The following is a 72089-nucleotide window of genomic DNA, read 5'->3' on the forward strand; positions in this document are numbered from 1 at the left end:
ACATTTATCAGAGACATTACTGGTAGCCAAACTGAGTTTGTTAAATGGGGGGATCAGGATCTTCACCAGTCCTTTGTGTTTACTTAGGGCTACATGTGAGCAATAGTGGTGGAGGCACGCTGATATTAATGCAGAAACATATCAAGTGAAAAGTAGCATTTCTGCTTCTCCTTCCTATTGGTCTGTGGTCTGGTTATGGAACCAGGCTGGCAGTTTTTATATATAACAAATCATTTCTGTACTCATAAAGATGATCTTTCTTTTTGATATTAGCAAATTAGTGTTGTGATTTCCATCTCAATAATTTTATGAAATAATGTAGTTCTTGTAATTTAACTTCAGCAGTCCAAAGGTGAGTGGATCATTCTATACTAACAGGCCTGAAGCCTTCCTTAGCCAGAAGAAGTGGGAGAGACACCCATGTGGGACAAAATCCTTCTCTCATTTAGGCTGTGCCAAATTCTCTTTTCTCTCTGCGTGTATGTGGGAAGACTAGAAAACTCGGTCAGATAAGATACAACAAAGCTAAGCATGGTGGATCTTATGTCAAACTTTCAGCATAATTTCAGCATTTCCAGCCCAGTCACATCACTGGTGATGGAGGGTTTTGCAGGAGGGTAGGAATGCAAACAAATCTTTGATTGTTCCAAAGAGGCACTTAGCAATCCCATTTTCAAGAGCTCTAGTGATTTTTACAGTATTAGACCAAGGGTTTTAAACACATTAAATGCTGACAGGTAGGGGAGGGAGGGTGGACTGGAAATGAGACACAAGTGGGAAGGGAAGAGAAAAACAATGCTGCAGTGGTGAAGTGACACTTACTCATTGGCCTGAAGAAGCTTAAGAAAGATTCAAATACACCTTTCATTGTCATGTTAGGTTTGCTGGGTGCCTCTCCACTCTGTTCTGAACCAGTCTGAATCGGTGCTGCAAGAACTGAAGGTTCATAATGATTAGCTCATTACCATCAAAACTATCCATAATTAATTAAAGCAATGACATTTTCATACTGATTATCACTCATTAGGAAGGCATTTACAATCATCAGGAACTGTGTCTACTGATGGCTAGCAAGGTTAAGCACAGATGTCTTTCTGTTGTATTCACTTATATTGCTTTAAATTGCTTCATGAACCACAATGAGTAAAGAACTAAAGCTGTAAAATTTAAATTAAAGAATCCATTCAGGTGGAAATTGTCAAGGATAAAAAGCCCTGCTGCTCACCTATGAGGTGCAGGTGACACGAAAATGCTTTGCTGTATCTATAGTTATATTTCTCTTATGCACATGAGCAGAACTTTCAGCTTTTTAGATAAAGATCAGACTCCAGTTAAAACACAGAAAAACGGTGAAAGGCACCTTTATCAGACACATGCACACAAACATGCATCTATCCCAGCATCTTATTTCAGACAGTGACCTACTGCAGTTGCACAGAAAAGAGCAAGACATCCCTAAATATAGAGGAACTGCACTGTTTACAAAAAAGCTACTGATTTCTTACTCTGGGACTTCCCAATCACCTTTCATTTACACTATTCTAAAAAAATATAGCATCAGTAAACCTTCCTGCCTCCCTACATCTCTTTTTCATTAAACCAAAAGTGCAAATCACAGTAGGACTCCACTGGCAATCAACCACTCCCCAAGGAGGGGGAAAAAAGAGACCCAGTATTCCCACCTGCTTGCCCTTTTTCCCTCCGTGAAAGAAATTTACACCATCACCACTTTAATAGCTTTCAGTGATGGAGTCTGCTGAAAGCCATTTCGTGGTGTTAGAGTTCCTTGTGAACAGAAGTGAGGTCACAGCCTAACCAAAAACTAAGGTATTGAACAGCTTCAATCTTTTGGATAATTCTTCAGCTAACAGCATCAGGAGCATAAATTCCCTGCTTGTCCTGGGGCACAACTTGCCTCTTCTGTGCCATACAAAACTCCCTCGGGAAAAAGAAGAACAGAGTAGAGAGAACTGAAGGTAATGTCAAAATAGAGAATCTGAAACTATCGTGTGACAGAAATGTGACCACCCAAGCTCACACTGACAGCTACGTCATGGGGCCTCTCTCCTTGCTGGTAAACAGGACAGAACAGAACATTTTGAAGACTTTGTAATGACTTCATAGGAAGTTCATGAGATGAGGTTTCCAAAATTCAGTTTGGTAAGATTTATCTGAAAACCATGGCTGCCCTACACATTAGTCTCTCATATGAGGGTTTAAAGAGACATGAGCCATATACCCAGGTTTAATGGCCATTGCTGTACTTAGACGTTTGTATCTATGTCAGAGCTCACACCCACCCTGGAAGCCTTTTGCAACGACACAGCAACTGCCAGCCTTTCGCTAAGAGATGAAAAGGCTCAGAGGCCTGGTTTCTCAATGCATTAAGGATCAAGTGCCAACATGTTTGGACTGATCCTTTATACATGTGTCAGATGACCAAACAACTTCTGTTGTGAGTGCAAGTTATCAGATAAAAACCTTTCTAATTACTTTGAGTCATCTGCTGTAGTAAGCAAATACATCAATTCTCAACAGACTGCAAGAACACCTTTAACAGAATGCTAAAAAAGAAGTCGAGGTGGAGGAAAAAAAGGAGAACCTATAATTGGGGAAAAAAATAGAAAAATCTATCATCAACTGTAAAATAAAAGCAAGTTGCACTGCCAGGGATGAAATAAACAGCATGTATTTCTTGTAGAGGTGCACAGAGGGAAATGGGAACTACAGTTGTAGGAAAAAGTTTTTTTGCCCTATTTGGGTCTCAGAACTGAGCAATCCAATCTGAAGTAATTGCTTGTAATATTTCTCTGTATTTTCCAGTCCAAGACAACAAAACCTGCAAATTTCTTGCTAGTAAATGTACTTGCTCCTTCTTTGACAATGCTTTTGTCCTTGCAATACTCACGTGAATGGATGCTACAAAGCAGGAGCAGGACCATGAAGACCCACGCCCGACGGGTGCCAAAAGGCAGCATTACTGCAATAAAACCAAGAGTAATAGTGGGTATAGGGTCCTGCATAAAACAAATTATTCATCTTAACTTCGTATTTATGGGTTGGAGCAAACCTCAGAGTTGACTGCTGCACAGAGCAGGACTGCCTTTTTTTGCAAGAAAGAGGAGGCCAAAACCCATTGAAAATATATGCGTATATATTGGCAATAAATGATATTGAAGAAATTACTCATTTAAAGAAAGTCTAAAGGAAGGCATCTTGTTAACAGAGACTAGCCAAAAAACTATCTTTCTGAAGAGTCCCAGAGCTGGACACCTGGAACTTAAAAAGACAATTTTTAGCTAAAAATTTTAACCCAAGTTTAATGAACAAAATCAAGAGTGAAGAATGAATAATTTTTGAAAGCTTAAAGCTGAATTCTAGTTTAGCTCATTGAATTCTTCACTCTTTTTCATTTGGAGCATATGAAGTGCTTTGGATAACATTTTCAAAAGGTGGTTCAAAATGCTATTATGGACAAAATTCTTCTAGAAATCCCCATGTGATTCATAGTAATTTAACAGCAGGTTTAAGCTGAGTTTTGTAACTCCAAGCAGCCCCTGATGACTGCTTTGCCAGATGCTGTATTTCACTTTGCCTGCCCCTCCTGTTTTACCCTAAAAAGGTCTTTTTTTGATTTTTACCACTTAGTTGTAAAGATAGCTTAAACCTAGAGACAATTTATTAGTGTTGGTGAGGGGAGAACCCCATTTTTTGTACAGGGAAAAGACTGACAGCATTTCACACGGACATTGCCCTTTGAAGGGTCAGCTCTTCCTGCACTCCTGCTGCTCAGTGAGGAAAGCTTCCCTGCCCTTGGATGCACTCGTGCTATAGAGGAATATACACACATGTTCTGTCCCATGGAGAAAGTACTTCGGTAATGTGAAATTATTTCTTAAGAGGACAGGAATCAGGTTTTCCAAGAGACTTACTAAAATCTAATACCACTCATGATAAATTGGGAAAACAAGGGAGAAGGAAAATAAGATAAAGAGAAAATTCTTGTTCTTGCCATTACTTACTTCTTTTGCTGTCTCCTCCAGCCCTGTTGGAGCAGGGCACGAGCAGCTCCCCAGGGTGCAGCAACCACAGACTGCCCCAACAACCGTGGAACCAAAGCATGTCACAGTGACCACCCCGTGTTCAGGTGCATGGAACAGGATGGACCAACAGAGGGGCCAGAAAAAACTCAAATGTGTTTGGGGAAAAATCAGCCCCTGCTGAGACTGTTGGAAATCCTCTCAAGTCTTCTAATTGACCAAGTTAAAAACAAGTTTATACTTTTACCAATCACACTCCAGTGTACAATACAGAAACATCACCTAATTGTGCAAACTGGGTAATAGTTAAGAGATCAAAATACACTCCTCTCAAATAAAAGTTTGGTCAGAATGCTTAAGTTAGAGTTTCTCACTAAGCTGAATTAATTAGGTAAGAGCATCACATCATTGCTTCCCCAAATATTTGCACACTTGAAACACAAATCTGACACATATCTTTCTTAGACCCGGAAAGCCAACCCCATCCTGGGCTGCATCAAAGGGAACATGGCCACCAGGTCACGGGAGGTGATTCTGCCCCTCTGCTCCACTCTGCAACCAGCTCTGGAGATCTGGCCTGATTTCAGCTGGGATAGAGTTAAATTTTCTTCTTTGCAGCTGGTACAGTGCTGTGCCTTGGACTTAGGATGAGAATAATGTTGAAAACACACCAATGTTCAGTTGTTGCTAAGCAGTTCTTGCTCTCAATCAAGGACTTTTGAGTTCCCATGCTCTGGCAGGGGGCAGGTGCACCAGAAGCCAGGAGGGAATATGGCCAGGACAGCCAACCTGGACTGGCCAGAGAGATATTCCACACCATGGCACATCATGCCCAGTATATAAACTGCAGGAGCTGGCAGAGAGATGCTGAACACTGCCCAGGGATGGGCTGAGCACTGGTCAGTGTATTGAGCAATTGTATTCTGCATCTCTTGTTCCTCTTGGATTTCATCTCACTTGCTCCTTTTCATTACTGTTACTATATTCTACTGTATTTCAATTACTAAACTATTCTTGTATCAACCCACAATCTTCACTCTTTTGTTTCCCCTGATTCCCATCCCCACTGGGAGGGTGGAGGGGGAAGAGGGCACTGAGTGAGTGAGCAGCTATGTGGTGTTGCTGGCTGGAGTTAAACCGTAAGTTCCCTCATATGATGGACATGAACCTTTTCAAGCTTGTCCAGAGGGCCATGAAGGTGACCAGAGGCCTGGAACAGCTCTGCTGTGAAGAAGCTGTGAGACCTGGGGTTGTTCAGCCTCGAGAAGGCTCTGGGGACACATTAAGGCCCCTTCCAGTACCTAAAGGGGCTACACGAGAAAGATAGGGAAGACTTTTTAGCAGAGCCTATGCAGAAGGACAAAGGGTAACAGTTTCAAACTAAAGAGACTTTCAGTTTAGACTAGATATAAAGATGAAGTTTTTTACCAATGAAGGTTGCCCAGAGAAGCTGTAGATGCCCTGTGCCTGGAAGCATTCCAGGCCAGGTTGGATAGAGCTCTGGGCAACTTGGTCTATAAGATGTCCCTGCCCAAGGCAGAGGTTGGAACTAGATGATCTTTAAGGTCCCTTCCAACCCAGACCTTCTAGAATTCTACCACTTCCATTCCGTTTATTAAGGAAAGGCTCTGAATAGACTGGGAGCAGTGTTTTTAAAATATACAGAAGCCTGAAGTGCAGATGCCATCAAATCAGCAGTTCTCCAAATGGATGGGCTGCCTAAAGCAGTTGCAGTTTGCTAGAACAGCCATCTGAACTGACAAGTGAGCCTGAAAAAACTAATATTCACATGCACGTTTTTTTCCCCTCATTTCAGTTAATTGCATGAGTTTAAAAGGTGGCTCTCTTTAACCTCATTCGTATGCAGCATTAGCTTGCTAAAATAAGCAGTAATACACAGTATCCTCAGTTTCATTGTTTCATTCTACACCCAGACTAGACTCAGTCACTCGCAGCAGTACCAATGAGGACATACTTGGAAATGTCTGATCCACAAGCCTTCCTTTTCTGAAGCATCACTTACATGAGAGTGAGATTTTCCATGCTGATTTATCCCATGGAACACTCCAGACAGTGTGATGCGTTTCTGACGTGGGACTTTTCAGACTGCTAAGTCACAGAAAATTGCCCCCTCCCCCCCCCCCCCCCCCCCCCCCCCCGCCATTTTAAATAGAGAACTTAGTGATTTTACTGCATTTAGGATTGTTGACTCCCCTTGCTGTAGCTGTAGTCTAGGCCTGAGGCTTGGCCTGAATCCATCAGGCAAAAAAGCACATCCAAATCCCAAACCACCCCAAATGTTTGCTATACCATTTCTGCAACAGTCCAGTTCTTAGCATTTATAGACTACATACATGTGATCATTTTTTGCTTTAAATTAACTGCTTTTATTGGAAACCAGTTTCTTAAATTCAGTGCAAAACCGTAAGAAAACATCTTCTCCTACTGAATTTTCAGTAGATACACAAAATTACCTATGATTGTTGCTCTTTCTTATTATCCAATTCCATACAGTACTCAAAGCACACAAAAATTACCGCTTTAAAGTCTATTGTAAAGCAATTTTTAAACAATGTAAAAAAAAGTAATTATGGCAACTGACTCATCCGGGTTTAACAGCAATTATTTCTCTATCAAACTGGTTGAGATGAATGACCTTTGTAACTGTGAAAGCACAAGTGACAGATGTGCGATGCATTTTAAAAAAATTATTTGTAGAAAACCAGATTCATCCCCTGATGCAGGCAAAAGATCACAGTCCTCTGTCAAAGACTCAGAAGAGTAAAGAGCTGTTTCTGCAAATCACAGTATAAAAATATGATGTGAAACCCACATTGCGTTTAAGTCTAATGAACCTCTGGCAAGGAAAAACCTTGTGATCCAACTGGAATCTATTCAGAACACTAAGCTCAGGAGGTCTAACCTCACTTTTCCTAACATATATTGAACTGCCTTAATACCTTAACAGTGTAAATGTCCTAGTCACCCCAATTTTTATGGGTTTGAGTATGCCTGGAAAAGTCTCTTTGACTAGCATCTTTGTTAAGTTCAAGTGAACGACGAGCAGGCTCAGGCCACACTACTGTGGAAGCAACAAGCTCAGCTTTGTTGCTTTTTAAAAAATAATTTTAAGCAGCCACCAGAATCAGCAACACATCTCCCTCTCCCCTTAACACAGGTATTCCACTGCAAGTCTTGCTGCTTCTGGAAATACACAAAACCTTTAAAAATACGCAGGATAAAAATATTTGAGACTCACATTCTCTTGCAAAGTAGCAGAGAACTTAGGAGAACTATGCAGCAGGGTTCCTGAAGTGACTGAAGAATACTCACTGGAAGCTTTTCTCTTTTAATATTCAAAACTGAAGGGTTTTGCAGGGAAACATACTGCAGTTCAGGAAAATAAGCTGCCTTTTACAGTAAGTGCTTGTAGGAAGAAGCAGGGTCTACACTCAGTACCATACTCACAGCACTCAGTGTCCTTCCTGGACTGGGGAAATAAAGCACGGCACACAATATTTGATATCAGAGACAAAAAATGGCTGAAAAAGCTCATCGGTAACTGATTCAAATAACTTCTGTATTCGAGAAACTAAACCTAGTACCTTCTTGAACTCATGAGTGCTCATAAAGAGATTTTTATCTGCTTCAAAAAAGCTGAATAAAGTGATTTTTTCCTTGACGAAGTTTTAATAACAACTCTGAAAATCTTAACTCCCCACCATCATTAACAAAAATGCATTCAGTGAACAATAGAAAAACAAACTCTGTATTTGTTAATTCAAAGGCTTTGAGCTTAACCCTACTGAATTTAGACTTTGGCATGATTCACAAATACCTCTCACTCTTTCAAAGAACTTTATTTTAAAAATAATTTTAATTCATTAGACCATACTTTATAATAGTTACCAATAGGACGGACCTGAACTCAAGCATCAGACATTTGTTGCACTTTCAAGTTTTGTAACAACATGACTTTTCAAAATAAAAGTGTACATTTAGATTCACAGTTTAATTTGCTGAAACTCAGTAACATTTAAACCACTGGAATACGAACTGAAAGGGATATATGTTAAGTACACAAATACTGCAAAAGGTCATAACCCCCAAACCCACTTGGAAATGGAATGCGGCCAATTAGTCAGACTGGTTTAGTGATTTCACATTTACCTGGGTTAGCACCTCAGTGAACTCAAGCACTGATTGTGAGGAATGAGTGCATGAAGTGTGACCACTCAACAGGTACTGTACCATTCCATGAGGAGACTGTGTCTTCTTGAGCATTATGTGCCGTGTTTTCGAAAACTGGTAATATTTGAGACTTTTCTAAAATGTGTAAATAAACAATGGCTACAGTTAAAGTCTAAACAAAGAAATACTTTCTACTTTCTGTCAGCTGAGATTTTTTAAAGCAATCATTCATAAAGATTGCATCAACATCAGTTAGCAGAGGAAGATCAAACTTTATTGAAACTGCTTGCATACAAAATATATTGCACTATAACCAAACAAATGTCAACATAAAATCCAATCTGTTGTAGCTAATATGTACAGAGAATATTGCCCAAGAGCAGTTACATTACAAGGTCAGTCTACCTTGGTTAATTATCTACAGTATTTTAAACCAAACAGCTTACAGATGATGTGTGCAAGGTACCAATTTCTGTTTTCAAATACTATACATTCCCAAAATAAATAACTAGAAATCAACATTAATGTTTGGCAATACTTTTTAAGACATTTTTATATTTGTTAAATCCTGTGCAGTTCGTTGCCAGTTTTAGTATGCTCACCTGTATGCAAGGAAAAAAAAGAATGAAGAAAGCAAAGAAACAAAACTCACAAAATACATCAGAGGCAAGGTCAAGTTTGTACAATTCTGTACATAAACAGTGGCTCTCCTTCTGGAGTAATCTGAATAAAAATGGACAAAAGTGAAGGTCCTTATGCAGTTGTGCCCAGTAAGTTTAATGTGTGATTAGAAATGAAAGAAAGCACAGCTCATCCCACCACTTCCCAGCCTTCCCTGGTGTACAGCTGTACTTTGGATCAAATTCTGTGACACCTTCATATTGGCTGGTAATTAGGACCTTGCAGCTCAAAATATGAAGAACTTTTGTTTTAACCTTCAATAGTTTTGACTACTGTATCTGAACTTGCCAGAGCATGACATGTGGTGACTTTCTTCCTACCTCTCCTGAAATAGCCCCCAAATTAAAATAAGCAATTCAAAAATTTTGGGAGGATGAAAACCATCAATGCTTTAGGCTGGTCATCTGGCCAAACAGCAGGCACACATTACTAGCTTGTGAACATGTTACACTTGTTCCCTCAGTAACAATGAGTTTTTTAGTTTTCCACAATGGAAAGTTTTTTTTAAAATTTTTTTTTTTTAAAAAAAAAGCTTTTGTACTGCCTACAAAGAAAAAAATTACACCCCTTTTTCAATAACACTATTTGCCAAATCTTCAGTGCAAAATAAATTTCCTATTCTTATAACTGCCTAACTGAATGTTTATGTAAGGAAAAAATTATGGAAAGCATGCACTTGTCTATAAAGTACTAACGTCTGACAAGGATTGCTACATATATTTTACATTTAGTGTTACCAACTCATCTTCCCTGATTTCTGCATCCAAATATAATATTCCTACCTGCCAAGATATAAAAAAGGCACAGATCATACAACTTTTTTGCTAATGAAAATGACAATTGTTACATCACACAGATTTCAGGGTCCACCAAAATATTGAAAAAGGTGGACCAGAATGTGAACTGACACAGGACATAAAACGACATAGCATTTCATGAAGAACTGGTAAGTTAGATTGAAAACAGAAGCCAATTTGATTACTGCAAACACTATTTATTCTGAAAATTGAAATTGAGCAGTGAATTTGACCCGATGTGTTAAAATGGTACAACGGAACAGAAAGTTTACCAATGCACAGCTCAGTATTTTTAAAACAAACAAAAAAGAATCTTTCATCGTTTGAACTGCAATATGTACTTGGAAGCGATTTTCGGAAGTTCAGGTATTTTTATGCAAATATTTGAATAACTTCTTATTCTGAAAACAACTGCATACTGTTGATGTTAAAAAAGGCTAACAGAGAACATATGTTCATTTCATGCCCTGCGCCATCTTGCCTACTATTTGTCTTTGGCCTAACAAGTTTCTCTAACATGGAATAGGAATTACTGAAACAGTATAGGAAATATGACTTCAGAGTTATGCAGTTTAGGGGACTCCGTTCACCAGCGGCTGTTGAGCGTCGGCGCTGTCCGTCTTCTCCTTCTTCGGGTTCCGCTCCTTGCCTGCGCGCAGCCGGCTGCCTTCGCTCGAGGTATTCTGTAAGGTTTTAGTGTGGACACTCCTTTCATTATTGCAGTCAATTCTGATCTGGAACAATTCAGAGTTATATAAAGCATTCTCCTCCTTTCCTCCACACCTGGGAGTTTGCTACCTTGGCCAGCCCCTCATGGCTTTGTTAAATGTATCCAGCTCCAATGGAGGGTGTAAATTTCTTTCTGTTCAAAAATGCCACAAACTTATGACCCAAAAAATCCTCTCTCCATCTTACCTTGGAAGCTAAGAGAAAAACTTCCAGTGTGTTTGTGCACGAAAGAGTTGAATTAATATCAGATGGATCTTTGAAACAGCATTTCAACTTCTAGTAATTTGACTTCCTACTTTTGTATGCAAAAAGGCCCCAAAAGACATAGTGTCATTTCCTGGCAGCTTTTCTGAATCTCAAAAAAATCTACTCAGTCCTTTTTTGAATCTGGAAAAAAAGATCCATTTAATATACCCAAAATGACTTCTACAGCCTTTTTAAGTGATCATAAAAAACTTCAAGAAAGCATGTTGTAAGCAAATTTTATGCTTGTAAAGGGGGTGAGTGCTTATTCCTTGATATGTAACAAGATTTTTACAACTTGATCAGCCAAATTTCAACAACATGCAAATGCTTATTTTCTTATAACATGTCATCGCATCCAAATCTTGGAGCAACAGATAAAATCCCCCAAGACTTAAGTGCCTTACAGTCTTTTTTTCAGCACCACAATTCCTCACTGCCTACTTCAAACTTTGCAAGTTAATTACTAATTAATTATAAGACTCACATGACCATAATTTATTTTTTGTTCTGCCGTGTTAATTGTTTACACGGCAGATGCATATTCAATTTCTACACCTTTAAGTTCAGCACTCCCACTTGAAAAACTAAGCACCTGGCCACTTGTTCCATTTTGTCCCTTTCTTAACCAGGCTTCCTAAAAAGCAAACCAAGAGTCATCTCTACATCCCACTGGAACCACAACTCCTGGTACCACCACACAGAGGCAGCAGCTTGCAGCTGCTCATTGTTTCTTCCTCCCAACATAACTCATCCTATGTGGTAAGAGATGGTAGAAGGTTTGCAAGTTATCATTTGAAGCAAAAACAGTTTCCATGTGGGGAAACTTAACATAGATACATAAAGTATCAGACTGATAACTTTATGAAACAAAACATTTGAAAAAAAAAGTAGAAATATCTTTTTATAAAGCTTAAAAATATTTAAGGTTACAAGGTATTTCAAATCTGTTACTTGAAAGGTTTCTTGACGTGCACTTTTAACTTACTTTCTAGACTGTACAACTTACTTTCTAGACTGAACAGCCTTCAACTGCACGTTTCATTTAGTAGTGAAGGTAGTTTCTGAAGTTTAATCTTTCTTACTCTGAGGATTCTGGCTACAACACACTCTTTATATAGCGTTAAGGATTTTTTTCCCTCAGGTACATAGAAGATAGACAACAATACACAACACAGCAAGAAATAGAAGCTAAAACCAAAACACTAGTAAGAACAAAGAGTGAAACCAAGCTGGTTAGTAAATTCTTGGGACTTGTAACCAGTTTTTCACCAGAAAGAGCTAAACAGCATTAGAAAATTGCATCTTTACACAGCTTGATATATTTAGAGTCCTGAGCATCTGTGTCATTTTGTAACACAACTGTTGTAGATGTGATGAGGGAGTTAAAGAATATGGAATTAAAAGGCTACTGTGTCACTTGCAACCTTGAATATACTACGTTATTATATGACACTAAAGCAATTTTAACAGTACAGACTTCCCATATGAGAAAAGTTACCTCAAGAGATCCGTCTGCTGTTCTCCCTTTTGCCTCTCTTGAGTTACGCTGACGGTTATCTGTTCGCGACTGTTCATCATTGCCTGGAAGAAGAATTCATCAACTAAGCCGTTCAACAAAGACATGATCTTCTTCCACTTAAATTTTACACAAGTACAGTAGGGAATTACTCCATAATTTTCTATCTCATGAACAAATATTACTAACATATAACAACAGTTCTTAAAACTACGGGCCAAGAATCACTAAAGAAAAAGTTCTCAGGTGGTAATGTAGACAAAACCTCAGACTTAAAACCACCACAGTTTAAAAAAGACTGACTGCTGACTGAAGAAAAAACAATTCTCAAAATGATTAACCAAAGAAGAGAAGTACACAATCAGTACTGTTTAATATCTTTACATTTTTAATGCCCTATAAGCCTCCTGAATTACACATTACCTTTTTACAAGAAAATCTTACTAAGCAGCACCTATACTTCGAAAAAAAACATTTCAAGAAAAAAGCAGAGCAGTAGATGGAAGTATTTAAATAAATATAATGAAACACCATATGTTTGAATATATATATATATATATATATATTTAACTTTTTAAAGTTCTCCCATCTTACTTTTGCCTGGTCCTTTTCACTAAACACATAAATTGCAATATTATCCTGTTCCATGAAAATCAAATACAAGAAGAGGTAAATATGGACAGCTGAATGAGGAATACAGATTTTAAAAGATTTTTCTGTATTTACAGACAAACTAGAATTTGATTCCTTGATGTCCATGTGTGATGATGGCACAGATCACAAACTTGAGTCAAGAGGCATTTTAAGAAAACAAGTGATAGAGGAAACTCCCCCAAAATAAAGCAGGTCAAAAAGCATTATTCCCCTCTGCTCAACATTAACACATCTGAAACAAAATTCTCCATTTAAAAGACTGACAAAATGAAGAGAAGTCAGGAGAGGCCAGCAGGTGGGGAGGTTGGAGCAGATGAGAAAAGGAGCACAAGTGGGTCTGCTTTAGGATTCCCACACCCACACCTGTTTCCAAAAGGAGCCTCCATTTACCTTTGAATCCTCCGCGCCCCCTCCCGCCTTGGCCTCTGGCGCCGCCGCCGCGCCTCCGCCCGTCCCCCCTGCGCAGGTAATTGTCCCGCTCCTCCTCTGCCGGGGCCGCCGACCAATCGCTCAGCTCGTCTCTGTGATCAGACTCTGTTTCAGAAGCATTTGATGCTTCAGAATTAGTTCCTATCAAGAGGATGAAAAAAATCCAAACACGCCAGTGTAGCTTAGCATGAAATTACTAGAGTATAATGCAAAATGTATATATTTAAAACTTTTCTTCTTTTTTTGTTAATAAACAGTTCCACGATTTTTCTGCCTCCCAACCTCTATAACATACATAATACAGAAAGGTGCATAATATATATTACTTCAAAATTCAAGACAGACTAATAAAAGTTAGTTGTGTGTTTAAGGCTAAATAATTAAGTGTGCCACATGCTTAAAATTGGTGTTATCAGTACATCAACAGATTATTGAGCGTACTATAAGATGTAATAAAAGTCTATTAAAATACAATGTAATAGACTAGACTCCTTCATATTTCTAAAACTGAAAGTTCTGAATATAACCTGTCCTGTCTCCTCTCATCACTGCAACTCATCTATGAAAAGAAAAAAATTCCAACGTGAAACAGCCTGTAACAGACTACAAAAGCAGAGAACAAAGTCAAAATGCTAAAAATGTATCAAATCAAATAAATGGCCAGTACAATTTTTCGAATTAACAGACCACCTTTATTGACAAAAGCGGGTTCTTTCCCCATTTTTCCCCCCACAACCCATACTATTAGGAAAGTGAATTCACATCTTCTAAAAATAGTAGACATAACAAAAACATTAATTTTGTATTATGCAGAATGTAAGCTAAGATCTTCTTATAAAGCTCACACTACAGGCCTTTCAGTCAGGACAAACACCAGCTGACCTACATTATGGATAATATATATATTTATATATTATATATAGTGTACACATATACATATATGTATCTATATTATATAAGTAATAGATTGCTCTGAAGTAGCACAATCTAGAAAACTATTCATTAATGAATTATCCAAGGTTTCAAAGAGGAACACGCTATTTTGGTGACTATGGTCTTCTAGTAAAAACATAAAAGTTCGATTTAATATGATGAAAATAGCTTTTCTGTAAATTGAGCTACACAGTATTTTCACCTACAAATATTTGTATTAGGATGGACTCACACAGACTTAAATGAAAATGGAGACTTCATTGATAGGAATTGTTTGAAATACAGATAGAGTAACAATCCCTGCCCTAAGGTCGCCAGGGAATAACTAGATATGCTCCGTAATGTAGAAGAGAGAAGCATGCTGTAAGAAGGAACTGCGTGGAACAAAGTGTAGATTACAGGAAAGCACTACACTTTGGAGTATTTTCTACACCATAAAGCTCAATATAATCTTCAAATATTAATACTCAATACTGACTGCATTTTTAACAGCTCTAAGTCCAGTCTTTTTCAAGAAATCACGAGACCACTAGGCCACTGTGAGAACTCCAAGTGTCCTTGCAGGTACCTACCTGAAGCATAGCCTGGCCCACGCCGGCTGTGCCCGCGGTTTCTGTAGGGCCGGCTGCCACGGCCGAGGCCCGGCCCATCGTCGGTCATGTACCCTTTGTCCTTGTCCGTGCGGTTTGGGGGGGGCCTGGAAGTGGCTCCAATCTGTCGCAGTTGCTCATCAATTTGCAATCTTTCCAAACGCAGCTGGTCCACTTCCTGTGCAAACACAAGCCCAGCAAGTCATGTACAACCACTATTTAACCATCTGCACATGCAGACATGTGGGTCTCAGAAAGAAAATACATTGAAGTATTGCAACTGATGATCTATTTAATACTCAAACAGCAATTCAGCTTTGAGAATAACTTGTTTAACAGAAAGACTTTCAAATGTTCTAATCTGTGTGCTACTAATACAATTCTCCCTGTGGCACAGTTGACAAGTTGAGGTTTGTTTCAAACATTTATCAAGAAAAAGCACTCAGATGGGAACACAAGCTCCTTACACTGCTGCACATAACGAATACCAAAGTTATTAAGCAATTCTGATGTAACAGAATTGTTTCGTAAAAAGGCACTCAGCTGTTATACTCTACATAATGAAAATGAACAGTATGAGGGATGGGAGGAAGCATAAAAGCATAGAGAGCAAAGTCTTGTAACTCAGGCATAGAGGCACCAGCACACAGCACCCTCACCATACACAACTAGGCAAAAGAGATACAGTAACTCATATTCATGGACTACCTTTGCCATTTCAGATGTTATCTAGCTCACATCAGAGCGGCAACCACCTTTTCTTTTTCTTTTTTTTTTTAATTGGGGAGAAAACTATTGATGGAAGTTTCACTGTGATACTGGGGTCCTCTGCAGGTCACCTAGATAAGCTAGGACTTTGGTAAGATGCTGTAGCACTCAGGGATGCATTCCATCAGGTCCCATTAACTTGGTGTATATCCCTTCTCTCCCCCTTAAGATGTTCCCAAACTCAATCTTCCTTTAGAAAGACTAAGTCTTTGTTCCCCACACTCTCCTATTGGTATCAGGGAGCTGGTGTTCGTTAGGACAAATCTTATAAATAAAGAAACCAAAACCGAGGATGACATTCAGTACCTCATCCTTCTCGTTTGTGAGCAGGTTTCATCCTCCATCCAGCAGCAGGCCTGCATTTTCTTTGGTATTCCTTTTGCTGCCAATATACCTGTAGAAGCCCTGCCTGTTTCCCTTCACATCCCTTGTCATATTCAACTCCAGATGGACTTCAGCTTTCCCAAACTCATCCCTGCACACTCAAATTGTGTCTTTATACTCCTCCTGAGTCACCTGTCCTTACTTTGCTCCTTGTACCCTCTTTTTTTTTCTATATTAGTTTAGCCACAGGCTCCTTGTTGATCCCTGAAGGCCTCCTGTTACTTTTGTGTGACCACCTGCATATCAAGATGGACTATTCTTGAGCTTGGAGAAGGTGATGTTTTAAGAGGCAGCTCTTGCAAACCTGTTTTTTCTTACAGGAACGTATTCTATGGGATTCTTCCAAGCAGACTCCTGAGCAGGCCAAAGTCCACCTTCCTGCAGTCTGGGACTGTGAATCCTGGTATTAGTCTTTTCTCTCAAGATCCTGAAAATTCACTACAGTCACTCCAGCCAAGTCTGCTTTCTTTGCTTTATAGAGAAATTCATGACTCTGAGCTGACACAGTACATTTGATGCTGATGCACTATTATGTATCTTTTACAAAAAGCTTCCTTAATAATCTTTGCCTGGAGGCATAAAAACATGAACATCTTAGAGGAACAAGTCCATCCCACTTCTTCTCAGTGCAGTGAAGGACATTATTCTGAGTAATAATCCAACAGGCCACAAAGATAACATTTTGTGTGTTTATGTTTAACGGGATGAGAAAGCCAAGATAAAACCTCCAAGATAAGAATCTATTGAGTAGTTATCCCATAGACTGATGAACACTTGTTCGTGACCTCCTGTTCTGGAAGGCTGGAGAGCACTAAGACAAAGTGACCATAGTTAACGATGAACTGATCAATCTGAAATAAAATTGCTGGGCTATTCAACACCTTCAGCTACCTTGTCAGTACTCATTTAAGTACTGACTCACATGCAAGTACCCATTTTAGGCAGGCAAAGACGTTTAAACCAGAAATATCTTCTCAAATTATAGTAAGCATGCAAGAAAAGGAACTTGATTTTTAGTGCTAGTTTTCATCTGGTCCTTCTCTGCCTCTACCTTGTGACAGCTGCAGAGCTGCTGTACCTCTGCTCCAGAGGAGTGACAAAAGCAGGATTAAAAGGTGAATTGACTGAGTAGGTCAGAAAACAAGTTGTGTCTTCTCCTAACTTCTATGATTACCTGTGCTGAGAAGTTTAACAATGTATAGAAATTTCAGCATTCTAAAGATTACACTGATAGCTACTGCACTGACTGGATATGTATCAAATCATGAATGGTCTGAAGGCTTCAAAAGAGATGCAAGACTTTATTTAATTGAATGAACTCAAAGCTGTCCCTACTGTTAGATCTGGCCCTGCCATCAAAGATTGGGCACCTGGCCACAACCACCACAGGGCAAAAGTAACTAGAAGCAAAAATGTGGGATATTTTTTGCTCCCTATAGACATCCACATGCATCACCATGCATCACAGACTACTGGGGAAGTTACGGAGCAAAGAGGCAAACACAACATATAAAGCTGAGTTGCCTACAAACATACTAAGGTATGAAATGTCAATTCATTACAGAAAAAGTAGTCTAGTGTTTTTGCATTTAAAAAAATGCTCACTCTATACAATATTGTGCATGGAAGGCTGTTTACTTTGCAGCTGCATAAAGGACTGACAACTCCCTCGTATGTAAAGTTAGCAGCACATTTTGGGATGGATTTTTTAAAATTTTCTTACTCTTTTGTAATTTGCATTCTGAAAAAAGTTGTTTGTCATACCATCCTTCAGACAAATTATTATTTTATTAAAAATATTCCATTTTTAGACAGAAAACCTGTTATAATACCAATTTTTCAACAGCCTCAGGGCCTGAACAGATTATCATCATACCGTTACCATCTTAAGTATTAATAGAATAAAATCAGTGGTAAAGCAGCATCATTATCCTCACCTTTAAATAATTAAGATGATAATCCAGAAGAACAGTTGCATTAGTGATGCTATCCTTGGTTCCTACGAACACAAATGGTACCATGCCCTAAACCACAGAAAGAATAGTCCTTGGTTATTGATTAGGCATTGAATTCTGAAGAGAACCGAACTTATTACTGTAAAACTTGAAAACAATTCTTACACCGTGCATAAGCATAAATTAAAAAGTGAGACAACAGTATATTTAAATTCTGATATTGACTACATCACGTAGTCTAATTCCCTTTATGCAAAGACCTTTTTTCAATAAGCAGATTTAGATCATTTGCATCACAAAGCCAACATTTATTTTTCTGAACAAGTGAAGAAGAGTCAATTTAGAACACTTTATGTTTTCTCCCTTCAAAATAATACCACCTTTGCTGATCGCAACCATTCTCTAACACCAGCTGCCTTTGGTCTATCTTTGATCTTTTAAAAAAGTAAATCAAATTAACATTGTGTCATAAAACAAAACCTGATCCTTCTTGACAACCTCTACAGTTGTAAAGACAAAGCCAAAAAATATTCAAGACAGAGTTAGTACTTCAGGCGATGATTTCTAACGTACAGTTCTTCTACCCTTCAAGCATGTTAAGCAATTCAACAAATATGAGGAAAATATAAATCTGGAAATTCTAAAGTCTGAAATTAGGACATGGAGAAAAACACCTAAGGATTAACTTAGGGAGCCAAAGCAGGTGAAAAAAAAAAAAAAAAAAAAATCTATCTAAAAGGGCCTCACAGTGTGTGGAAAGCAAAGGAAATCATACAAGGACAATTTCCACACCAAAACTTCTGACAATTAGACAGGTCCATGCAGCGTTTCAGAGGTGTGAGTGCAGCCCACACAGGCCCAAGGAGTGGACTGTTCCAGCAGCTGCAGCCTCACCCTGGCAGGAGAAGCTTCACTGTGGACTGCAGAAGTTAACCTGAGCATCTCCAACTCTCAGCTGCTGAAGCCCATGCCACTGCAGCCCAGAGCCTGCCACACCTACTGGATTATCTCAAATATTGTTTTGCTATCTCATCATTACCTCCAAAGATGCCTTTAATTTTAACTGTACACACACCCTTTACAAAACTGCATTCCAAAGGAAGGTTTGCTGCACAAGTGAAATGATTTGAGATACAAATGTCTTAAAAAATAAAAGCATAGTATGCCAAGGTTCCCCAAGAATGGCCAGTCTCTAATTTGTCTCCACCTTTAAAGTCTTGTTTTGGCTTTTTTTTCTTCCCCCCTCCCTTTCTTTTACATACAAGAACCTTACACATCTACATTAAGTAACCAGGAAAAATAATATATACACTCTAGTCCTAAGGAACCTCAACATTAACACTAACTTTCATGAGCATTAGAAATTCTTTAGCCACAGGCATTGTTGACTGAAATGTTTTATTATCTGGGGTATTTTAAGTTTCATAAATATTTTATACAACCTGATAAAGAGCAGTGAAATTTCTACTAAACTGGCATTAACTGGCTCACGGTATCAATTATTAAACGATGACAAGACAAATGATTTAAAGGGCATTTAAGGAAACGGCTTGCTGTTGCTTTTGGCAGTGGATTCAAGGTATAGAATGCCAGCTATTAAGAATATGAGCCAGTAACTATGTCAGCCATACAAAAGCACCAAAGTGCTTATTTATTGAATCTTATTTTTGTCTTCAAAGCAAAAGTACCTATGTTCAACTTGGCTGCAGTGGGGAATTCTGAGCACACCATACGTGCATAAATAAAATCAGAGATAAAAATAATACATATTACTGTAACAAACAGTACCTATCTCATTTTAAAAATATGAAAAGCCTGAAGATCTCCTGCTATAAAATTATGGGATGTATAAAACTGCACTTGAAACTAATGGGCAGTATTCTAACGTCTCAGTCAAATAAAAACAACCAAATGCTGTATTAAAATTTAACTGAACTACTGTACACGAAAAAGGGCTGCATTATCCAAATTGACACATGAGAAGATTATTTGCGTTTCATAGCTGAAATAAAGCTGCATTCAATTTACAAGTACTAACTCTTACCTGTTAAAGTCTGATCTCAGGTTTCTCTATTGCACCTGGTATGACACAACTAACACATGAAGCAGTGCAAGCAATGCTAGTATTAGAAATGTCATTAACAGGTAAAACAGAAGTATGACTGCAGAGCTCGACAGGTAAAAAAGATCTTTCAAGATAATCCTTAAAAGCTGCATTTTGGACAGAAAAATGTAAGCAAATCAGCTTTTTCAAGTCAGAATTAAAAAAAAAAAAGAAATCCAGACATACTCCCTGCAGCCATGAGTACCGGCTCTTTTACCCTTCTGCGATTCTCCAGCCTGCAGCAATAGCAGCACCCTCTTGCTTATTAAACTAATTCCGTTTTGTGCTGCAGGAATTTAGCATTAGAAATGAAATGCAATAGACCACCAAGACCTTTAAGTCTAAATATTGACCGTTTTAGCTTTTCAGACAGATGTAAAACTAGTAAAATAGTAAAAAGCCCTTACTTAATTGCTTGGCCACTCTTTACAGAAAGATAGAAATTGGATTGTGGGTTTTCAGTAAGTCTTACAGTGAAAAACAAAAGAGGAAATTACTACTCAAGCATAAACATAAGGCTTCCAGAAACCATATTTCTTATCTTATCCGAAGTAGCAAAGGTTCTTAACTGGTACGTATTTGGATTTTGAGGTAAATTAAACGCAGTTCAGTTTTCTTTAAGCACATTTCATGTCTGAAACTGCAGGGAGTTTTTTTGCACTGAGATGTTGTTAAAACCTTCATGCTTCATGTCTTTTTCTGTACCTGCAACCTTGCCCCTCAATGCAGCCCCACACAGAAGTGCCTCAAATTACTATGCTTGAGACTTCGTTCAGTCCCTTTACAAGGCTGACAGCCTTCCTGTGCAAATCTGGAGTTTCACAATGTTCATGCTTGTTTTTTCTTTAGGTTACAATTTACAGGCTATTGTGAACCTAGGTAATATTTTTTAAAAAGAGAGATTTAACATAAAGCACCGGTTTTTCATTTCAACATAAGAAATTGCTAATGAAAAATTAAACCTGGTAAAAATTTAAAAAATCAAACTCAAAGTCAATCAATGAATGAAACCAGCAAGTTTCATATCTATGGATTTATAGCCTAGCACATGCTGGGAAATGTCATTGCTTCCAACAGGAACAACATGAAATCTCTAAGAAGGTGCACCACCAATAAATTTCACAAAGCATTTTCTAAAACAGCTAAGTCAAATTTATATAAAAATGCCCCTCAGCATTAATAGGAAAAGACAGAATCCATCAGGAAACGCACATTAATTAACACTTTATCTCACCACTACAAAGATACAAGGAAGAATTTATTTTATCACTCGGTAGAATATAACCAATTAACATAAAGAAAAATTATCATAACTGAAAACATACCTCTTCTTGTGGAATATTTTTATCATTTTCAGCCTCAATTCTCACTCTTACAACGCCGGATTTGTCCACTATTTCCTGAATCAGTTTTCCATTTTTTCCTATTACTTTTCCTGCAGAAAGAACATACAGAACATTCCACCTTTATGATTTTCCCCCAAACCTGAGAGCATTGCTATACTCTAATTAGACAAGACTATTTAAGGACCAGTGCAAGAACTTGTCCAAAATGCCTTAATCCTCTACAACAAAGATTTAGTTAACAAGCCACAAACTAAAATGCCCACAAAGCTTGTGGTGTTAACTTACCACACACTGATAACAGAGATATTCAGTACCTTGAATTCTTATTTGGCTCTGCTTTGGTAGGTTTAAAATAACTTCAGTGAATTACAAACATTGCTGTTTGCATTTAAAACATCCAACCAAAACCCAAAAAAATCCTTTTATAGCGCCCTAACATTTGCTGTAACTACTTCTTGGGTAACCAAAACTTAGTTCATTTACAAAATTTTAGTTGATCAAATACTAACAAAGATACTGTTTCAGGCAGATGTAAAATTCTCTAAAACTGAGTTTTTTAGACATTTTTACTGGTAGTTTATAATTCACTAAAAAGTCAAAGATAAAAACGGAAAGAAATTATACTCCAGTGCCAGTAATGCAGACATGTATCTTCTGAAGCAGACATACTAGGGTGAGACAAGGGAAATGAAAATTTAGGTCTCTCCAATCTCAGCAAAACAACATGCTGCCTGCAAACTGGCAGGAAAACTAAGCTGCTTGGGATGTGATGAGGTAGAGCCATGTCCTTCAAACACAGCATTCAAGAAAAGCTTAAAAGAGTGATGTCAAAGATGTTTCCTGCATGTAACAAAACAAAGTATTTTCATTTAACAAACTGCTGGAAAACTTAAAACATGATCTTTTTTCATAGTCACATCATTAAAACAAAGGTAAAAAACCCCACATGCATAACAGCTAATGTTTGTTTGATAAAACTAATCCATGAAGAACAAATTAAATGCCACTTTTAGTCACAACAGACTCCATTGGTTCTATCATTCACAGCTAAATAAATTTTCATTTCTGTGTTTCAACTTTTCTAGCATGAATATTCGCAGAAAACACGACAAATTATGGCCAGTAAGTTCCTCCTCAATGACAAAGGCTGTTCTGAGTATCAAAAACTACTTTTGAGTACTTTATTTCATACTCTATTACTGGAACAGCAGCTTACCAATAAATGTAAAAAAGCCTTGGTATTGATTTAAAAAAGTCAAGTAAATCAAACAAAACCCCCAAAACCTCCACAACTTACATCAGTTACTCCAATCAAAGTTTTTGTTAGGATTTAGCAGCACACACAAATATTTTAAAATAAAAATTTCCATACAGTCTTTAAAAAATATGAAACATCTTGGGTGGGTTTCTTTGGGGTTTTTTTGTTCAGTTTGAATTTTTAAAAAATATAATTAAATAGAAAAAACCAGTTGTTTTCATAGATTAAAAAAAATCAGTACATATATATATAGAAGCCTGCATTTTTAAAGCAAATTATTAGGAATTTTAAAAGCCAAATTATTAAACATAGCTTATTTCAGACATAACATAGGGTTCAGCCAAAGTTATATTCTAAAGGATCCAGGTCAAGAATTAAGAGCAGAAATGAAAACCTGCCAAAAAAATATAATTGCTAAGTTCTAAAGAGAAACAGACTTTAAGACCTCAAATTAAAATAACAATGGCAGCTTATCATTTTCACTTATCACCAGTAGAACCAGGAGGGAGAAGGGAAGGGAAAACTACTGCTTTTAATCAATTCCAGAGCTGAGCTGCCACTTTTCTTAGTACTTGTCCCACTGCAGAATTTCACACTGCTTCAACACCAGCTTTCATACACTACTTGACAACCTATTAAAGCATTTGCTGTTAGGGCTATGTTATACCATAAAGTATTTTCTCTGCTCTTTTCTACTGAATGAAATCACTTATTTTTATTTTGCTTTGTAGCATCAAAAGCTCATTAAAAGTTTTCTTCACATACACAAGGCTGCATGTGCTCTTAAGCACTTTTTTCGGTGTTTGGCAATGGAACTATTTTAGATTTTCTTTGAGCTATTTCCTTCATCACTGATACCTAACTCCTAGTTCATCCCACAGTGCTGCTTCTAAACATACCTTAAAAGGACAGGGGGGGAAAAAAGACAAATGTAAGTCAAAGAAATTATTTAAAATATACTAGGAAAATATGAGACTGCAGATTCATCTGCTGTATAGCTGAACTAATGTCTGGACATGTTTGGGGGAAGTAATTAATTCTCTGGTTTAATCCATACACTATTCTGCCTTGTACTTCAACATCAGCACATTGCTTCTAGTTTAGGGCAGTTCTCAGAAGGCATTTTTCCTTACTATCACAGAGGTAGCCTCCAAAACGGACATACCTACTAAATTCCTTGGGACCTGAATGACGTCTTCAGCAAATTCAAGGTAACTTCTTGCCTTTTTCACCGCATCTTGATCCTACAATAGAAAGATGCACAAGATACAAGATTCATTTCCCCCAAGGTTTTTGTTTGCTTGTTTCTTTCAGGTATTTTCTGAAACAATAAAGGAGGGAACTCACCTCTCCATAAATATGGAATGTACAAGTATCTTCATCAAGATCAATGGCAGTCACTCCAGGGACTTTTCTGGCTTGTTGAATATTAGCACCATGAGTGCCAATGGCCAAACCCATTAGGTCTTCACGTACAACAAACTGTTCATGGAACCGGGATGCAAGTTGCCTAGAACTCTGAAGAAAAATCTAATGTCAGCTCACTTTGATTGTCAGTACACTGGAAAGAGAAATCAACATAACTTTCAAGCCTATTTTTCAATCAGGTGCTCAGCCTACTTTTTATTTAATCAATCCTTTTAATGCACTTTTTTTAGCTTCAAAAACACTGAAGAGTCTCCTTCAGAAGTCTTTTAAATACTAACATAAGGCTGGCCTCTAGCTGTGTTGACACCTCTATTTTGAATTACCTTTTAATAGCTACAGCTATCAGTATTACTAGGTAAGACATACTCGTAAGGCAGTAAAATAGGAACTGTGGTGATTATTAAGGCAAACCTTATGATCTCTGAGAAAAAAAGGGCACCAATTTCAACAGGTGGGAGAAACAGTAATAACTCAGCCATTGACACAAAATTTTATATAAAACAGAGCAACTGTGGATATCTACTGCACTTAAATAAAATGAAGAATCCGTGCCTATGCATGACAACACAAAATCTGCTTTAATTCAGAGAACAAATATGTTCAGAATTTCATCCAGGAATCACACATCTACCATGACAGAAGGGTCATACTGAGCACTGACAAGAGTGAGCATAACAGAACACAAGAAAGGAACAATAGTTTAATGCATTGCAGGAAGATAGAGAATTTCCAACTGTGATAATCTATTAAGGAAAGTGCTTTGCAAGGAAGAAACAGGATAAAAGCTAAGATATATAATCCTACCCCTGTTTCTGCATTGCAATCTGTAACTACTGTCAGGACATACACAGACACACTTTAAATTAGCAGTTTAATGTCAGCAAAATGAGACCCTACCGATGTTGAGAAAACATCAAGGAAATGCCCACAACAAGCCCTATACTGTCCCAGCTAAACTGGTACTGCTTTCTGACCTGCTCCTGCTTAAAGCTGTTGATAAATATCCTGTGCTAAATCACTGTTTCAAAGAAATGGTTACAGTAGATAGTGATGTGAAGTATCCACGTGTTATGAAATACTTCCGATACTCTAGCTGTCAAGCACTTCAGTAGCTACATTACAAGACAACTTGCAAAGCAAAACTTATTTTTAACTGTTCACATTTCTACATTCTAACAGATAATCCAAATGCTGATTTACTAGTTGACATCTTTTATAAACAGCCAAATAAGAGAACAGGATGACCAAGGCAATGACCAGTTGTTAACTATCGATTTGTGGAAAAGATGAAGCTACATCGAGTACCTCAAACCACAGTTTTACTTCTTGCACTAAAACATCAATAGCTTTTCTGCAAATTATTACAAAGTGTGTTCTATTTAAACATTGGAAATTCTGTATTCTACTTCCCTTCAATACATTAATAAGAAACATCTATGCAAGTAATGTATTAAAACCTACACAGCAGCCAGAACTGAATTCTAGATACAGTAAAATATAAACCAGAATGCAAAACACTTGTAAATTCAGGCTTTTTAGTATGTGAAAGACACTCAAAACATCTAAGTCACACCCACTGGCAAAGAACGTAAACAAAAAATAATCGGTTATTTTACTTGATGTTCTAAAAGCCACATTTGAGAAGTGGAGCCATGCAAGTCAAGAAGCTAATATGCAGAAAAGGAGGTACAACAAATAGGATGAAAAAAACTCCAGAGAACAAAAGAAGCTGGTCTAATGATAATGACTCAGAAAACAGAATAGGTAAAACTGCTGGAAGAAAAGAAGTGGTAGACTTTTAAAGTTCAGTGAGTATGAGACACATAGAAAGGTTTATTTGACGGAAACAGTCAACTGTTATTAATAATGCAGTAAAGCCCAAAGTGTTCACTAAATATTTTTTCTGCAGATGGACATGCGCAGTCTTGTTGGTATGTCAGAGTCTCAACAGAATTCATGAATATGATTTTTATTATCTGAAGCTTTTCCTTTCAACTTTGGATGAAACCAATTTTATATTTACTCTAACAACAAGAAACACAAATGCCAAAATACCAGTCAACTTTTGTCACACAAATTTTAACTGTATATATTTATCTCACAAGCTTTATTTAAGTACTGCTTAGGCAGAAACTGAAGTTTAACAATGGTTTTCTAGTGAGAACCAAATGAAGTTTGAGACCTTCACAGCAGCAAAAAGCCTCAGTGTTACAATGTCAAGAAGAATCCAAGATTAGTCTGGGAAAGGAAGCAATGACAACAGTTGTTGGTGCATGCATTTATGGAGGCATGTAAAGAGAATTAGCTCTAAAGCGGCTGTTGTTCTTCCCACCTCCAAAATAATACTTTGCACTTCAAGAGGTAAACTGCCCACACAATTGTCAGTTCTGGAGGAAGATAACGAGGAATGATTACTGAAGAGCTACAGTGGGGTGCTCAGTAAGGAACACCAAGGAGGAAAAATTGGTCCATCCTTCATCTTGAGAAAAATCAAAACCCAAACAAACTTGGATTTCAGCTCTGAAACACAGAAATCAAGATACTAAAGAGAGAACAACAGAAGTGAGAACTTCTTGTAGCAGTGAGCATACCCACTGGATACAAGAGGCCTGAACTACTACATGACATCCCACTTCAAATACAGGTAACTGTTGGCATGGGGGGGGGAATGAAACCCCGCTCTGCAGAAACACTGCTGGTATACACCAGTGTCAAACTGAATTACAGTAATTTAAGTGGTACCTCTGGTTCTTGACAGTGAATCTAAGAAGTTTTCAGAAATGTTGCTATTTTTTCTAGTTTGTAGATTGGAGAAAAACCATGAAGAAATGTTAATTCTGATGTATAAAGAACCCCTTATTTCCTAGCCTACTCTTTTTCTTTTCTTTTTTTTTCCTTTTACCCATGGACAAGTATGACTCAAGCTTCTTGCCAGTCAACGCCCACTCACCAGTCACAGGAATATCAGAAGCTGTATCTGCTGTAAGATTATTTCCTAACATTTTATCTATAGACAAACCTAGCCTTCCATACATTCTACCAACATCAGCTTCACCCCTTCCATCTCATTTTTGCTGTACTCTTTTGCTAGCTCCAGTTCTAGTCCCATCAGTATCATGATATATTCACTCGCACCTATTTTTAAAGCTACCAAATATGTGACATTATTTGTGCAATGATGGCTAATTATTTTATGCTTCAAAATATGAAAGAAATACACGTCTATGTGTGTCTACATATTTTTATTTAATCCTCCACAAAATCCTGCTGGTAAAAATGAGCCTTTGAAAGAATAGGCCCTATAAGTGTAAACATCTTTGCTGGATGACACTTCCATCTGCCTTTTTTACCACCTAGACTATTATCGGTACATCATTACTTTCACCCCAATGCAAGTCCTACCAGCTAAGAAACGCACGAGGGATTTTTTTATTATCTGTTTTACTCAAATTACTTCAGGGAAAATAACCAACATACCTCCAGCTGTTTGCTGGCTTCTTCATTTCTCAGTATCAGGGATAACTTGGTGCGAAGACTCCGAAAGTGCATATCAATCAGCATGTTCGCCCGCTTTGTGGTTACATCGTTGATTGACTGAATTATTTAGAAAGAGAACAGTGGTTTACATATGGACCCTTGAAACAAACCACTGCCAACGATACTGTTAAGACATTTGTACTTACTAAAATAATAAGCTGGTGGTTTTCAGAATCATATGTTACAGAAAAAGCTCCAACTGCCTTTTTGAAGTCCTTATGTGCAGATTCTTTGGCACACCTAGGAATAAAAATGTTATATAGTTAAAAATAGTAACCACTGCATTTAAGGTTAACAGCCAAAAAGAATAATTCCTAAGTACAAAGAATGTAAATAAAGACTTTCAGGCTGTCCCTTTCAAGGCAGGTGTTATTTTATTCTGTTATCATTTATTTTACTAATTTTTCTTTCATTTGTTTTCACAAGAGTAGGATTAGAAATATTTCAGAAATTTTCTGTATGTGTAACTGTGAAATGACAAGTTAAACAAAACTACATTAAAAAGCTATAATCAGCAAGTTCAAGATTTCAAACACATCATGAACCAGTAAAATGTGTGATTTCATTGTAACCCCTGCAGCATTCTAAGAACATTAAGCTCATCTCATGCTGTGCTTGGCTTCTCTAGGTTTCCTTTGTCCACTCACCACCAACCGAACTTGTGTATACTGTAACACTAACTTCAGAAAGTTTTAGTCTAACCTGAATTTATAACTCATTGCAGACTGAGTCAATGACATGCATCTGAAGAAAAGTATAAAGTCACCTGAAGGTAAACCAGGGGAGTAAGTATTAATCTGACTTTTAGAGCCATATCTATATGAGAACACACCCATGGTCTAGGAGAAAACTAGCTGGCTTTGTATCAGACTCTGGGAGGTTTCATTATTGTTCAACTATTCCCAGAGCTATCATCAAATAATAAGCTGACCAAGAATGGATTCAGATTAACCTGTGCACATCACTGAACAGCTGCAAGACTAAAAATCTTAATCTGTACCACACACAAGCCTTAAAATTTTGCAGAAAGTGCTTCCTCCTCCAGGACTAAACAGCAATTTAAAAATCATCTTTTCTATTTTTGAAGTATGACCATATCAGTATTTGTATTTTTTACATTCTTATATTTCAGAGGGTTAATTTAGAGCAGTAAAAAGCATTTTTATTCGTCTTGTCTCAGGCTTAAGAAATTACCCACATTCTGAAACAAGTTATAAAGAAACGCTTGTACTTACATTTGCCTTAAATCTTCAGGAACTGCCAGTTTGATTTTATGAAAAGTATCTTTTGTTGCGGGTTTATTGGGGTTCACAGATCTCAAACGCTCAATTGTGACAATTTCGTTGTATGTAGCATCACAGGCTGCATATTCTATTACGTAGAACTGATATAAAAATAATAAAATCATCCAAGCCACATATTTTATGACATGAGTGAGCATTACACTATTAAGGAAAAGTTACTTTTGTTAACTGTACAAGTCAAATTTGACTTCTCAGGCTGAGGTTAATGGTAATTGCAACTGTCCTAATCAAGAAACTCTTAAAAAATGAAGAGAGATTAGTTCAAACCACAGTGCACATCAACATATAAACAGAAAAGAAAGAAAAAAGTGTAAGTAAATATAAAATATATATATGTATATATGCATACTCCTACCTCACCCTTTATCATTCTCACTTTAGCCAACCACCAACAGCAGGGTTCTTTTTCATTTGCCCTGGAATAAACCTAAACAAAATACATATATTATGTTCTTAAAAGACATCACAAAAGCTGACACTAATATGATCAGGAACTCCGTAAGAACTAAATCCAGCAAAACATCTTAGTACATGAATTCTCTGAGCACAACATAGAAAGCATGTAACAGCAAGACTGTATAGATAAATAATAATAAATAATACAGTACCCAATCTACTGGCATTTAGCTGCTTCAGTCTTGCATGCAGTCAAAAGAGATAATTCAAACTTTTACACCGGTTAATATTTAATCAACAGTATTTCTAATTGTGTGTAGGACTGATGAGGTCCTACCAGTGAGTGAGAGTACACACATCTACGCTTCTTTAGCACATATATGGTATCAGCCACATCCACATTACAGAAGTTTTGCCATTTTCTTATCTTTCAAATTAAAAACTTACAGAGCATGCAAGCAAAATGAATATCTTGTAAGTTCTCTTTCTTTAAATTAATTATAAAAATAAATAAATGTTGTAATTTTATAAATTAAGGAGGTTTTAAGAACGTGCTGCTTTAAAGTCAATCCCTCTATATACACAAGTATTTACACATACACATATATTTCGATGTTTTATGTATACACACATATAATGCAAATTATCTGGTTCAGCTTGAAGCTTTGGTAACAGAGACATTATTACCTTACAGCTTAAGAACTACAGTTCATCATCTATTTATGAATTAATCCAGTTCTAATAAAGGACTGATCTGTAATCAATGCAACATTGATCACGTTTGTAAATCAGCATCTTTGTAACTCAGCATGGAGGACGCAGTACATGGACTTTACGTGGCCTTTTGTGGTACATGGAATTTGCATGGTTTACAACTGTCAGACTCTGGGTTTGGTGATGTGCCTGACACTGTGTTTTCTGTAGTACTTAGAATCAAAAAAGGTGACAGCACCTAACACGGAAGCAAACCTTCCAGTGGCTTGGCTAACACTTTTCACAGTGAGTTCTCTCACTTCTCAAGACAAGAGCTGTTAATGGAGCATACACACCTCTACTTCATCGCTTTCATTTATGTCTTTATTATAGCCTGCAGGTGGTGGGAACCTCACATCATGGAATGGGATTTGTCTCTCTGGTTGCCAGCTACAAACAAAAACACAGTGAATGGTCTAAACATTTTCATCTTCTTTGTAAACAGAAATCAATCATTCTTAATCCATTAATTTTACATTTTCAAATTCTGTAGAGCTTTAGTGCATATATGTATTAAAGGTAATGTGATCCAATGTATACATAAGAAAAAACACATCTAAATAACATCTTAGGTGAAACCCTGATGTCACCTGCAGTCTTTTGAATCTTTCGGCAGAAGTTCTCCCTCTATATACAGTTACAGGTTTTAACCTCAATATTAGAAACACAGATTAAAAAACATTTCATAACACTTCCTTCAAAACAAGCCTGTACCTTCTTTTTCTTTGGTTCTACTACAGGTTATGAAAACTTGATCAGGATCCAGTCTAAATACAGTTTTAATTTTCAGTTTCTTTAATGAACACTGGATAAATTTGGTTTCTAGATTAGAAAACGGTATTCATCACTTATCTACAGAACAAATTTTATAATAATGTAATCTTCTAAAACTAAGGCAAGACATTCACATGAGAAAGTCATGAGACTTACTGAAACAAGGGTTGTCATCATGTAAATTCAGTAACGACATGATTCAAAACCCATGTTACTATAGTTTTGCACTCATAAGTATTTAAACCATTAAAAGCATTTATATAGAAATGCACAAAATAGTAGATACTAAATACAACTTTAAAACATGCCAGCAGCAAGTTTAGTGTATCTAAAAAACGCTTCTCTGCACTAAGCCATATTTAGGTTAATCAAATGCAAGGTTGATACTCTGTCATTTACAGGTACAACACCAGCAATACACTTACTTGTTTTCAAATGAAACTGTTATTGAATCTTCATGCACATCCTTTACAAATGCCTGTGGAGGAAACCAAGTATAATTATGGTATGCTTATGGACATTTTGACAAATAATTTTAAACCTGTAAAACACCTCTTTTTCACAAATATTGATGAATCTCACAATGTAAGTATGTTTTAAAGTCAGCCTTTTAAATTTTGCAGTAGACTTACATAAAACACATACTGAAAGCTGATAACCTCCTTGGGTTCCTGACTGCCAGTGCACTGATACACAAACAGAATGCCCAAGCTATGAAGGCATTATTCCTACTTTATAGAAGTAACACCAGAGATTAGTAGAAAATGACAAGATCATTCAGGAGTTAAAAATGTTTGATTTTATAATCACATTTAATGTACAGACAGGCAAAGAAATTAAACATCAGTATTACCTAAAAAATAAATGAAACCAAAGCCCACTAAACCTCCAAGTCCTGTCTCTTCTCTCTTTTACCTCAAAGTACATTTGAACACTACACTAGCAAAAGTCATCTATATCAAGTTCAACAGAATCTTCCCCATATTTACTTCATCACACTTTAATTCTGTAGAGCACAAACTTTAGATAAATGCCCTGCAGAATTCCTTCCCTTTTTTCCTGGGGAATGGACAGCAGCTGTGCTCTCCCATGCCACCATGAAGCAGAGGACAGAACCAGAATTCAGCACTGAGGGCTTCTCCTGCCTTATGCACTCAATTGACTGATGTTTGTTTGATCAATATTTAGCTTAAAGCCCCAAAGGTCCACCCCCCCCCATCTACAAAACAGCAAGACCAATACTCAAAGAACTTTGGGATTTATCAGTGAAAATATTTTTATTAGCCTCAAACGATGGAGATCACAGGTTAACCAGGGATGAAAAGACTGTGGGGTCTTTTTTCTTTATTTTTTAAAGTACCTCTATGAACTTCTGAAACAAGTTGCTGAAGTGCTGAGTATTCCACTAACATTAGTCCACACATAGTATCATTGTAAGGTAGGTAGATAAAAGCCCATGAGCAAGAAAGAACAGATTAGTTTGTTCTCCTAAGAGAGATGCACCTTAGTAGATCAAAAAATTCTCAGGAAATTGAAAATAATTTAGCAGCAACTACCACTTCTGTAGAATTAGTTAATGAAGTATGGAACATCTTATTATTCTCCATTTTATTATTCTGCCCTTTCAAGTTTCCAAGACGAGATCTTATCTCTTACAAGAAGGTAAGAGTTTCTCTTATATGGAACCTAAATGGTTTTTAAAAAATTACTTTGCTATTTTTGCTTTATAAAGTGTTCCAAAGCATTTCCTGAGTTGCAGCAGTATCTCAGTATCAAAGAAGAGCAACACCTGATGATTGATACAGAGTTCCAAGAACTGGCTACACTAAAATTAAGTGGTACATGCACATGAACGTCATCACTCAGAGTCATTCAGTACAAGGAAGAAAACACCCTCCAAGTTGATAACTGAAACATAACCAACGCCACTGTGAATAGAAGTCAAAAGAATGCCACAGTGACAACAGCAAAAAATTATTTTACACCTTGTTCACCTCTCAATAATCTTAAAAACAAGACTATTATTGCTAGCAAGCCAAGGAGACTTAAAAAAGTCACCAAAAGTATTTGCATAATTACGTATTTCAAAATTCCATACTCCTTCAAAGAGGATTACAAGCACAGCTGATGTTTTTCAATGACAAGGTGTAAAGAAGACTTAAGACCATATCTCAAAATCATGTTGATATCAATACAGAAATGGTATTTACATAAAGAGGCAACAGAGCTCTCAGTTGATCATTATGGATACTGAACATTTAGCTTATGTTTCATATTACGGTGTATTCTGTAAGAAGATTCCAGAACTGGATATGCATTTGAACAATACAATGGCAGTCCTGACACATTTCACAACATTACACATATCACCTTCAAAGGCTTCACCCACATTTCTTCCAATGGTTGTCATGTGCAACTTAGAAGCACCTATTCTTACAGATGCAGCTGAAACGGATGCCTTTAATACCTGAAAAACACTGTGACCACTACCAGAGATTAGGTATGGCTCCTTTGTGCCACAAAGTGGACAAGGATTAACAGTAATACTTGAGTATGTAAAAGCAGAGATTATTTTACAAAGCAAATTCAACAGAAATGATACCAGCAACACTTAATAGCCTTCAGGAAAACAGGTAAGAGTAACACAAGCCATGCCCTGAGAAAGAATTTGTTGATACTTAATTTTCTCGTATTTATAAAATGTCAAAAAAAAATCACCTTTCCTTGTATGAAAGATACTTTGGGAGAAGTCATCACCTCTGTGGTGATGAAAACACCAAAAGGTGTCCTAAACAGAACTCTGAAAAAATGACAGGAAACAGCAGAAAAATTCACAAGCATAGCAGCAAAGAGCAAGACTACATCTCATATCCAGAGAGGGATGCAAGAGAGCTCCTAACATCCAACTCATCTAGAGCAGAATCCTAGGGACTACAGCAACATACCTAATTAAAGGTAATAATGCTAAAACCTACCATTAATAAGTAAACCAGGATGTGCAACAAATAAATTTAAGTTAAGCTGAAGACTAGCGTGGACCTTCAAACAGTTTAGCAATTATGTTATCTGGAAAAAGTAAAACTTGAGATACATGGCTGAAAGAGGAATGAACTACGCTGTCCTGTTTAAGCTCTCCTTAAACAGTTCTTCCACATTGCTTTGGTCACAACCCAGAAACCTGAGGGAACCTGAACCAGGAACATCGGTTAAACTGTTGACCTAACACAGGTAGCATCAATACAGACACTGCCAGGGAAAATTACAAATCTGAATTTCTTTAGCTTACACGAAGTTCAGAAGAGTCAACCACAGAAACAGATGAATACCTGTTTTTCACTTCAGCCTGGCCAAAAACACTGATGTCATAACACTGTGGTTTGTCTTTTAATTTAGAGTCTTGCAAAATTACAAAAGTTCATTGGAATAAACTTTTAATTAATTACAAAGTGAACAACGCCTTGCCAAATATCTAATTTCAAGTACGCAATATATGAAACACTTCTGCAGACCTCTCTGTAATATTTATCCTTAAAAACAACCATTCAAAATAAAATAATGACTATTAATACAGTCCTTAATATTTGGTTGCCTAATCCTATCTATCCAGAGAAAGGGGTTTTCCTTGTTTTTCAGTTACTTGTGACACAGAAAAATGTCACATACTTATCACATCAGTTTACCATTGTCTGTACCACACCATTATGTCAATTTTCCTCCAATATAAATACTTAAACAGATCTGTGGTACAAAAATGTATTTGGACTCTCTAGCACTACATATTTCAATTTGTACAATTCCAAGAAGAAACAGAAAAGGTCTGAAACATTTCTAAGTTTTACTTAAAAATCTAGTATTTAAGCAGGAATGCCTTTGGAAAACCAAAATTAATGCTTATCAGAACTGCTTGGTTGTCTAGTTTTTGTAATACCTGTGAAATTACAGATGACTCTAAAAAGAAATGAAGCCTTTAACACCATAATCCAAATTCACACACACAGGACAAGCCAGCCCCAGAGGTCAATAAGGCAGAGAAGAGGCTCTGATCTCACACAAAGTATCACAAGAAATACAATAATCATTCATCAGCCTTTTTTAGATAAAGAGCATAAGTAGGCATGGAAATTCAAACACAAAGGTGCACATGTGTGAGTTTAAAATGCACCCCCCCATGAAGGGACGGAACAGTGGCTCTGATGAATTTGAACACCAAGATGAAATGTCTTAAAAACAAAGTGAAACTGGATGGAAGCAAAATGAGGTAGGAGGACATTGAAAGACTGCAGCAGCTGAGATACCACTATTGCTAACAGAAGAAATACCAAGAAAGAGTACACAAAAATTATCTGTGAACAGAAGCATATTTTAGAATGGCAAAGGTTGATTCTTCTCTAATGTGGAAAAAAAAAATCACATGTGATAAGTTTTCTACACCAAATTTGACTCTGAGTCACATAAACCATTTCAGTTCTCTCCATGCTTGAGATATAATTAAGTAAAAAAGTTTACAGCATGGCATTTCCCAAACACATAAGCATTCACGTTTTAAGAATGGTTACATGCTGAATATATGGTCTAAATTTTACAAATTATTTGTTAAAAAAGAATTATTGGAAACACCAGCATATATTTTATTTTTATGCTAAATGGAATGACAGACACTTCAAAGGAAAAAATAAAGGCTTCAGCTGCCATGAAATTTTGTTGCTTTTTTAAAAGTCTGCTCACATCATCAGATTCGAGCATTGTCAACCATTTTAATAAAGGAGGATAATTAACTGTAAGAAGGTAAAGTAGGGAAAATACGCTTTTTAACATAAAAAAAACTATGTTGATAACAAACGTGCATCTACTGTTAGTGTAACAGTTCTGTAACATTTCATACCTGTTGGAAGGAGAATGTCAAAAGGGAACTCAGTGGATAATCAAGTCTGAGAAAGGCTGGACATACAAAGGAACAGAATAGGGAAAGAAAAATAGTCACAGAAATGGTCACCAGACGAGGAAAAAGGGTACAGGCAGTCACCCTCAGAAGGGCTGGGCAGACAGGCTTATGAATGTACAAAGAGACTGGAGATACTGGCTGAGGGTGTCTGTATGGAACAGTGAAAGAAAAAAAATGGATACAGAGGGCCACAGGAACAGTTGCTAACAGTGAAACCTGGAGTAATAAAGTAGTAAGAAAGATGAATTATTTTATCAGTTGTAGCTTCAACGAAGTTATCTATAAAACCAAGCAAACAACAGCAAGGCGCTGAAACTATTGGGATAAAAAGTGGAAGATTTTCACAAGGTTATAGAGGAAGAAGTGGCAAAGATTGGGTTACAGACAACATACAGATGTTAACAATATACACTATTCCAAAACTATCTGCCTCATAAACAGGATGGTTTCCATCTTTAGCAGAGGACACAAGAGAGATTCACTCCCAAACTGGAGAAAAAAAAAAAAAAAAATCAATCCCATGTTGGAAAGGCATGTCCCCTTTTAGAGGGAAATACCTAAAGCTAATCCCAAAAAGATTTGACAAAGGCTGTCTACTAGTCCTCTGTGAATGAGACAAGAACTTCAAAACCCAATTTACTACTCCTATACAAGAAAAGATATGAGCAGATATGCCCCAATACTGCACACCTTCTAGGTTTAGTTACTTGACTGTGAGCTGCAAAAAGGCAGTTCCCACCCCTTGGATTCATAGTCCTGGTGGTTTGTTGGACCAGTCTTCATAACATAAGTAAGGAAATCTAACATTTTCTTTCCAAGGATTCTGGGCCCAACCACATAGCAAGTCATGACTAAGCATCTCTAGGTACCAGATTGTCAACTATCCCTGAATCATGCCCATTGACTGCACTGTGCTTTCCACTGAATAATTCATTTTAGGCAAGGAGGAAAAAAATCATTTAAGTACAAAGTATTCACTAAGCAGCATTTAAATTCCATTCAGAAAGAACTAGCCTCCACTACAGCAGTCACATCAACACTCTCCAGTATTCCAGTGCACCTGACCAGGATGAAATTTTAATTAAAATCTTACAGCTGGGTATGAAGGCATCCTCAAACCATCTCCTATGTTTTGTGCAGAACATGAATCCTCTGGATATATCTCAGAAAACACTGGTTTATTACTTTTAGCAGGGCTTAGATGGGCAGTTTTGTACCATCAAGATCCAGATGCTGCTGGGTACAGTCAAAAATGCTCAGGTCCTCGAAGAGACCTGCAAGTAGGATATAAGAATCTGAAGCCACAATTAGGTGCCTACTTGAGCCACGTAGTCCCATCCTGACTATAACAACCTCATACTCCTCCCCTTCCATGTCTTAGTATCAAGAGAGGAGTATTTTCCCAAAAAATTTACATATTCTCATTAAGATCTTCAGAATTACTCAAAGCCAAAGAAATCTTCACCAGGTATTAGTAAACCATGAGACTGAATAAAATAACTGTTTTGGTTTTGATGTGTTTGAAACATTACTTCTGTTGTAAATCACTTCTCAGGAGGCTGCTTAAAGAAACTTTTTAAATGAAAAAAGTAAAAGCATCCTGCAATTAAATTCACACTTGACATCACTGCACACTTCTTGTTATGCTGGGTCAACATTCATTTTTTACAACCAAACTGCCCTCCCATAAGATCGGCATAAAACTCGCAAGAAAAAATTTCGATTAATTTATAACAGAGTGATACTCAGACATTATGATGAAAGAAAAATCTGTAACTAGAACTCAAGTAATTCAAACTAGAAAACTAGAAAAAAGAGGAACATTGATGGTTTACACGTAACATTATCGCGTGAGGGTGTAAAACAACTCCCACTTTTTTATTCTTTTTAAAAAAAAAATGTTGCATTTATCTTAAGTGTGATGCTCCATCTAAAGAGGTAGTTCAGGTGAAGGCAGATAAATCCATATGCCCATTTTTCCCTTTAGACAATTTAACCAAGTCTTCTTGCTTAGCGATTAAGAGGAAACAAAAAAAAATTCCTGTCAAAATTTCTAAAAGTTAAAGGACAAACATAACATACAGCTTGGGGCAATGTCTGAGTTAAAACTTGGTTACACTAAATCATGAATAAGCTTCCATGAACATATGCTCAAATGAAGCTTTCACCTACACGCAGGGATGAAAGGGCCCCATGGTATCAACTTGAACATAAACAATATAAGTTCCAGAAGCTTTCAATTCTCCCAGGTTTCTTCGGTAATATTTATGACTAAAGAATGCACCATGTCATAATTAACATCATCTTTCACATCAGTGTGTAACGACTCTAATTTGATAACAACCTCATTAAAAATTCCTCTGTGCAATATATTTTTACTCCTTCTGCTTCTTTCTGACCAAATACTGTACCTTTAAAAATGTAAACCCGATTTTTAAAAGTGCTAGATTATTTAATTCCAGGAAGGAATATACAGATCTAGAACTTTGACTACAACACTGTGAGCTCTCAGGATGCTTACTTGCCACTAATTAGTATCATACATACTTAAAAAAAATATCTATTATTTCCAGAATAAGATACTAGCATATGTATTTTAAAAATAACCTTTTAAGAGGTCTTTTTTTCTTAGAAAAACTCGGAAGTGTTGGAACTGTATCATTTGGATATCTACCTGGCTTACCCCAGGAACATGTGAGTGTGAAACTCTACCCGGTCCTTCATTGCTAACATAAATATTGGATGTCGCACAATAACTAGGCCCAGTTTTTAAAGTCCTAGGAACATTTAAACCTTGGGAGACTTGCAGAAACTGATCCATGGCTGTTCCTGGTGTGCTGGTAACAGATCAATGATAGTAGGCCCAAACCCACCATATCTGAATTTTACTTTCTTGAAAACTACAAATGATTCCATATTTATAAGCTGATTAATACAACCCAACTCATGCAAAGCCACACAATACTACACGGTATTAATAAAACATATTCAGCGCTCAGAATATACGTTCAAATCTCAGTGATGGCTTTATTAAGCACAAGGGCTTGGAAACAAACATGGAATGCCACTAAGTAATTTCAGTAAGAAGTACATTTGATAACTACGTGAATTTAGCGACTCAGCACAGATATATCTGGCCAAGCAATGCTCTCTTTAATAACACTAGGCAGCTTCCCCTGGCATGGCATTAGGACCAAGAATCCACCACAGCATTTTATCAGGAATGTGTATTAACGAGGGCTCCCCTCCTCCCCGCCTTGCAGGCCGTGCTCATGCAGTGCGGCTCTCCTGGAAACCCGGACGGCGAGAGAGACTTTCCTTAAGTAGCGACAAAAGCTGAGGATTTAGCAATTAATGCCCCATCCCAGCGCTGATCCTCGCTCAGCGCCGGGACAAGGCGGCCCCGGGCGCCCCTTCCCACAAAGGAGGAAGGCCCGAGGCCTCCCCGCTCTCCCTCCTTATCGGGCCTCGAGTCCCCTCAGCCCCGGCGGCCCCCGGCTCGCTCTGCACGGCCACCGCGAGGGACCCTCCGCGGCCTCCACCCCCGCCCGGTTCTCTCTCCTCCTTCCTGCCCCGGGGCCTCCGCTCTCCCTCAGCGCGGGGAGGAGGAGGAGGAGCCGCCGCCGCCTCCTCCTCCTCCCGTTGCCGTCCCCGCTCCCTCCTCTGGGGCCCGGCCCGGCCGCGAGCACCCGGTACCTTGTAGAAGGCCCCGTTGGAGCCCCGCACCTCCACCACCAGCTCCTCCATGTTGAGCGCGGTGCGGGAGACCCAGGCCCGGCGCCGCCTCCCTTCCCTTTCTCTGTGCCGGCGCAGGCGGGGGAGGAGCGGTGTGTGTGTGCGGGGCGGGGGCGCTCGGTTCACGCCGAGCCCGGGGGTGTGGCCGCCCTGGACGGGAGGGGAGGGGGGCGGCAACGCCGGGGGCTCCACTCGGCGCCGCCGCTCCGGGCCCGGGGCCGCCGGAAATGAAACCGAAACGGCGGCGGGCGGCGCGCGGGGGGGCGCGCGCGGGGGCGCCCGGTTCGCACGCGAGCGCTCGAGGCCCGCGTCACGTGACCGCGGGAGGGGCGGGGCGGGAGCGGGACCGGGGCCGGCGCGCGCCGCTCGCTCGCCCACCCGCCGCCGCCGCCTCTAACGGCCCCGCGCGCGCGCAGCCGCAGTGGCGCGGGGCGCGCGCGGACCCGGCAGTTGCGGGGCCCAGGTCCCGCCTCTCCCCCCCGCCCCGCCCGGCGCGCGCCGGAGTGACCGCCCTGATGGCCAATCGGGTCGCGCGATGCCGCGCCGCGCGCCTGAGTGACCGGCACTGCTGGCCAATCAGATCGCGCGGCCTGGCCGGCGCTGGTCGGGATGCGCGGCGCCCTCGGCCAAGCCCGTGTAGCGGCGGGTGTGTGTCTGTCTGTGTCCGCGTCCCCGTGTCCCTGTGCCCGGCCCGGGGCCGCGCTCAGGCAGGGGCGGCACGGGTGGCACGGGTGGTGCTGAGGCCCCAAACAGCGCCGAGTACCGGCCCCGGGGAGCGATGGTCGTGCAGAGCCCGGGGCGAGGCGAAGGGAATGATGGGCCGAGCAGCGCGGGGGCTGCTGGGATGCAGTGGGACATGGCGGCTGGGCTCTTGGGGCCTGGGGTAGGTCCCTGAGGGGCTGCCCTGGCGGACGGAAGGCTCAGCCGTGCAGTGGGCTCTGCCTGCCTGGCCATGGCCAGGAGCTAACAAAAAACGTGAATTGAACACACACCTTGGGTCCTTTGTGCAGTTTTGGGCACCACAGTATGAGAAAGAGCTAGAGTTGTTACTGTCCAAAGGAGGCCATGAGGATGGTGAAGGACCTTGAGGGGAAGCCGTGTGAGGAGCGGCTGAGGGCACTTGGTGTGTTCAGCCTGGAGGAGACTGTGGGGAGACCCGATGGCAGTCTGCAGCTTCCTCAGGGGACAGGCACTGCTCTCGGTGGTGACTAGTGACAGGATCTGAGGGAATGGCCTGAGGTTGAATCAAGGAAGGTTGAGGTTGGATATCAGGAAAAGGTTCTTCACCCAGAGGGTGATCGAGCACTGGACAGGCTCTCCAGGGCAGTGGTCACAGCGCCAAGGCTACCAGAGCTCAAGAAGTGTTTGTACAATGGGGTGGGGTTCTTGGGGCTGTCCTGTACAGGGCCAGAAGTTGGACTTTGGTGATCTTTGTGAGTCCCTTCCAACTCAGGACATTCTGTGATTCCTTGAATTGTGACTCTGCATTAGGAACTGTCCTGCTCCTGCTGTGGTGGTTTTGCTGAAGACCTGAACACCTCCCAAAGGGTCTGGCACCAGAAGAGCTTAGCTGAAGGGATCATTCCTCCGCCTCGCCCTGCAGCAGTTCCTTTGTTCAACACACAAGTTCCCTGTGTAACACATAATGTTATTTTAGGACTGTAGATTCAATAATGTTGAAAAAGACCACCAGGATCATCAACTGCAGCCTTCAGCTGCATTTAAACCCTCACAGCCGTTTCAGCATGACATCGAATGTACAGTTCACTGTAGAACCTGGTGGTTGATAAAGAGCTCCGATATGATGGAACATCTGCAGCTTCAAGTGCACTGGCACAAAAGCTGCTTGTTCAGCCTTACATTAGACCTGCACAAACATTGACATCTTTATGTTTTCTAACATAATCACAAAGAATCAGAGAAGGAAAAAAATCCCAACCGTTACACCTTTACACTCAAAAATCACAATATATTACTGTGGCTGTGATTTCTCTGAATATGTGTGTGATGCTCTCCTTACATGAGTCATGTGGTGAAATTCTGCACCCACTGCACTCATTAGATGGACAGTCACAGGATTGACCTGCTTGGGGATGGCAGAGGGTCCAAGAGGAACTGAAGAAAGAAAAATTTAAAGATGAGGAGCAGAGGAGCAATGACACAAGTTTTTTGTATGGATAAAACCCCACCAGACAGAGATTAGATCTTACAGACTCTCCATGAAGAAATTTAGATACAATGGATCACTCTCGTGACTTGGTTCATGTTGGAATACTTTTTTTTTAAAGCTAGAAACTATATAAATGGTTCAACTCAGTGTTTCAACAGTCTGCCAGGAGTGATGATGCCCAGCTCTGAAAGTTAGCTGAAGTTTTGTCTTTTTTTTTTTTTGCATTCATTGTTTGTCATAATTATTCTCTTTTTAATCAAATAGGTTGCTGTCATGAAGACAGACTATCTCTGAGCAGACAGAGTATAAAGGTGTCTAATTTAGCTCTGTCTTCCAGTGATGATTTCACTACTCTCCCCAAGATAAAAGCTGCTGTACTGTATGATCTTCCCTAATGCTTAACTTAAATTTTCATTGCTGTTGCTTAAATTTAAAATTTTTTGTTTTGACCTGACTAATGGGTGTTCTAATCCTTGTCTACCTAATGAGAGCATGCATTTATCTCCAGAGCACACTGTCTAGTTTTTCTGCTCATTTACTCCTAACCTTTCCTCTTGATTTTCAAATTACTTATTGTTTTTCCTATTTTACTTTGATTTTTACTTTGAACTATTTTCAGATTGAACTGTCCATGTCTTCTGCAGTGTGTTCACAAATTAAGTAACTAGTTCTTAGATAGACTTACAGTAAACTAAATCTTTTCCAATGTGTCTTTTTTTCAAATGCAGTGACGCTATGAAAGTACATCTCAGTAATTCCATTAAAGTCTTTTACTAAAGAAGTAAAGGTAAAATGTTATTTAATTGAAATACTAGACTTCAGTTGTATATAATCGTAAAATCACAGAAGGTTTAGGGTTGGAAGGGACCTGAAAGATCATCTAGTTTCAACCTTGATGTGTGCAGTGACTTTTATAATTCAACCAAAATTTCCCACGCCTTCATCTCCTTGAATTCTTTCATATTTTCCAGTAATCTCTACTGACCTGTTCCAAGTCCTGGGTCTGGTCCTGAGGATAGAATAGAAACCCAGTGCTTCTATTTCTTACTCAGTTTTACACAGCTTGGTGCTTGCAGGCTGAGCTGCTGACTGGATTTGTGGCACACTGATTTGAAATACCTCTTTTCATCCTCCAAATAATTAAAAGGCAAAATAAAACAACTTTGACTTTTATTTGCTAATTGATTTACTCAAATGGGTTCTTTAGTAGTTATAGAGGATATAAGAAAAAGGTCCCTTCCCATCTCCTTAGGAAAGCTGAAGGACAGAAAGTGCAGGTAAATGACACTCCTTGATCATATCACAGTCCTTAATCCTTGATCATTGGTACCAGTTTAGCTAATACTTTTTTCTGAGGATTCATGTCTTAGATGTTCCAGTTGTTCATGGACTTCCACTAGGAAATGCCAGTTTTGATTCCATACATTGAAGGAGTTAAGAATTTAAAATGTAGCCATCAGTGCCAACCCTTCAGAACAGCAGCAACCGTCAGAGCCTTCCTCAACATCCTGATCTGTGAAAGACCCTTCCTATAGACACTGGGATATGAGTGACAGGAACTACTGAGTATTGTCCTCACCTGGTGAGATTTACCTAAAGGGATGGTCAGGAACTACAGATAAGAGTTACTCATGAAGCATTCTTTTAAAAAGATGATAATCCAATTAAATATCAAAGTCTCTTAATGGAATTTTATACAGTTCTCCTTATTTTGGGCTTCAGTCTTGACAAGATTCATAGAGATTTTAACTCAACCTTTCAAATTTCTATCTGCTGATTTTCCTTGTGCATCACTTCACATGGAAGCCTCTCCTGGGCTGACTCCTTGTCCCCTCCATTATGATTTCCAGCATGTCATACAGGTGATACTTAGACCTCCATATTTCCATTTAAAGCTAGTAGTAACAATATATGTCTCTTATTTCTGACACTGTGATACTGAGACAAAGGGACTTTGCATTCATGTGGGATACACAGGATTTTGAGTTGTTTCAATTAGACTGAACAATTCAGGCTATTGTCCTGTCAGTTTAAAGCTGTAGCCAAAAGTTTCAGGGGCAGAAGACTATTAAAGATGGTCAGATGCTCTTTTCTTGTTAGTTCACATGATATTCTCAATAAAGGCTTTTCAATAACCTCACTGAAATGGTGATGTTATAATAACCAGCACTTGGAAGAAGCAGTTACAGTTAATAGAGATACAAAGATGAAAAACTTCTTAGCATTTCTTTATGAATAATCAATAATAGCTGAAGGTTAAATATAACCAAAGTATTGCAGTTTTATTAGCTTGTCCTTGACTGAAGTGATACACAGAAATGACAGATATCCCAATCAGGGTGTAGAGCAGTGGACATCCCCAGAACTCCTGAAGACAAGCTGAACTAAACCAGGGATGATTTGGAGAGTTACTGTGTGTGGACAAGAAATCAGATTATGCTATGCCTGTTTGTTCAGTTCTTTGAATAGTTAACGTGAACTTTATCTGGGAGTGCTAATAAAATACTCTATTAAGGCAGTATTCACATGGAGAGGCAAGAAAAGTATGAAAATTGCAAAAAGACAAACCTGAATACTGCAAAATGATTAAACCCAAAAATTCTTCATTACATGTATTAGGATGGTGGGTAATCTTTAACCTTGTAAAAATATATTAGTGAGAAGATCCAACTGGTCTATTGATTTTCTCTTAATTACTTAAGCTGACCTTCAAAGAAACTTGACTGTTTCTCTGTTTCTTTTATAAGTCATTAGTTCACCTCTGCCTCCAAATATGTAGCCAGGGAGTAGATAGCCATCCAAGGTTCATTTTTGCCACAGATTCTACTTTAGTGTAGATATATGTTTCCACTAGTGGTTTTCAGTTTCTACAGTATACTGTGTCTTCCTGACCTGAATATGGAAGGAAGGCTGAGGGATTTAAGACTACTTTGTGCCCGGAGTACGTAAACCTCCCAGTTTCACAGAGGCAAGTCAAAGAAGTAAACACTGGAATCTGAACTTCAGGAGGTTATTGAAATTTGTAGCTTACACAGACATAATATTCTAAAAAGAATGTGTTTTTAAAATACTGCCTATTAAACTATCAAGCTCTAGCTCAGTTTGCTTAATCAAAAAGCAACACTGTCATCCAACTCACCTGTGAAATAATTGTCTGGGTGGGTAACCTCTTTCTTATTTGCTCCATGTTACGTTATTTGTTGGAATAACAGGTCTCATTTAAAATTAATAGTAATTTCTACATTCTTCCAGAACAATGACTGTATATCCTGTTGTTGGTCCACAACTCTCAGTAGCAGATTTCCTCTTTTCTTTTCGCACGTCAGTGAATTTGAAAATGTACCATGTAGCATTTTGCTGCTTAATTATTTGGTTTCACCTTCCACTCATGAGTTTCCATCCACTTCTCTTTGTAACCCCACAAATGCATTTATCATCATATTAAACCTGCATGTTATTTCCTCTGCAGAAGCATATTGGTATTGTAAACAGTCCTTTTTAATAGACTACACTCACATTCATATGGAAAACTTCATGTTAGTTTATTCAGCTAATTTTTTTTAAATCACTAACCAAATAACATGAGATGAAAGTGAAAAGATTCCCTGAATTATGTCTTGAAAATGGATGAATTTAAACTGAAAAAACCCTCCATAAAACCTGGGATACAACTGGTTAGAATGCAACACGAGAGAAATATTCTGTTTTTTTCACATGGTCGGACACACCCGTAGGCACCCCTTGCAGAGGCCCTGTGTGCAGTGTGCATGCTGGGTCACACAGCAGCCCTCAGGTCAGGTCACGGAGTTCTAGTATGAGCATTCAGCCCTTGAATAAGAGCTTTTATCTCTGGGGACCAGAAACTTAATATTCTTTGATCATCATGAATATAGGCATTGATGCTGTGATTAGAAAAGGAAAGATTGGTCCATTAAGAGTTAATCTACCTGGGGTGGCTTTCGTCCGCAGAATTAAGAATTGTGTCCAAAAGTTACTGGCATCAAAATAGCTCTGATTCTCTTGGCTATCTTGAGAAGGAAGCAAGTGCAGCCATACATTGCAGTGGCTGTAAGCAGAACCTTGGATAGCAACGCAGATGGAGATGGCTGCACTGTGGTCAGCTACACTTTGATGGATTCCACAAGGGTCTTCACTGACTTTTCAACCAGCCCCTGTGTATGTGTCAAAGGGCAACATTCCTCAGTGTACTGGGCTGCCGTGGCCAGGTTTTGGTGGAGTGTGTGGGAGGGGATCACAGGGATGGCAGGTGAGAAGCTGCCAGAAGCTTCCCCCATGTCTGACAGGGCCAATAACAGCTGGCTCCAGGATGGAGCTGCCACTGGTGCCAAGGCCAAGCCCATCTTTAACATGTAAGGAATGTTAATAATGCTTCTGTGATAACATATTTAAGGAGAGAAAAAAAAATACTGTGTGGAAGTATTGTGGCCAGAGAAGAGAGAAGTGAGAATACGTGAGAGGAACAGCCCTGCAGACACCCAGGTCAGTGCAGGAGGGGCAGGAGGTGCTCCAGGTGCCCGAGCAGAGATTCCCCTGCAGCCCCTGGTGCTGCCCATGGAGAGGCAGCCCAAGGAGGTCTGTGGGGAGCAGAGATGCAGCTGCAGCCCAGGGAGGAGCGAACACTGGAGCAGGGAGATGCGCAAAGGAGGTTCTGGCCCCATGGGATGACTGTGCTGGAGCAGGCTTGTGGCAGGGGTCTGGCCCCATGGAGAGAGAAGCCCATGCTGGAGCACGTTTGCCAGCAGGACTTGTGACCCCACAGGGGACCCACTCTGGAGCAGCCTGTGCCTGGAGGATGTACCCCGTGGGCGGGACTCACGCTGGAGTTGATGGAGTGCTGTCTCCCATAGGAGGGAACCCATGCTGGAGCAGGGGAAGAAGTTCTCCTGCTGCGGGTGGGGAGAGCAGCAGCAGGAACCTCAAGTGAGGAACTGACTGTAACCCCCTTTCCCTGTTCCTCGGCATCTTTGGGGCCAGGAGATAGAGAATTGGGAATAATGTTAAAGCCCATGAAAGAAAGAGGGGTGGGGGGAAAGTGATTTTAGGATTTTTTTTACTTCTCATTTTCCTGCTTTGATTGGTAATAAATTCAACTAATTTACCTAAGTTGAGTGTGCAGATTCAGCAGCAATGTCAAAGATGGAACTTGTGAGCTTAGAGAGTCTACATTTCTAGTCCATCTAAACTAGAAAATTATCTGTACAATAAATAGACATTTCTAGAATACTCACCTGAGTGTGTTACACAGAACACGGACATGTTTTCCTAGCACCCATTGTAAATCAACTGAGCGACCATCAGGCGTTTCTTTTGCTGTGCACAGGAACAGGAGGCTTTAATCTGAAGCTGACACAGAGATTTATGAAGGTTGATGACTGCCTCTCTTGAACATACTGCACTTTTAGCTGAGATTAATATGAAAACATCACATGACTCCTTCCAATCCATAGCAGAATTCCCAGTGATGTCGAGGAGCAATAAATCTGTATTTCAAAGGCTGTATATGCCAGTCCATTTATACGGCCTTAACGTTATTTGTATTGACCCTGATGGGAACTGCTATGGAACTACTATATAAAAGGTCATTCTCCTGACAGACTGTGGTATTTAACTTCCTGTTAGAAGCATATAGAACTTAAATGATTTGTATTTTCCCACTAAATTGTTATAGAAAACAGTGCTGTAATCTTATGCTGTAGCAACAGATGAATACTGTGAAAAAAAAAAAAAAACAAGCAAAAGAAAAAAATACCCTACAGTAATAGTCTTTTAGTTATGGTTTTTGTTGTAGTTGGTTTCGTTTTTTTGTTTGGTTTTTTGGCTTACATAACTGACATTTTTGTCCCAGTAGCTAATGTTTTATTCTTTACTAGTTCGAAACACAGTCTTTGACATACCATTTGTAGATTTATATCCTGGACATAGCTATGCTTTCACCTTTCACTTTTCCCTGTGTCTTTCAACAATCACTTCATATGAAGTGTCGTTTTCTGTCCGGTCTAAAGCTGCGGAAGAGGCGCGGTGTTTGTGGCCCCGCGGCGTGACGCTGCCGGAGCGCGCAGGTGCCCGCTGCAGTACCAGGGTGCGGCCACACGAGGGCCCCCCAGGACAAGGCGTGTTTCATATAACCCAGGAGAATTACTGGAAACAAGTTAAACACAACCTGTAATACCTTCTGGTTTTGTTTTTGTTAACAGTGAATTTAGACTCTTATAAAGGTTTTTTTTTATTATGCTGAATGAATGAATTTTAATTTTGAGAGCTGTCTTATCTATCATGACCTAGAGTGTTCTTCCATTACTTTCAGGCGCTCTGAAGACTGTCAAGCACTTGTGCAGTACATGTGTCAAAGCTTGAAGTTCCCTTATGAACCCTTTAACTGGAATAAACCTGTTTTACTTGAATGGTCCTGTTCCTTTCAGCTTAGAGTTCTTTTTCATTTTCACAGCCTTTCAAAGAAAATCATATGTACTGAAAATGGAGAGGGAGGTTGTGCTCTCTTGGGTTGTAATGAAGAGTCAACTAAAATATTCTCATTCTGCAGGAAGAACTTTGGTGCTGTACTCTTTACCCTTGGAAAGGCTCCCCTTCAATAATGTATTGGTTAACCAAATCAAATGATATTTTCAGCAAAATCATCATAATATTAAAGGGAAGGTTGCTAAAGTAGAGCTTTGGCAGAACTCATTTGTCTCCCCGCTTTATACATCTTCTGCTTTTGTTAATATTATTGCCAAAATATCTAGTCCTGTATTAGATGTTAGTAGTAGTTAGATGAACAATTCACACCTTTACAAAAGATTTGGCAGAACTCCAATGTTTTGATGTCAGTTGTGATTATTGATTTGCATTTTGAAGAGGTGTGATTCACTCGATGTATCAGCTTTCCTTTTGTACATGTAACATTTTTCAGAAGAGATCGAAAACAAGACCAGTGTATTTATTTTATGAGTGCTCTCTGAATCTCTTGGAATAAGAAAAATTGCGTAGCCTGGAAGCTGTTTTTTTAGGAATGTTTTAACTGTGGAAGGAAAACTTCAGATTTCAGTGAGTGAAAGACAGGGTTCCTCTTGCAGAGGTGTTGTGCCTCTGCAGCAGCTGCAGTGGCTGTTTTCCTGTTGGCTGCCTGAGAGTGTGGGCAGCTTGGCATCCCCTGGTCGGCAAAACAAAAGCTTGGGTTGGTGACATGCAAAAAGTCATCACTAGGAATCCCAGGTTATTTTCTTGCTCTAGAGTCACCAGCTACACCTCACCAGCAATACTGAAGTCCTATGACAAGCTTGTTTTGGTGCAGGGCTCTGCTGAGCAGAAGTACCCCAGAACTTTGCTACTGTTCCAGTGAGGTCAAGGTTCCCCCTGTCATCTCCTGCTTCAGTCTGCAGGATCTAAGCTGCCCAGCTAAGAACAGAGTTGCACTGCATGACCTTCAGACATGCCTTCCAATATAAATTATTCTGTGATTCTCTAATGGTGCAGTAATTCTGCATTTCAAGCATGTTCAGATATTCATACTATTCGATGGAACAAGAAGTGATGTCCATGTCCGGTTTTCATTAAATATTAAAATGTCACATCTGTGGTTAAAAATAACGCTTAAGAGGCACTATTTTTCTTCTTTTTTGACTCTTTCAGTGCCTTGTTAAAACTCATCTGCTGAGTACGTTGCAGCACATGTCTGAGTTGGAAACTGTACTAAAGTAAGGTTGGAGTGTGGTAAAACAGGTTTTGCCACACAGGATTTATAGGGATGTCAGGTATTGCCAAAAAGTAGCTGATGAACATGGAAGGATAAAATAACAGAAGACACAGTTAACCAACTGCTGAGAAAAGCATCTCTGAACGAAAGAAAAATGTCTTTGAAATGGCTGTCTAACATTTCCCAGGAAGAGACAAGAATTATCAGTCAGAATCACAAGAGATCAATTGTTCTTATGTGACATTATCATGATAGGCATCCTGCTCCCTGAAGGAATTTGTCTTAATGAAGTAGTGTGGCAGTTTCATGTAAAACAGCTTCCAAGTAGTATAAACACAAATTGTTGTACCAAAATTCACACGAACAAAATACTTCCTATAGTAAACTGTAAATTCTATCAAAGCCTTTTGTTATGTCACTCATAAAAGGGAAGAAAATGAAGGAAGTCAAAGCTTTTGGCCCACTGGAAACTCATTATGTACTTTACAACAGCCTGAGGAAGAACAGCAGGACTGTGGTTACTTGGGGATAGGAAATGAAATAATATTGCTCATCATGTAGTCTCTCAACTATTTGTTATTGATTGGACAAAGAAGAAATAAATCTCAGCCTCTGGGCTAAAACATTAGGGAATATGACTCTATTACCAAAATGATAGTAAGAGTTTTATAGACAAGACAGAAAAAACGCTGGATGATGCAACTGAGAGGAGGATTAAAGGCCAAAGAGAAGATGTCACTGAAAGAGATGAAAATCTGGTTCTGTAAATGAAAAGAATTGCATACTGGTGATCAAGCAGCTGTATGAGCAAACAGTTTGTTGATGGTGAAGCTGTATGAAGTGAAAAAGTCACAATACTCACTGAAAAGAGAAATGGCATAGAGCCTATTTCCCCATTTTCCCTGCCCCATGTCCTGCAAGAGTGTTGGGGAGGACAGCAGGAAAAGGCACCAAGTGTGGTCCTGCTGGAGGACAGCAGGGATGGGCAGCCTGTGGGCAAAGCATCTTTCTGACTGATCTCTGAGGTCTGTCTTAGTTAAGCATTCCAGTAAGACAAGTATCAACTAAGAATGATTCCTAGTGAAGTCCAGAACAGTTTTGTTTGTTACCTGAGTAGGAGCAGAGTAGACCCAACAATGTTCTGTGCATGAAACAGGTCTTTCAAACCTCAGCACTGCTTGGGTGAGTAGTAATTAGCTATTGCTGATGTATTCACTTGCTTTGATTTTAACTTTGACAGCTTCCCAACATGAAAAGGAGTTATTAATAAGTCATTCAGAGATTCTGTTTACTGAAAAAAGGTGATGGAGAGGCTGTACGTGCCCCTGTGGTTGACAAAATTGTACATCAGGATCAAGAATTACCCGAGGAGAAAAGTGAGGGTCTATGTTTAGATAAAAATTGCATAGAGCATTAGGAAGATGAAGAAGGAATCACAAGTGAGATCTCTCCTTTAAGTCTGTTTTCAGTCTAAATTAAGTAAACAGTGATCAGACTAGCATCCTTCTTGGGCCTTCTACCAGTGAGAGACATTTCCAGCTCTCTCAGAAGCACATGCTGTGAAAACCATTCGACCCTCTCAACAGCTACACATCTTCTTTGGTTTCTACAGACATGAAGACAAGTTTCCCAGTGATTTTGATGAAAACTAGAAAGACACAGAGGGAAAAAAGGTAGAAAAATACTCAAAATTTACCACATAAAATAACAGAACTTAGACTGTTAGGGTTTGGGGGGGATGGTTTTTTTTTCAGGATATGAATTTATATAGATTGAAGAAAATCAGTAAGATGTTCTTCAATAGCTATTCTTAAGGAGATACATATGTTAATAAAAATCTGAACTCCTTGAAAAATGTACTCTGCTTGGTCTATGTCAAATTAATCACCATTAAGAACTTGTCCAAACTGATTGAATTTAAAACAGTGTGTCTGTCAAAATATGAAGCCTTGGTTCCTAACCTGTATTCTTGGTCTCTTGGAAAATGGGTGCTTATCAGATGACAGTGTTAATAAAACAGTAATAGGTACTCATTTTTAACTCTCCAACTACTATACAGAGGACTAAAAATATGATTTTCCCAGGAAAGCATTTGCATTACAGCTGTTTGCTATCTCCTAGAACTGCTTGCTTGACCAGCTATTCTTGTGCAAAGAGAAAAAGAAAAGCTTTTTCAGCTAGAAAAAAAGATTAAATTTTCTTTTTGGTCAGTACTATGAAACAAAACAGCTTACATTAGTTCCCATTTTCCCTTATCACACTGTAGTTTCAGATGTACCATAGTGTAAAAACATTGGGTTTCCTATCTCAGTGTGAAAGCCTGTCATTAACAAGCGATTATTCAATTTATTTTTTTCCTTTTTTTCCCCCTAAAATATGGCATGAGCCTTCTAATATTTCAGTCACATAAAATAGAATAATTATAGCTTCTTTAGAAGCACTGCTGAAGGTATTTTGTCCTGTTTGATAGGCAAGAGGTGATTGACACTTGGAGGTTTGGGGATTTTTTTTTTAGAAGTTGGATTAATTTATGGATTTTTGGTCACTTTCCACTGTGAGCTTTGATAATAGAGGCTAAACACAGAAAGGTTTTATCCCTGTTAGAACTAAAAAATGTAAAACAGAATTTTTCTTTTTATTAGAGTTTGTCTCCTAAAGCCAGAGGCTACAGTAATAACAATAAGTGAGATAATTTTGTAAGCATTATCTGTAGGAAATGTAATAAAATAGCTACAAGAGGAAATGTGTTTGGAATTATCTTGTTGAAAATATTATTCAATATGTTAGAGATTAGAAACAATAACGCCTTGTTTCCTGTGGTAAAAATGTGCTAATAAGAATGGTTATATTAATAGCATTGTTGCAGGTAGCCTGTATTGTTGGAGTTTGACATCCACCAAAAAAGCCTAGCTTTTTTAGACTACTTATATTTAGATTTTGCCAGTGGAAGAAATAATCAAGATTTCTTCCTTTTTATCCTAAGTTTTCTTTGCAGTTGGTTTTGAGAGCCATAAAGTTCGAGATTTCACTTTGCAGACTGCATCTGTAGCTGAAATTCTTTTAAGGGCAGTGTTGGTTGATCTGTTTGATTCCACCCGAAGGCTTCAGGCTGCTGTCACTCCTATGGAGTACACAGGAGACTGGATGAGTACGGGTGGGGGTCCTTTGCTGTGCTGATAACACCAAAATAATTCATTGCACCAGACACCAACTTGGTTTTCTGAGTGCATGGTTGAGGTTGTGGCTTATAGAAGAGAAAGATGAGCTCAGGGTAAAACAACAAGCCCTGCTTGGTAGAAAGAATGTAAAAGCCAAAGAAATAAAATAATTGGAGGAATCAAATAGAAATGATCAGTACTGGACTGCATCTAGAATACTGTGAGAATATGAAGTATTCACCAAATACTTCTGGTTTAACATACTGACTTCCCAGATCTTTTTGTCAGGTTCTTGATTTCTGCTGCTTTCTTTGGTTTATCATTCCATATTTCCTTTCCTGTTAGGTTTTCTATTTCTGTTTTCTCTTTCAGACTTCTTTTAAACTTAGCTGCAAAATATATTGCCTTTATTTTTTGTTTTGTTCTTCCTGGCAACCAGCTTCTCAGACATTCCCTGCATTTTCCTCGTACTACATGTGCTGCCTTATTGCGTCGGAGAGAGCCTGGAGTGGGAGCTCACTTGGCTGGCATAGTAAAGTTAGAGTGTGTTTCTCCTTGCTCCAAATCATTGACAATAGGAATAGGCAAAATGATTTTAGAGAAAGGGTATAGGGCATATGCAATGTAAGCTACATGATTTCTGCATCTATTTAATTTATGCCATAACTTGGAAAGAAGGAGTTCTGAGTAAGTGTGTTAAGTTACGTTAAATAGAAAGTGGGGGGGAAAAAAGGAGCTGCTAAAGGAGGCAGATAATAGAAAACCTTTTTATCAATTTTCACAGTTGTAGAGATTAAAGTATTTCAGACAGCAAGGCATTCAGAGATTTTGGGGCTGAGTATGGTACTTGTGGAAGTTGTTGAGTAGAAGCGGGATATTTCACCAGGAAAGACAAATGGAAAAGAATGAAAACTGCAAACCACCTTAATGCTTTGCACATAGTGTTCACTAAGGCAGTATTCAGCGTTTTCTGGACAGAAGGACATAGGTAGACAGAGACACTGGTAGGCTTGTGTCTCTGTTTTGCAGTTTGTAGTGAATAATGAGGCCAAGTTTAGGGCATATGGAGTAAAAATTTTAAGGTGCTCTCAACACCTTAGGCTCCAATTTCAGGTAGTTATTGGTGCTGTCACAATGATTACAGTACAGGCATATTAATTTGAGCAGTCCAAGACCTGTTTAACCATAATAGAGAATTTCTCATGGATAACGTAAAATACATACTGGAAAGTGAGGGCTAGAACTCACCTACTGTTACTGTTTTGCCACGTAGCTCTAGGTCCTACATCTCCCCTGTATTAGGTTTCCTGTTTGTGTGGAAGCAAATCAGAGAGATAGAAAAACCAAGAACTCCTCAGCTCATATGTGGTAGGGAGGAAAACAGATGCAGTGTAAGCATTCTAATCCATGAGGTCAAAACCCCCTGAGTTTTCTTAAACTATAATTGCAGCTGCTTCTAGTTTAAACATACAGGCTGTCATCAAGTACTGCAGGTTGCAGGTAGTGGTACAACATAGCAGGTAGCAAGACTGACAGTAGAACTGGTCTTGTTGCTAAATGGTGCTGTAGATTTAAAGCCAATGAGTGGCATAACAAATTAAGAAGTCTGTTAGATATTCTGTTTGTGAAGACCCAAATTTAAAAATAACTAGTCTGAGCATCAGCTTGTTTCTTGGGCTGAGTGACATGTTTTGAAATTTCCTCTGTACACAGAAAATAGAAAAAGCTGACTAAAGAGTTCCTATTGACCTATAATGCAGAGATGTTTCAGGCACTAAATAGCTTGCTTATCTGCAAATCCAAAATAACTTCTACTGCATGAATTGTTGAGCTTGTCCTAGAAGGCAGAAAGTAGCAACGTGTTCAGAAGTGTAAAGTTAAATAGGTCTTATAGATTGGCTGCCACACCATGTGGAACAAATGTGCAGCTCTCTTTTTGAAGGCAGTAGGGGCATTGTGGACTTCAGGGTGATCCAAGCTAAAGATGTTTATCCAGGCTTTATGTACATGGTTTTGTGCATACAAATTGCATATCATCCTGAATTTCCTGCTGGGTTTTAGTTTCCTCCAAGGAAAGAGAGCTAAGGCTATTAATTTTTGACAGTGTGCATTGCTCCTTCTGATTATTCACTGTTTGAATATTGCATATTTGAATAATGCATTGCTCCACTGATTATTCACTAGGTTTGATTATTGAAAAGAACCTCTTTCTAATTCCCTTCCTAATCTGAGCAGGCTTTGGTATTCAGACACCTCTAGAATTCAGAAAGACTCTTTTTAGTAGCATTAATCCTTATATTCATTACAACAGCTATTTACATGAATTGCAGTCTTCTAACATGACTACACACAGAGATGTGTGAAAAGAGCACCAAAAATCACTGCACTGTTTCACCTTTTATTGCATGCTTCTCTCTACCTTGCTTCCAAAGCCAGTATTATTCACAGCCAATGGATTTTTATATAAGCACGTGCCAGAAGCAAGCAGCAGTTCCCTGCTAGGCTCTTTATGCTTCCCCTCCCAATTTTGACATCTCTCAGTTCAAAATTGTGCCTTCTGGGGGTGCTGTGCCACCTAAAATAAATTGCATTGCATTACACTCTGAAAGGCCTCTATAGATCAGAATAATATAGTGACACATATCTGAAGACATTTCCTTTCCTTCCCCCCAACCACCCTTCAGCATATTCTGTTCTTTTATTTCCCACAGGATTCTAAGAGCAACTCTACAACTGAGTTTCTCTTCTGCCAAAGAAATCTTCAAATAAAAAATAGATTTTTCTTTTCAGAATAAAGTAGCATCTTTCTACATGTAGGTGAAAAAATTCCCCAGATGAAAAAAGGAGAAATGTATACTTCAAGAAATGGACTTTTCTAAATCATACCAAGATAGTTTTAACAGATTTCAGAGAACTTACTAAAGAGTTAAATCTACTTGTGTGATTAGCATCCAGCTCTACAAGAAACCCAAAGCTAGCTTTGATAGTACCTATTTAGGACATTATTTGAGGTATTTTCCCATCTTTTTCCAAATAACCAACAGTCTTCTTCTGTTCAAGTGATAATTCAGAAGGAGTAAGTCACACTAACAACTCCTAGGTCACTTCTTAAAGGCACCAAAAAGTATCTGTGTAACATCGATTTTCCTCCCATGACAAGGAAAAGATGCAAGTATGCTATGGACCTTAAAAACACAAGCAGATACTTCAATGCCAATATTTATCTGTTTCTAATTTATGTGCCAGTCAAGAGTGTGCTCATGCTCGGAGCTGGAGAGCTCTATTGATTTAGGAACTGTATTTTTTGTATTCAAGAAATGTGCAGTAAAGTCTTTGTCTATTCTTTCACTTGAATTCTTCTAGTTTTCTTGAAATCTTCCCATTTGAGGCTGAACTTTAAATGCCAGGTGAATTCATTTGAAGTCTCAAAAAAATAATTTACATGCTTTGGAATCGCAAAACAGAAAGCAGGTTTTATATTTAGAGGAAAATGAGGTTGTGTAAGGCTTTGTACAACTGTCACTCACTTTTCTGTTGTTTGCTGCTAATCTCAGACTGGCAGAAAAAAAACATTCCAGGGTTGATATTTAGTTAATAATTGCTTTTTGAATTTAGGAAGAGAAATCTGTGTTTCATTCAAAGCACTTCCTAAGATTTTAAACAGAAAATAATATCTTGCTGCCTCTGTCATGGCTCAAGGGCTTCCTTTACATTCTCCCTCAGCTGCCTGAGAGAAAAGCTGCTGGCTTCAGGTTGCTACTGTGAAATGTAAAGACCTTATTCAAAGCAATAAAGCAATGTCCTGAAGAAATTCCTCAGCTTCACTGAGAAAAACATGCAAATAGAAGGAATATGTTTTGCAATAAGAACTGTCATTTAGAAAATATAGGAGTGAAGCAATTTAAGTTTTTCAAACATATAATTTTGAAAATCTGGTATTAACATAAACTGGAAAATGCTTTTGTCCATTTTACAGGCAGAATTATTTACTGAATTGAATTGGAATTCATGAATAATTTTGATCCCTCGAACTCCAGTAGCATAGGACCACAAGGTATTTCAGGCAGGAAGGGAACTCAGGAACTCATCTAATCCAACCTCCTGCTGAAAGCGGGGTCAGTTCTTAGGTCAGACCATGCTGCTCAGCAAATAAAAATCAGCCAAACCTGAGGTCAGATTCCTCCATATCAGTAGATTTACTGTGTATCGAGACAAAGCTAAAGGAATCTGAATCTACCTGATACCATTGAGCTTTGGAGCTAAACTCTCAACACAGCTCAGCTAAAGAGCATCTGTAGTTGGGGAGTTGTGTCAAGGAGCAATTCTGAGGCAAAACACAGAAATTAACCCAGCCTGTTTATTTAATGCAACCTGTGCCCAGCCTTGCAGGTGCCTTTTGTCTCTGCTGGGTTGTGGGCTCCTCACTGCACTCCAGGCTGGGCTGTAGACTGTGTTAGCTCTGTGCTTCCATCGTTCCCAGTGTTTGATGTGCAGCTATCAACACATCCTGTAAAGTTGTTACTTTCATAACCACCCAAATTTACTGAGAAATTTTACACATGTGAGTACACATTCCCTTCATTTTTAATGGAAACAGACATTCAGACTAAAAATAAGCAATCACCTGTCTCAGCAGAGTGTGAGTCCAGTGACTGTGTGCCCACGAAGGAGAGTACAGTGAAAAACAACAGCCATTGCAGGGTGGAAATCAAGGAGGTAGGAAGGAGCAAGTTAGAGTGTCTGTAGTGCTTTACCTGGGAGCTGATAAGTAGCAACAAAGCAGATACAACCCCACTCAGAGCCTTTGCATTATTTCTGCTGTGTGCAGGTCTGGTCTGTGACCAGAAGCCCTGGTAACCAGCACAATACAAACTGGGTTTGCTCTTCTCCCAGCAGCTCAGGGGCCACTTGAGCAGTCAAATGAAGTTTCAACATGTAGGTTGAAAAGCAGATTTTGTTTAGGGAGGTATTACCTGTACCCTCTAAAACTCATTTCTACTTCTCAGACTTTAAGTTTACTGGATTTTGAGTGCCTATTGTAAATCTTTCTAATGTACTTTAATGGGAAAAAAATTATTTCCTTGCTTTCTTAGATTGTCCAGGAATTAAATATCCTGCAAGACCTGCCCTTTTTGTTTCTTTTTTTTTTTTTCCTGGACAACGTGTGCTACTTTTACTACCTAACAGCAAATTTATTAAAAAGATATTATTAAGAGAAACACCACTGGAATGGTAAAAAGCTTAGAAAAAGGAATAAAATTAATCATTCCTGTAAGACAAACTTAGAGCTTTTAGGAATCAATTTTTCTACCTTAAAATTCAGTTTCTCAGTCTGCTACAGCACTTTGCCCTGCCAGAACTTGACATTACCTGGAAGCCCAGGTACCTGTGTTTGTTTAGCTGCAGGTGGCAACAACTCCACAAGTGCTTGACCCACAGGCATTTTACTTTGAGAAGAGCTAATGAGCATCACCATATGATCCTTCCTTTTCTTTTCTGTTCTGTGAAAGAGCTGGTGATGGGCACATTCGAGAAAATCACTGTGTGGAATTGCCCAGCTCCATTAATGTAGAATATAAGTGAATATAGATTCAGGCTCCTTGGAAGGAAGAAATGCATTGTTTGTTTGCTATTCCCTCCCCCAATCTCTAACAGAGCTAATTCAGCTTGTATAAATTAAAACAGTGCATGACTCAGTGGTGCAACAGGAGCTCAGTTCAGGGATCAGCCCTCATGTACTTTGAAGTTAGTTCTGCAGGAAGTTTGACTGGTGCAGAACAGCATAGAGAAGCAGTTAAAAAGCTAAGGATACAAGATTATTAGAACAGGAATGAAAGATAGGGGAATCCAAATCACCTGATGCTCTGATTTTTCATTTAGGGCCTCAGTGATCCTCCCACTAAAGTAAAAACCATTGTTGCATAGGATTCCAATAGGTGGTTGTGAAAGTAAGAAAAAGGTACCCTGAAAGCAGAGTGAATGCAAATGAATATTATTAGGTTTACATCTCTCAAAAAAGAAGAAGAGTGAATGTAAGTATAAACAGTCACACACCAAACCACAGAAGCACTGAAGAATTCCCATGGAAGGATGTGGATTTTAACCTCAGAAAAATCTACAACCTTTTTGAGAAACACTGCTATAAATTAAAGATGCTTTTTTTTCCTAGAAATGAAGAATCTCCCTTTGCTCCATTGCAAATTCATCACTTCTGCAATAGAGCTGATAAAGTCTGAGGAAAATGTATCAGTGTTTCTTTGTGTGTCAAGCAGCAATGTTCACAAGCCTCTCAAACCCAGTTATTCGTAAAACAATACCTTGTGCTTCTTCCAAACATTGGTATAACCAGGAAAGACTCTGCATTTAGTGTTTTTAAAACAGCCCATAGAAAATACTTATCACTGAAAGCCCTCAGATGCTTATCTTTGTCTGCAAAAGCTCAACATGGGAATTTTGTTATTTACTTCTTTACTTCTTTCATTCCTTATCTTTTTTTCTTAATCCACTATCTCTTTCACTGAAAAATGCTTTTTTTTTTTTTTTTTTTTTTTTTTTTTTTTTTTTTTTTGTGGCGTACCTGCAGAGAATGAGAAATATTTTGCACTTAGTATTTAGTGATCCAACCATTGCTTCTTTTGTTAATGAGGCAGGTTTTGTTAACAGAAGACACACAGAAGTTTCTTCCAGTTGCCCTTTATGCTACTAAGCAGCTTTTCCTTTGCCTGTGGAAGTTTGTTTTGGGGGAGCTGAGGCAGATAGGATGAGTTGTTCAGTATTTTATTCCTTTCTATGTGGTTGTTAGGAACAGAGTGTTAATTGTACCGAGATAAATACTGCATTCAGTTCGTCTCCCGCCCTTCCTTCAGCAGTGATAGATGCAGACCTCTACCCCATAAGCCCTTAGATGTCATGGGGGAGGCAGAGGAAGGGTTTTTCTGGATTCTGCTTCCCTGTGTGACCAGCCTGGTTCTGGAGCACCCAGAGGAGACTTCAGAGTGAATTTTGTTAGCATGATTCTCCAGGTTTCCCAAAGCACTGTGGCACTACAAAAAGGGACAAGGTTAGCTGAGGGCCAGGCAGTGCTCCATAGCCTTGGGGAGAGATCAGTTAGCACAGTGCAAAGCCAGACAGCAGAACCACAGAGGTGCAGTGCTGGAGATGGGCTCTGGTGGTTATCACTACTGCTACTTATTACCCGACCAACTCAAGCCAAATAATTGCCTGAATGAGTACTTAAACTGTGAGTTTTGCTTTTAAGCAGTTTAAAACCAAGAGCCTGATATAGTCTTTTATGGCAGTAAACCTTTGGAAGTTTCCAAACACAGGTAATCACAATGACCATTCCTCAGGGCTTCCTAAAAGATGCACTAATATATTTATTAACTTTCCCCATGACCACAGTCTCGTATTCCTGGAATGTGTAGATGTATCAAAGTTGGAATACTCTCAGATCAAGAGATTTGACTTGTTTTAGTGCTGTTGAAAGTCACCACTTCAGCAAAAAGACAAAGTAGCAAGCAGGAGAGATTCTGTATGTAGCAGCTATTCATCTGGCAATTCTCTCAGACTGAGAAGTTATTTTTGTCCAAAGAAACAGAGTTCAATACAGCACTTACATTATAAGTAGCACATATTCTATCAAGCATTCATGACTTCTGAGTAGTTTCATAGGTAAAAAGATCAGGCTTCTTTTCTTTCTCTCCTGCCAATGCAGCTTTTGCATTGTTGAGCTTTAGTACTGCAAACACATCCTAGACTTTACAACCCTGAGCAATCCCAAAAGAATAGTTTTTGAAACTATTCTCTTTTGCTCAGCATACATCAGCTGCACTTGGTCAGGTTCTGCAACTGAGGGTCGGGTAAGACAACACTTTCCTTCCTACAAATGCTGTATGTCTGTGTCAGCCATGCTTTTCTCTGGGACTAAATCCCATTTTCCCTGCCCTACCCTTGTGCACTGACTCAGTTCATGTGCACACTACAGTCCTCAGTGTTTTCACGAGAGTGAGGGGCACTGAGCTTATCTACACCTCCCATTCCAGCAGCAGGTTGTTTCCCAGTATGTAAGTAAGATATCAGAGCACATAAATGGTATGTAAGGAGGAAGGAAAGAAAAGTTAAAATTCAGATCAACTTGAAAGAGTTTTGGATGAAGATACTGTCAGATCAATAAAGTTTTGGGATTTGTATTTTATTTTAAAAAGTTGATTCATACATGAAGGTTTAAAGAAGTATTAAAAATCCCCAAAAACTCTCCAAAAAAAGATCTGTCAGGTCAAACAGTTCAGAACCTTCTTCTTCATGTCCTGGGTCAGTTATTTGCACAAATCTGATTTCTTTATTTACAGAGATTTGTATTCTTACAGCTCCTTCAGATTCTGTGTTATCTCAATTATATACATTATATAAATAAAAAACCCTGGAGTTTATCTGTGTCTTGTCTGTCTTTATTTAACCAGCAATTTAGGGATGGTTCAATATTAAGATATAATCAGGCTAACAGCCTCTGCTCATGCAAATAGTTCCTTATCTCTGGAGAAGAACTTGCTGACATGAAATCTGCATTTCTGTGTTTATATATTTAGTCTTCATAGAGGAAAATCTTTTGCAGTGAAGCAGATGGTAGGAGATACTGTGAAATTTACCATTGAACAAAGTGCATGAACATTTTATCATCAAAACTTTTGAGAGAAAATAGCTTTTAATAGGGTGGAAAGTTTTATGAAGAAAACCTCAATGTCTGGGATAGAGGCTGACAAACAAGACAGAACAATTTTTCCCCTGTCTTTGGCAATAAATTTTTTGTTGGTTTTTTGACTGCTGAAGGCACAAGAAAATTTGTTTTCTAGTAACTTGATAAAAACCTCCAAACATACTGGGAAAAGTTCAAATAATTGAAAAAAAGAAGAAAAAAAAAAAAAAGGAGGCAAAAGTAATTTGTTTTCAGAGCAAAAACCCATCCAGGCTTTCCCAAATCAGTGCAACCCTGTATATTAGGCTCTCCTTCCTTAGGAGAGCAGCTCTCAGAATTTGGTAAGGCTGCGTGTTGGCGAGACTTGGGACAGCTCCCAGGGTGCAGTGTGCTCACGTCTGTTCCTGGGGATTGCTCTGAGGAGGTGATTGGTAAATGCCCCCACATGTACCTGTTACAAGCAGCATCCCAGCCCTGTTGTAGAGCTGGCTGTGCCTAATCAGAGCAAGCTGCAGTATGGACATAATAGGCTCCCCTTGGCTTGTCCTACCTCATAACTGTCTGCCATCTCTCATCCCCATCAAAGCTGCTATGACTGATCTTCTTACTCTGGCACAAATAAGGAATAATCCAGGCGAGAGCTGTCACAGGCCTGGATGGCTACAGCCAACGTTCTGCAGGACAGCAAAGGGCAGATTTACCAGTCACTGATTAATGTGTTTTCTTTTCTTACAATTAGTTCACCACCCTAAAGAGGGAGATAAGAATCTGATGGCTTTGGATGTCCTTTTTATCCCCAAACTAGTGCTTCAGCTGAACCCCCAGCTTGCACTCTGAGCTGAAAAAATCTGGGATTTTGTACCTAAACTGGTGCTGAAGATAAAATTTCCATCCCTCCTAAATGGAGGTCATAAACTTAACCATGAATTATCATGGGCAGAAAAGCTAAACAGTCAGTCTTTTACTGACATGGAGCAGAACTAAACCACATAAGGGAGCAAATACCTTCTAAGAAAGCATCAGGGGATAGCAGGGGCTGGCTGCTCCATGCAGGATGGGGAGCTGGTGAATAACAGAGCTGGCAGGGCAGCACCCACCCTAGAGTACCTGAGAGAGTGTGTCCAGGGTGGGCCCAGAGTCAAGACCATCAGACAAGTCCCTGATGATCAGGCAGGCCTGAGGTCACAGCACAGAGCCAGCCTGCAGGTTGGCAGCAGGTCTGAAGCTGAAGGAACCAGACCCAGCTGTGCTGGAGACCAGCCCTATTCCAGCAGAGCTCCAGGTGGGACTACATATAACCAAGATTAGTGGTCCCAGGTACAGAATCCTGCACTTGCTCTCATTAAATTTCATACAGGTGGTGATTGCACAGCCCTCTGGTCTATCCAGATCTCTCTGTATGGCCTTTCTACCCCCAAAGGAGTCCACAGCTTCTCCTTGTTTGGTGTTGTTATCAAACTTACCCACTGTACATTCAATTCCTGCATCCAGATCATTTATAAAAGCACCAGCCCTCCTGAGGAAGCCCACTGGTGCCTGGCTGCCAGCCACTTACTCTAACCTTGAGCCTGACCACTCAGCCCATCATTTTATACCATTGAAGTTGTCTGTGGCAGTCTCCCGTGTATCCAAACACGCAAAGCATGCAGCTGGATACTGACACTCTTCTCTGATCTTCAAAACACTCCTGGATTTTTTTACAGGCCTTTTATTTTGTTGCATTTCACCATGAGTGAAAAGCATGGCCCTTGATCACACAACGAGGGAGCTGTGCTACACACCAGTGCCAGTCCCTCAGATGTCAGGAACACTGGCTAGTGCCTGAGGATCTTCAACTTTATTGAAAATGACAAGTTTGGGAAGTTTTTTAGTTCAAAACTGAACCTGAGTAGACAAACTTTTCATGCCCAAGGATTTGGGACTCAAGCTTTTGAGATGAACAGGCAAAGGTACAAATGGATGCTGAATTTGTTAAACTTCATCTGCTCTTTAATAGGAATATTTTATCGGTTTTGTGTCACACCTTTGTGTTGCATTCCATCAGCCCTAATAACCAGAGCTGAACCACAGGAAGCCCAAGCAGACCAGTTCTTACTGTTCTTTGGTGCACAGTTTAGTGCCAGGCAAGTGATGAGACAGACACAGTCCTGTCAGTGAAGGGGCATGTAGGAAAAGGAGAAGTGGCATAAATGAACCTTAGTCAGCATTTCTGGAGTTCTCAGGTTGCTTCACAAATTCTATGTAATTAAGCCTTCTGGCACGGCAGTGAGGTACTTACTAGAACTGTGTGAATACCTCATTTTGCTTTGGTGACTTAACTGAAAAATTAGCAGTAATTTTCAGAACAGTGAACTGACCCAAAATGAAATGCATTCCTTTTGTTTAACCAAAACAATTTTTTTGATTTACATGGAAAAATCTTAGTGTTAGTACTAGTAATAAAAAACCATAAATCCAGAGGTTTAAAACAAGAGGCAGAAAAGTTCTCTAACCAGATGTAGTTACAGCATTCTCAATGGACATGGGCATGTTACTGCTTTACATGGTAACCTGTGATCCACACTGAGAGAGTTCACAAACATGGATCAGATCAGAAAGATTTTGACAATGATTGAGAATGGGTGAAAAGGCATGTTATGTCTTTCTAGAAGTTCATAAAAAGCTACATTTTATGAGCCTTTCAAAGGAAACCAGCAATAGAAGTTTCTCTAATTCCCTTTTCATGGTGTTTCTAGCAGCACTATTATTTAATTTGCACAGAAGGTCTTGTGCACCTGAATTCCTTGTTGTGGTAGATTCATGCAGGTAAAGAAGGAGGAGAATGGGAAGCTCCTGTCTGTTGGAGATGTCAGGAGCAGCCAATGCAAGACTGCTCAGCAGGGTGAAACCAGCTGGGAGTTGTGCTGATTCTGCTGGTGACAATGCCTGCAGGATCCAAGCAGCATCTCCAAGTTCTCCTCATATCTGGGACTGAATCCTTTCTCCTGTGCAGCAGCCCCTGACCTGCAGAGAAACGTGACTTTTATCACACTGCACCCCTCCTTGTAGGTATGGCCCAAAACAAGCTTGGAAAAACACAACTCAGACTTCTTAGTGTTAGTGATAAAAGCTTCTTAGTCCACTGAAAGTCGGAAGATGTGCCAGAAAGTTGCAACATAACACAATACATGGGTAGCAAAACTTTTCAACATTAATGCAAAATGATCTGACATGCCAGAACAATTAGAGCAGCTCAGCTCCTGAAGGGAGACTGGCAGAACAGACTCCTCTCGGATGGTGTTCGTGCTGTTAAACAAAAGCACTGTTTTATGAAGACATGACATGAGATATTAAGTTTAGCCTTAGATTTGTCATTGTGCTTTAAAATTATTTGAGGACTAACAAGAAACCTTTATAAAAAGTATTTCTAATGTTCAAGCTTAATAATTCACAGTGAATCCATTAAACTTACAAAGGTGCTTTAACAGCATCAAGGAACCACTCCTAAAACACAAGAGAATAAAAATTGCATGTAAAAAAAGCACTAATAGGGTATAGGAAATGGTGAGGGTTTAAGGTTTTTTTTAGTTACATTTTAATATTTTTGGCCCTGTTATGACTAGTGTAAAACTTGCATGAAATTATAACATTTTTAAACACAGCATGAAAGAGGTTCGAGATTCATTTCAAGTGAGAAAGGGGAAGTGGAGAAACAGAAAGTTGATACTGGTCTGAATATCCCATTTAGCTTTGTGACTTTTGATAGCTCTTTTAGAAATAAGATTTTATTATTGGTCAGAATACTTTGCGTATGAGTATGTATGTGCATAGTCATAAATTCCCAGTGTATGACACAGAATTTCTTCATTTGAAATTTCTAAAGCAGATTGCTTCAATGGATGTGTGTAAACCAGACAGAACATTACATTTTACATTGTCATTTTATCCATGCTCCCTGGCTTCAAGTTTGAAATCAACCTTCTTGTTCCCCTCAATCTACATAAAGAGCTTTATTCATAGTGCTCGCCTCAGCCAAGAAATGAATCTCAAACAGCACGTGTGAGACTGCTGGGCTCACTGACCAGGTATAAACTGCTGCCAGTGGGTTTAAGAGATGGGAAGAGAGGCTGAAGAGGTAAAGAGCAGAGTGACAGAAGCTATTAGCATTTCCTTTTACAAGACCCACGTCCTCCCATTCCAATTAAGCAGAGCAGAAGCTTGCTGCTCTGAGATTTCCCCATAGCAGGTAATTTTGCCCAGATTCACTGTGGCACAGAGTGTTTGTTTTGTGTGATGAGGCTGCCCTGGTGAGCCCTGCAGACGAGGCCAGCAGAGGTGCTCAGGGCTGGGCATGAGATGCGCTGCCAGAGCTGCACTCACGCCTCTCCGTATTCAGGGCACGTGCCTGTGTTATGCCTCCCTCCTGCCAGGGCACTTTGGTTTCCGTGAGTAAAGCAGCACATTCAGCTATCAAAGGGAAAGGGTGAAGGCAAAGAAAAGGCCAGGAAGTTCCGATGTTTAATGAACCTTTCATTCAGTATGTACAGCTTCTCACGTAAACCGAGCGTGTGGAGGGATCCCATGGAATTCAGACTAGGCAGTGTGGGGGCTAAATCGTTGAACAGGAAAGTAAGTGAAGAGTGTAAAAGCCTTATTTAGTTATCAAGTTCAGTCCTTGTTATTTTGGGCAATCCTATTCTATAATACAATTCATAAAATGATGTATGATTCACAACAGTTTTGTTGTGAAAAAAGAGAATGGGGGAGAATTAACCTGTTCTAATTTGCTGTATGACCTTAGCATTTGGCATAAAGGATGAAAAACAGGATGATGAGTACCACTCTTCTTTCCTCCACCATAAAGTTGCATGAAGTAGGATGTAGTTGTTCATCAGTATAGACTTCTAAAAGCCTGAAGAAATAATGATGGTCACTATGAAAAAGTGTATTACTACCCTGGTTCTTCATTTTTCCCCTATGCTGTGTAGAAGAATGTAATAGGTATCTATCTTCTGAGTCTCACTGGGCTTTGAACTGTGTAAGAATCTTTGGTTCCATAAAACTGAAATGCCAGTGTTCTGTATTTTTCCTTAAATCCAAGTTGAACAAGCAGAACTTTTGTCCCTTTGCAGTATAAGAGTTAGTGAGAACTCAGAGTCACTGTATTATTTATACACTCTGTGTGTTCTCTGAGGATACAGCTGTGAGATGGTACCTAGATTACAGAAATTGTGTAGTATTATTCAGTGTTGGATCATGTAACAGAAGCTCTTGCCATGAGTAGGTGATCTGATTCAAAGTGAGGGGGATGTGGGCCAGTGCCTTGCTTCTTGCTTTCTCACCATGGCACTGAAAATGAGCTGGTTCCCATGCCCGTGGCTGGGTAGAGCATATCCCCTGTCTAGGATAAGGACATAGCACATTGCCAGAAGAGGCACAAGCAAAGGCATAATTACAGCTCTGTGTCTGTGCCAGTGCAGCCAGCCTGGTGAGAACCAAGCAGCCAAGGCCCAGCATTGCATTCTCCATCATCTGACAGGGCTGCCAGAGTAAGTGGCCTATGGTGATCTGCCTCATCTAGCTGGCACTGAAGCCACAGTTTCCATGACTTCATTGTCATGGGTGGGCACTGAGGGAAGGAGAGGATGCTCAAATGTGCCTGTCCAGGCTGCAGCAAATGCTCTGTGGTGCACAGGCAAATCTACAGCTACTCTCACCCTTAGCAGAGGCTCAATAAGACACCCACTCCTCCTAACTCTTAATTCCTAAACTAGGTTTTACACAGGATTTGAGCAGCCCACACAAGGTTTTGCTGGTTCTCTTCTTAGGGTGCATTTTGCTTATGCTGGATATATATAGGAAAGTTATTGACCCTGTTATTACTAATGTAAAACACTTTCTAAACCCAAATTGGTCTTTATACATATTCAACAGGAGATTTGCTTATGATTGATAGCTTTACATATGACATAGGTCGGTGTTTTTGCTTTATATTTTATAGCAGCATAAACAGAACACTGCATGTACTACATGCTCTGTATGAGTATGTAAGTAGTGCAGCAAGCTCTGTGCAAGAGCCAAATGCCATGCAGAGATGAGATGTGATGTACAGTTATCAAAACCAGGGAAGAGAGCAAATTTCAGCACGTTGGACAAACTGTACTTGCCTAAAAGGTGCGCTTTTCTATCCCATGCTATCATACCTCTTTAATAACCTGCTGTACTAAAAGCTAATAACGAGGCACATTATGATTAAATTAACTCTGCTGAACAAACGAAAATGTGGAATTGCTATGAATTCCAAAGAGTAAATTCAGGTGTGCATATTGGCAGTTGAAACCCCACCCCTTGGACTGTGAGTGGGTACTTGATCTTCACGTCTGGGAAGCAGGTTGGCCTCATGCCACCCCTCAGAGCTGCAGTGACTGGGCAAGTGTGTGATTAAAACAAGTCCATCACAGAACCTCAGAAAATTAGTTTGCCAGGCTGTTTCATCCTATAGCCCGAAGGCTTAGATTAACAACCTATGTCTGAGCAACAGACTTCAGATCTTCAAAGGCTGTGGAATCCTCCCCATAGGAGGCTCCAGAGCTCCACTGTTTTTATCAGTCTGATAAAATCACCCTGCTTAGACTGTGGGTGAGATTGAATTTCTATCCAGAAATGAACTGATTCAATCTGTAACATTTAAAATGAATAATGAAAATATCTTCCTGGTTAAAAAAAAAAGCAGTGGGTTTTGTTTCTCAAAAATGCATACTATGCTGATCATTAGCTTCATCCTTCTCTAAGGTGTGCCAGCTTTGTGACAAGAGATCCACAAGAATGCCTAATTACTTGCAGATGATTTGTGGCTAGTATTGCAAGCATATGTCAATGAAATACAAGGTCTGTTTTATAATACCAAGGCACTAATCCTACCCTCTTTGATAATTAAATGGAATTATACAAGTCAAAATTAAGCTGTATTTGGTGGTTGTGAGAAAGTTTTGGGGGGTTTTTTTTGCCTACATAGGACATATTACACAGGACCCATATTGTACTTTCATTTCACCTACATTATTGGACTGACTTCTGCTATAGAAGTGTGTTCTTTACCTGTGGCTGGAGTGCTTTCCCATGTTGGTGGAAGATCTCACCTCTGGTTACTGACCCAATATCTTGGGCATTCTATGTGAAGTAAAACTGAAGTAAATTGGGGCAAGGGCTTAACATGCTGACCTTTGACAACCTTTGTGCATGCTGTTGTGAATACCTGCTAAAGAATTCTTGAAGGAGGCAGCAATTCATTGTAGCAGTGTGTGCAGTCATCACAGAGGTCAAGAATGGCTTTGTTAAGGCTTGACAGGGAAGAGGGTCCAACCCTTGACCTGAATCTTTCCAAAAAATACTGCCAGAGGAACCAGGTGCAAGCCAATGGGTGGTGCTCACGGTGATGGGATGTAATGAGAGCCACCCATGCTCAAAGGGAGGTGGAGGTCTCCCTTTTCACAGGATCATGTAATGCACCAGCCTCAGTTTGTTTGTTTACAGGCACTCTTAGGTACATGCCCAGCATTCCTTACCCAAGTCCCCCTGCGTGGCTGCATTCAGGGCTGTGAACAAGCTGGGAACAGGTACAAGTCATGAAAAAGTGCAGCACAAGTATTCCTGGTGTCCAGATGTTCCTTCCCAAGGCTGAAGCATTAGGGACTGGGTGAGCTATACATAACAAGATTTCTCAATTTTAGATTTGGCAGTTTGCACTGTTTATTTCTCTCTTATATTTGCTTGTAGCATTTAAACTAAGCAGTGTTTTCAGGTAATTGAGGCTCTTGGGAAAACTGGTATTAACAAAATCTATTTTTCTGTGTAAAGCATTTGGCAGAAAATGACAAGCTTTCAAGTGCTTTTTCCTTTTTAAAATGCTTTTGGCTGTTTTAAGGGAGGGTTAAAAAAACCTCCAGTGTGAACAACTGGCCATTCAACCAGCACAGAATGACTATGGCTGTGTTAGCCTCTGTTGCTGCCTGTTTTGAGCTTCCCCTCCCCCCTCCCAAAGACATGTGCTCATAGCTCCTTTGTTCCAAGCGCGGGCAAAGCCAAATGTAACTCAGACTCTTCAGCAGTGTCTGATTGGCCGCTCGCCCCGGGTCCGCCCCCAGTCCTCCCCTTTCCCCTTCTCCTAATAAAAGATCGTCGAGGGAAAGCAAAGGCTCTCTCTCAGCTCAGCTACTTTCCTGTAAACATCTCTGGTCGTCTGTCTCATTTGAAGGCTTCTAACTGCAGGGAATTGAGCGAGCAGGGAGCTATATTTCTCCCTCTTTGCTTCTGCTGATGGTATTTGCTCTGCAGCTGATTCAGGTACCGATTTTAGAGCTACTAAAGTGCTAGATTGCCCGTGCTACCTCTCAAGGCTGCTCGAGGCTTTCTAAGGCATTGAAATACAAGCGCTAGCCGGTATAAAGCTGAAAAGATACCTTCCGCATTTGGCGCCCAACGTGCTATCTCTGAACTCCGGTTCTGAGAGATTTTCAGGGTGTCCCGGCAGCTGTGTCTGCTGGAGTTAGCTCTGCACGTCCTGCTGTGCCAGCTCTGTGTGGCGAGGTGTTACTTTTTGTGTAACATCGAGCCCAGAGCCTCAGCCTGTACCCTCCCCCACGCCACGTGGCGAGGGAACGGCTGGAAAGCAGAAGACCCTTCTCGCGTTTTTTTTTCTCCGGACCTGCTTTCCTGTGATAAATCCAGAATTCTGGTGAGTATTTCCCTGCTGGTTTAGGGGCTCCTGTCTTAAGCTGGTGCCGGTGCAAACTTTCTCTTTTTTTTCCTCCTTTTTGGCGAGTTGGGGTTGAGGTTTGGTGGTGCATTTATAATGGGATCTGAAGTTTCTGCACACCGTAGAGAAATATACCACCAAGTTCAAAGTTACCTTTCTTTAACTGGGCATAAATACCCTAAAAATCTAGTTCAATCTTTTGTACAATGGCTTTTTCAATACTTTCCTAATCTGACCTCCGAAGACATAAGATCTGCTGAATTTTGGGATAAGGTGGGGAGAAAACTCTCCTCTCTGAGGCGTGCAGGAGATGAAACAGTTTCAAAATTCTTTCCTCTCCTGTTACTAAGTTATACTTTGCCGGAGAAAAAGGCAGTACATGAAAAGCCACTGCAAAACCCCCCTGTTAATTCCCTTATACCCTCTTCCAACCCCTGTGTCCCGGACCCCTCTTCCCCTACGCTGGAAAACACAGCTAGAGCAGACTGCTTCTCAGCACAGGAGAGCTATCGTCCTCCTGGCTCACCCGTGTTTCCTCAGCACCCTGCCTTGGATGGGAATCCGGAGCCCATCCCAGGACCTTCCCAACCTCTTTTCTCCACTCCCTTTTCCCCAGTTTCTAGCCCTCATGTTTCAAGCGCGCGTAAAAACCCCTTCTCCCCCGATCTCTTTGTTCCCAGGGACGGCCATTGCCACGTGCTCGCAGCCCGGGAAAAAACCCCTCCCCCCAACCGCGTTTCTCCCAGTTTGTTTGTCCCCAGTAATGGCGGACGCAATGGTCCTTCCTCTCCAAACTACACCTCCCACAATCCCTTTCTCCCCCATCCCACAAATCCCTTCTTGTCCCCATCCCCTCCCACTCCTGCGTCACAACCTGACCCCGCCCCCGACTCCGCCCCCACAGCATCGTGTTTCACCCCTCCCTCTGTTCCCGCCCACGGCTCAAGTGCCGCCCCTGCCTCCCACAACCCCGCCCCCGACCCCTCCCCTCCTCCGGCCGTGTCCCCGCCTCCACTCCCCGCCCCTGCTTCCCATTGTCCCGCCCCAGGTTCCCACAGTCCTGTGACCGCCCCTCTCAATCCGGGAACCCATGCCTACCAGGAAGTAACTCCAACTGCTTCTACTACACTCTCTTGTACTAGCAATGGAGCTAACCCTGACTGGAAACCCCTTTCTTATTCTGATATTAAGGATTTGTGCAAGGCAATTAAGGAGTTTGGAATGCATAGTAATTATTTTAAGAGCCTTTTAAGTGCTACTTTTGCAACTCACTTACTTGTACCTCATGATTTACTTACATTAATGCAAACTCTTCTCACACCTGGTGATTTTATGGTGTGGAAAAAGCAATGGAAAATAATTTTATCTGATTTATTAAAAATTTTGTGGCAAACTCCAGATAATTACCTGGATTTTGAAAACAATTATATCACATTAGACCTTTTATCTGGTGACAATAATATGGCAAATCCTCAAAAACAAGCAATGCTTATCCCTCGTCCAGTTCTTACTGAAATCACACGTGCTGCTGAAAAGGCCTTAACATTATTACCATCTCAAACTCCTAATTCTCATTATACCACCATCAAGCAATCACCAAATGAAAATATTATTCACTTTTATAACCGTTTGTACGAAGCTGTCTCTTCCCAGGTCCCTAATCCTGACCTCCAACAAGCGCTCCTACTTGAACTTCTCCAAGTTAATACGAATGATGCTTGCAAACAAGTCATTCTCACTCTCCCGCTGTATCCTCCTCCTACTGTTGAATCCATCCTCGAAGTCTGTACGAAGAAGGTGCAGCTGAACACAGCTGCTCCCTTTTTGAAAAAAGTGGGGATGGTTGGGGAGGTTGTGGAGAATGTTACAGGTACAGGAGAAACTCAATCGCGCGGTAACTTTGTATGCTATCGTTGTCAGAAAAAGGGACTTGTAGCTCGCAATTGCAGAGCAATTATAACTGCTGATAAAAACTCTCCAAAGACTGTTTCCCCAGGTCAACAGCAGGGAAACTAGCGACTCAACGCGTCCTAACAGCTCCGCGTTCAGACATAAATAGGGCTGCAGACAAAGCAACTTGGACTTCTGGACTCAGGTTTAAGGTAACCTGTGATAAAGCACACCATTTCAA

At 39.6% G+C, this 72089-nt stretch overlaps 2 protein-coding genes across 7 annotated transcripts in view; both read right to left on the minus strand.

Annotated features, from left to right (window-relative positions):
* Positions 1-935, minus strand: part of LOC116451248 (fragile X mental retardation 1 neighbor protein-like) — a 7937-nt gene extending 7002 nt beyond the window's left edge. Inside the window, exon 1 of the mRNA XM_032124459.1 lies at positions 823-935. Within this exon, the coding sequence (XP_031980350.1) occupies positions 823-874 (52 nt within the window). The 5' untranslated portion in view covers positions 875-935. The remainder of the gene's footprint in view (positions 1-822) is intronic.
* Positions 936-7881: 6946 nt separating this feature from the next.
* FMR1 (FMRP translational regulator 1) lies at positions 7882-39715 on the minus strand. Of its 6 annotated transcripts, none has more exons than XM_032123819.1 (16): positions 39452-39715; positions 35696-35751; positions 31239-31291; positions 30336-30429; positions 29246-29317; positions 28822-28970; positions 27733-27826; positions 27527-27643; positions 23969-24139; positions 23787-23865; positions 21343-21452; positions 17896-17982; positions 14789-14984; positions 13245-13424; positions 12183-12265; positions 7884-10443 (listed from the first exon to the last, which is right to left on the minus strand). In XM_032123819.1, the coding sequence occupies exons 5-16, from the start codon at positions 29258-29260 to the stop codon at positions 10282-10284; spliced, it is 1443 nt and encodes a 480-aa protein (XP_031979710.1). In that variant the 5' UTR covers positions 29261-29317; positions 30336-30429; positions 31239-31291; positions 35696-35751; positions 39452-39715; the 3' UTR covers positions 7884-10281. The 6 variants fall into 6 exon arrangements, with proteins under 6 accessions (XP_031979707.1, XP_031979710.1, XP_031979705.1 ...); XM_032123814.1 differs by lacking the exon at positions 35696-35751 and adding an exon at positions 36849-37029 and having other exon boundaries at positions 39452-39510; XM_032123816.1 differs by lacking the exon at positions 35696-35751 and having other exon boundaries at positions 7882-10392; positions 39452-39598.
* Positions 39716-72089: the final 32374 nt, after the last annotated feature.

The sequence above is a fragment of the Corvus moneduloides genome, chromosome 14, assembly GCF_009650955.1.
Source record: "Corvus moneduloides isolate bCorMon1 chromosome 14, bCorMon1.pri, whole genome shotgun sequence".
In the NCBI taxonomy this organism is placed as follows: domain Eukaryota; kingdom Metazoa; phylum Chordata; class Aves; order Passeriformes; family Corvidae; genus Corvus; species Corvus moneduloides.

What these genes read in the sequence shown, in the direction of transcription:
- FMR1 (XM_032123813.1), bottom strand. Translation starts at nt 39,502, where the DNA reads ATGGAGGAGCTGGTGGTGGAGGTGCGGGGCTCCAACGGGGCCTTCTAC. An exon ending in ACCACCAGCTTATTATTTTA is followed by an intron (nt 27,644 to 27,732) that starts GTAAGTACAAAT and finishes TAAATAATTCAG; the next exon opens with TCAATCAACGATGTAACCAC. An exon ending in AAGCCAGCAAACAGCTGGAG is followed by an intron (nt 24,140 to 27,526) that starts GTATGTTGGTTA and finishes ATTTTTCTTCAG; the next exon opens with AGTTCTAGGCAACTTGCATC.